The sequence below is a fragment of the Vicugna pacos genome, chromosome 36 (genome assembly GCF_048564905.1).
Source record: "Vicugna pacos chromosome 36, VicPac4, whole genome shotgun sequence".
Classification (NCBI taxonomy): Eukaryota; Metazoa; Chordata; class Mammalia; order Artiodactyla; family Camelidae; genus Vicugna; species Vicugna pacos.
Window position 1 is genome coordinate 8,533,760 of NC_133022.1, and position 72,089 is coordinate 8,605,848.

At 41.4% G+C, this 72,089-nt stretch overlaps 1 protein-coding gene and 1 non-coding gene across 2 annotated transcripts; one reads left to right on the top strand and one right to left on the bottom strand.

The window, feature by feature from the left end:
- The first annotated feature begins 13,956 nt into the window (after positions 1–13,956).
- Positions 13,957–15,188, top strand: LOC140691698 (oocyte-expressed protein homolog). Its single transcript, XM_072955554.1, has 3 exons — positions 13,957–14,147; positions 14,342–14,521; positions 14,879–15,188. Exons 1-3 carry the CDS (start codon positions 13,967–13,969, stop codon positions 15,025–15,027), a joined length of 510 nt encoding a protein of 169 aa, XP_072811655.1. The 5' UTR covers positions 13,957–13,966; the 3' UTR covers positions 15,028–15,188.
- A 25,740-nt stretch (positions 15,189–40,928) lies between these two features.
- LOC140691727 (small nucleolar RNA SNORA18) lies at positions 40,929–41,058 on the bottom strand. Its single transcript, XR_012067413.1, has one exon. It is a non-coding gene; the product is annotated as a small nucleolar RNA SNORA18 (small nucleolar RNA).
- Positions 41,059–72,089: the final 31,031 nt, after the last annotated feature.

The following is a 72,089-nucleotide window of genomic DNA, read 5'->3' on the forward strand; positions in this document are numbered from 1 at the left end:
CCGATCGCCCCCAGGAACATGAAAAGTTACTCGTCATCATCCATAGCAGGGAGAGAGCAAATCCAAGTCCCCTGGAGATACAATCTCACAGCTGTCAGGTGGCCATTCTCCACAAGAACACAGAAACAAATGCTGTCTTGCACAAAGGGAACGCTAGTACACTGTTGGTGGGAAAGCCAAGCGGTGCAGGCGCCGTGCACAAGAATAGAAATGTTTCTCCAAAATCTAAGCATTGACCCACCCTCTGGTGCATTCATTCCACTCCTCGGCATAGGCCCAAGAAAAACAAAGAGATCAATTGCAAATGATCCATGTGTACACCCCACTGTTCCCAGCAGCCTTACTGACCTTTCAATGAAATCTAAGATTTTGAATGTAAGTGTTGGTTAAAGGGTAAGACAGACCTGTGGGCCACGTGAAAGCACTAGTTTCTGGCTTGTATTGTTTGTCTTATGAGGGGGACGTTTTTCCCTTGATTTCCTCTTGGAGGAGGTACTGGGGATTGAACCCCTGAACTCGTGGGTGCTGAGCATGCACTCTACCATTTAAGCTGCCCCCTTTCCACACCACACGGCTTGCTTTTCAGGTATTTTAAACTGCCCTCTTCAAAGTAGATACGAAAACAAAACAACAATAGCAATAAAATAAAAGTTTGTCCATGGACCTCAAGGTAGCGCGAGTCAGCAGATGAGCAGAACACAGGTTCCCCCAGGCTTTCCACCACGACAAGCATTTCCTCGGTCACCCTGCGACCAAGACGCACAAGCGATCCAGGGTGGCAGAGGCTGCTGAAGCTGCAGCGACGTCTGGGTATCCTCGCTCAGCGCGCCTGCCACAGGGTCAGGTCCAGACCAGGTGTCCTGCCCTCCAGAAGCCAGCAGCCCAGGTGAGTCCTCAAGGTGCATCCCGGAGCCCAGCGGGCCAACCCAGCAGCCTCCACTTCCACCGGTCGCTGACTGCCGTGGCCAAGCCGGCCCTACATCTGCCCTCTGCACGCTGTTTCTCTTTTTCCTTCTCTGGCATCCTGCAGTCAGTAGCCGCCTCCCAGGAGGGCTTGATCCAGCTCTCCTGGAGCTCTGGCCTCTTCAGTGGCTGCAGAGAGGAGCATGGCCGGCACTGGGGCTCGAAATCTGGATCCAGCTGCACTTGGAACTGACAGTGCTGGGCTGGTGAGGCCGGCGCCTGTGCCACCTTCAGCGCCAGCCTGCTGGCCCGGGGCTCGGGCTCTTGTGCTGTCCCCGTGTGGCGTGCTAGGGCTGGGTGCCACCGCCACAGCCAGAGCGCTATGTCTCTTCTGGGCTAGGTGGCTATGCAGGGAAGAAGGGGGTGCATGACGGGGCAGGGATGGGGCCACGACTGTTTTCTTTTCTGTTTTTGACATGATGGATTGGCCCATTTCTTTTACAATATCGTACTTTATGCACTGACTACAGTTGATGTACAACATGACATATTATTGTGTACAATAGAGAGATCCACAACGTTTAAAGATGACACTCCATTGATCATCCTTATCAACTATTGTCTCCATTCCCCATGGTGTACGATACAGGCTTAAATCTGGATTTATACCTGAGAAATTACCTCTTCAGCCTCCACCTGCATCTAGCCCCTCCCCATTATCTCTCCCCACTGGTAACCACCAGTTCCTTTTCTACATCGGTGTCTGACTCTTTCCTGTCATTGCCACTAAGTGGTTGATTTTTTTTAGGATTCCACATGGAAATGACATCTTAGAAGATTGATTTTACACTGCCTGGCTTGTTTCACTGCACATAATGGCCCCTAGGACCATGCGTGCTGCCCGCCAGAACCTGATGCAGCATTTCCAATCAACTGTCCTTCAATTCAAATGCAAACCAAAAATCACCCCATTTAAACCAGGGACAAACAACTCAACAGAACCTTTCCTCAAAGAAGAAGTGCTGATGGCCCCCAGGATCAGGAAACGGTGCTCAACATCGCTCACAGAAGAGAAATGGAAACCCAAATCCCCAGGAGATATTACCCCAAAGCTGTGAGAATGGGCATTCTCCAGCAGAAAAGAAACAGCAAATGTTGTCAAGGATGTGGAGTAGAGGGAATCTGTCTACAATGTTGTTGGAAAAGCCAATCATTGCAGGCGCTATGGCACAAGAGTATGGCGGTTTCTCCAAAACCTAACCATTGAACCACCCTTTGGCCCAGGTGTTCCACTTCTCAGCATAGAGACAAGAAAAGCAAAGAGATTAATTCAAAAAGGTAGGTATAACCCGCTGTTCACAGCAGCACTCGTGACATTTCAATGCGATCTAAGATTTTGAATGCAAGCATTGGTTACAGGATGAGAAAGATCTGTGGACCGCAAGAAACAACACATTTTTCTTTGATTTGTTTGTTTTATGATGGGGAGGTAATTAGGTTCCTTCACTGAATTGCCCTGGTAGGAGGTACTGGGGATTGAACCACTGACCTCTGGGGTGCTGGGCATATGCCCTACAACTTGAGCTGCACCCTTCCCCCACCATACATCTTGATTTTCAGATCTCTAACACAGCCTTCTGCAATAGTAGGCATGCAATCAAAAAATAAAAAAAAATTTTTAAAGTTAAAAAAAAAAACTTTTGTCTGTGAAACTCTATGTGGCGCGAGTCAGCAGATGAACACAGTACAGATTCCACCAGGCTTTCAACAGCGACAAGCATTTCCTAGGTCGTGCGGAGACACGTGGTGGCCCAGGCTGCTGACACTGCAGCGGCGTCTGGGTGTCCTTGCATGGCACGCCTGCCGCCGGGACTGGTCCGGACTGGGGGTCCTGCCCTCCGGGAGCCAGAAGTCCAGCAGAGTCCCCAAGGAGCAACCCAGAGCCCCCAGTCACCGACGGCCATGGCCCAGTGGCCCCACCTCCGCGCTCCACCTGGTCTTCCTCGTTTTCCTGCTGGGCCTTGTGCAGTAGGCAGCCGCCTCACGGGAGGCCTTGCCCGGGTGCCCCTGTAGCTCTGCCCTCTTCAGGTGCCACAGAAAGGAGTGTTTTTTGCTCTGCAGATTGAACCCTGGATCCAACTCCATCTGCAGCTGAGAGTGCCCAGGATGCTGATGCCTTTGCCATTTTCAGCGCCAGAGTGCCCGCCCTGAATCTGGGTCTCCCGCTTCCCTCCTTGGGGGGGCTGGGATGCGTGCCGCCTCTGCAGCCAGAACTCTGTGTCGCCCCTGCGCTGGGTGGCTGGCCAGGGAAGGTGCAGCGGGGCGGGGCGCAGCAGGGCAGGGGTGCAGCCGCACCTTTCTTTCCTTTTCAGTGTTTGACGTGATGTATTGAACCATTTCTTTCACAAAATCCTACTTCTAGAATTGATGTAGTGTTGATGTACAGCACGGCATATTACGGTGTATAGTAGGGCGATCCACAGTGATTAAACATGACACTCCATTGATCCTTCTCATCAACTGTTGGCCCCATTCCCTGTGGTGTACCATATAACCTTGGAGATGATTTTATACCTGAGTTTTTACCTCTTCATCCTCTATCTCCATTTTGACCCTCCTGTTCACTCTCCGTACTGGTAACCACTACTTTCTTCTCTACATCGTTGTCTGCGTCTTTTCTGTCATAGTCACTAACTGGTTGCATTTTTTTTTAAGATTTCACATGGAATTGTTCTTTGAGGACTGGTCTTTCTCTGTCTGACTTGTTTTACTAAGCTTGGCCTCGAGGACCATACGTGCTGTCCACCAGCAATCAACACAACATTTGCAATCAACTGTCCTTCAATTCAAAAGCAAACCAACAAACACTCCATTTAAAAGAGGGACAGAACAAGTCAAGAGGTTTTCTCAAAGAACAAATGTAGATGTGCCCAGGAACTGGGAAAGTTGCCCCACGTGGCTCACAGCAGAGAAACACAAATCCAGATCCCCGAGAGACATCATCTCACATCTGTCAGCATGGCCATGGCCATTCTTCAAAAGAAAACAAACAGCAAATGCTGGCCAGGATGCTGAATGAAGAGAATGCTACTACACTGTCGGTGCGAAAGCCAATTGCTGCAGGTGCTAAGCGCAAGATCACAGAGATTTCTCCAAAATTTCATCATTGAACCACCCTATGGCTCAGGCATTCCTCTCCTCGGCAAAGAGCCAAGAGAAACAGAGATGAATTCCAAAAGATACACACACCCCAGTCTTCACAGCAGCGTTACTGACCTTTCAAAGAAATCTATAATTTTGAATGAAAGCATCGGTTAAAGGATGAGACAGACTGTGGACCATACGAAAGCACACGTGTTTGGCTTGTATTGTTTGTTTCATGAGGGAGACATGATTAGGATTCTTTATTGATTTCCCCTTGGAGGAGGTACTGACCTCATGGCTGCATGGCTCTACCACTTGAGCTGTACCGTTCCCCCACCACACGGCTAGCTTTTCAGGTATATAAAGCTGCCCACTCCAGTAGCAGCCATGAAACTAAATAATAATGAAAATAATAAATTAAAATTTAAAAAGTTACAAAACATTTGTCTGCAGAACTCAAGGTGGCGCGAGTCAGCAGATGAACAGAGCAAAGCTTCCCCCAGGCTTTCCAACACCACAAGCATTTCCTTGGTCATCCTGAGACCCAGATGCCCAGGACAACGAAGGTGGCGGAGGCTGTTGAAGCCACGGCTGCATCTGGGTATTGTCAGCAGCACGCCCACCACAGAGACTGTTCTGGATCGGGGGTCGTGTTCTCAGGGAGCCAGCAGCCCCGGCGAAACCTCCAGGAGCAAAGCTCAGAGCCCAGCGGGCCGGCCGCACCTCTGCCACTGCCCCCCATCGCCAGCTCCCATGGATGAGCCGCCCCCACCCCCGCCCTCCATCTGCTTTTCCCTGTTTCCCTGCTTGGGCCTCGTGCAGTCAGTGGCCGCCTCCCAGGAGTGCTGGCCCAGGCTCCCCTGCAGCGCTGGTCCCCTAAGGGGCCGCGGAGAGGGGTCCGGCCAGCACTGGGTCTCGAACTCTGTATCCATGTTTCTGGACACGAGGAATTCCCAGTGGACAAGCCAGAGAACCGTCCCCAGAATCTGCCTAGTGGTGGGGCTCGCCCCTTAGTGAAGGGACAGTGACACTTCTTTCCTGGTCTCTGAATTAAAATGCCAATTTCGTGAGCAGCTTTGCTCTGGCAAGAGATTGCAGGATTCCTTCCTATTTTTACCATCTCCCTCCCTTCTTTCTAAGGGAGCCACCAAATGAGGGTTTGGAAGGAGCTTGATAAAATGGGCCCAGAACTCCCTCCCCACCCTCCCCTGGGCTGCGGTGCCAGCCTGGGTGCCCCGTCTGGGGACACCTTGGCAGGCAGGTGAGCTGAGGGCACAGAGGAACATGGGGAAGAGAAGAGTGGGGGCCACACTCACCCCAACCTGCACACAAACCCTCCCCACTACAGAGAACCCAAGAGCCAGCTTCTCATCTCCTCTCCCAACCGCTACCACTTACTCCCTCGGTGATCTCTGCAGCCTCCCTGCTTTCAATCACATCTCCGCGCTGATGACCTCAGCCTCCCCTTTCCACACCCACAGGCTTCCCTCTAATTAATCCTCCGAGTGTCCTTATGACCCAGTTCACGCACCTTCTACTTCTGTGGTCATCTCCACATCACTTCATGGTGACGCCATCCTTCTGGATTTCCAGCCATAAACCTTGGAGTCCTTCCACAATTTTCCCTCTGTCTCTCTCTCTCAAGCCACCCTTTCAACAAACCCACTTAGATGGAAATTCACATTCTGTTCAAATTCTAGTCTCGTTTTACCACCTCCCTGCTATCGCTGTGGTCTGGGCTGCCACCTTCCTGTTGGTGACAGCGTAGCAGCCTCTCTCCCCTCACCCCCTTCAGATTCCTCTCCAGCATCAGGGCAGGAGGAATTCCCTTGAAGGGAAGTTAAGCTGTGCCCCTTAAAACTCTGCACGGCCTCCTATGTTTCTCTGAGCAAAAGCTGCGATTTTTGCGTGGGCTCCTCCCCATCTTTGAGTTGTCCGCCTTCTCATTCTTGAGTTCCCTCCACTCCGTTCTGGTCCCAGCGCCCTCTGCTGTCCCTCAGTCCCCATGCTCTACCTTCAGGGCCTCTGCACTGTTCCCTTCCCCTCACTAGCTGGCAGCTTGCCCTCCTCCCAGTCCCCACACCACCACTAGCATCGTCATGACACGTGAAGACCTTCCTTGGGCTCTGCATTTAAAATCATGGCTTCATCCTCCTTCATTGCTTTCATTTTCTCCAAATCACACCTTATCGAACCAACTCAGTTTTTTAAGTCAGTTTTGCTTACTTCTCAGTTTCTCCTATCACAGCTCTATGAGCCCCAGACTATGAGCACAGGTTTTTTTTTTTTTTTTTAACCTGCTGTGTTCCCTGCACTTGGAACCCTGCTGGACACACAGATGTGCTCCATAAACATTTGTTGCATGACAGAATGGGCACAGTGCAGGATGCACACAACTGATCTGGATACAAGCGTGTCAATGGGTTAGCCAAATACTGGAAGTGAGGGAGTACAGACTCACCTCTTTGCTTCACAAATATCCCTGAACGTTAAGCCAGTGCGGGAATCAGGTTTCTGTGAAATTAAATCCAGTCCAGCCTAATCCCAGACTCCTAGATTTGCCGTTTCCCTCTGACTTTCCTCAGCACGGTCATTCGTCTCCAATTGCCTCAAACCAAATTCTGGGACAATATAAACCTTTCCCTCAGCTCTTCTCGATCATACTCTACACAGAATAGTGAAGAGGTGTGTTTATTTTAATGGAAGTATAGTTGATTTACAATGTTGTATCAGTGTACAGCATTGAGATTCAGTTATACACACATATATTCATTTTCATGTTCTTTTCCATTATGGTTTGTTACAAGATATTGAATGTAGTTCCCTGTGCTGTACAGTAGGGCCTCTTCGCTTATCTCTTATAGATAATGTTGTGTAGTTGTGAAGCGGGGTTTCTTACTCAATATATTCATTGCATTTTTTGTTTTTAATATACTTAAATCCACCTCATTTTTTTTTTAAGATTGCCTGTCCCTATAGCCATCTAAGAACACTTGCATGTGCTCTAATCTTTCACTATTTTAATGATTCTGAGAACACTCTGGAACACATGTACCTGGACCTTTTGCAACAAATCAAAATTCCAAGAGACAGAATTGTGTGGACAGTGGCGATCCATCTTCCTTCCCAATTTGCTTGCCTTTTATTTCTTTCTCTTGTCTAATTGCTCTAGCTCGGACTTCCACTCTGTGTTAAGTCTTTTCACTCTCCAGCTTCCACTACCAAAACAATACAATGGGGTATGGTAGTTAAAGAGATTTTCTGAGATCAGGACTTACAATTGGAGTAATTTTGAAATTTTTAAAATTCTGATTTTTAAAAATTGAACCTTTTAAAGACAATTGTAGGTTCATATGTAGTTGTAGCTATAACACAGAGCTCCCACATGCCTTTATTCAGTTTTCCCCTGATGGTAATGTCTTGCAAAACCGTAGCGCAGTATTACAATCAGGATGTGGACATCAATACAGTCAAGAAACAGAACATTTCTTTCACCACAAGTGTCCTTCATTTGCCCTTTTATAGCTGCACCCACTTCCTTCTGGTCCCCACCCCCTCTTAAATTTCTGTTAACCACTAGTCTGTTTTCCAATTCCATAACTTTGTCATTTCAAGAATGTTATATACATGGAATTATACAGCATGTAGACTTCGACGATTGGCCTTTTTTTCACCAGCATGATTCTTTGGAGATTCATTTAGGTAGTTGCTTCTATCAATAGTTTATTTTTACTGACGAGTAATCTATGGTATAAATGTATTACCGTTTAGTTATCCATTCACCTGTTGAAACAAATGTGTTGTTTCCAGCTTGTGGCTATTCTGTGCAAATCTGCTATAAATATTCATGTGCAGGTTTTTGTGTGGATGTATGTTTCATTCCTCTTGGGTGCATCCTTAGAAGAGGAATTGCTGGGTCATATGGTAACTATATATTTAATCAGCTGAGGAACTCTCAGATTGTCTCCAAAGCTGCTGTGCCATTTTACCTCCCACCAGCAATGCATGTGTGATCTACTTGTTCTGAGTCCTCCCCGACTTTGGCATTGTCCCTGCTTTTTTTATTTTATTCATTCTGATAGTTGTACACTGATATCTCAGTGTGGCTTTCATCTGCATTTCCCTAACAGCATGTGATGAGGAACAGCTCCGCATATGTTTATTAGCCATCTTCACAGCCTCTTCACTGAAGCAGTTTTTGCTTACTTTCTAAATGTTTTGATTTTTTGTTTCACTCTTGAGTTTTGAGAGTTCTTTATGTGTTCTTGATATTAGACTTTTGTTGGGTATGGGATTCATAAAAATTCTCTCCTAGCTTTAGTTTGCCTGTTCATCTGATTAACAGGGCTTTTCCTGAAACAAAAGATTTTACTTTAAGGGGAGGGTATAGCTCAAGGGAAGAGTGTAATATTAGTATGCACGAGACTCTGAGTTCAACCCCAAGGTCCTCCATTAAAAATAAATATATTAAGAAATAAAGTTATGTACCACCCTCGTCAAAAAATTCTTTTTGAAGTTTTTACTTTAGATGAGGTCCAATTTTTCTTGTATATATCAACCATTTGGTGACACGTCTCAGGATGTATAAGCCTGTGTTCCCAAAGATATCATCCTATGGTTTTTTTCCTAAAGGTTTTATACCTCTACATTTTACATTCAATTTACCAATACCACATCGTCTTGATTACTATAGCTATATAATAATAATTAAATTTAGGCAGGCAGATCATTTTTTTTTTCCAAAAGTGTTTTCACTATTTTAGTTCCTTTGTTTTTATAAATGTAAATTACAACCTTCTTGATATCTACAAGGGAATCTTGACAGCACTTTGATAGGAATCACATTAAGGTTGTATATCAATTTGGAGAGACTTGATAGAGCGTGTGATGGAACCAGAAGGGGTTATGCACCTCTGAAGGGCGGGCAGCAGCTGAGACGGAGAGCAAGCAGGGCGGGATCAGACCTGAGGCATCACACACCTTTGGAAGCGCGCTGTTTCCCAGAGGCTGAGGATACAGGCGTGCCTGGCAGGCGAACACCCTGTAGATTGATTTCCCCAGGCCTAGTGATTCTTCCAGGTGTGTTTTGTTTAACCCATACCATTTTTTTTCTTCTACCTTTTAAAATTTTTATATATTTTTGAAGTATAGTTGACTTACAATGTTTCAGATGTACAACAAAGTGATTCAGTTATATGTTACATATATTCTTTTTCAGACTCTTTTCTGTAATAAGTTATTACAAGATATTGAATATAGTTCCCTGTGTTATACAGTGGGTCCTTATTGTTTCTCCATTTTATACATAGTGGTGTGCATCTATTAATCCCAAATTCTTAATTTATCAACCCAACTTTCCCTTTTGGTAACCATAGTTGGTTTTCTATATCTGTGAGTCTATTTCTGTTTTGTAAATAAGGTCATTTGTATCATTTTTTAAAATTACTTGTGTAAGTGATGTCACATGATATTTGCTTCATCTTACTTAATATGAAAATCCCTAGGTCCATCTACATTGCTGCAAATGGCATTATTTCATTCTCTTTAATGGCCGAGTAGTATTCCATTGTATAAATACCACAACTTCTTTATCCAGTCATCTGTCAATGGGCATTTAAGTTGCTTTCATGTCTTGGCTACTGTAAACACAGTATGAACACGGGGTGCATGCATCTTTTCAAGTCAAAGTTTTTTGATGGTTGTAATTTTTGAACCCCAAATTCAAATCCTGGTTGTTTATCCTGTAATTTTGTAGAGTTTTGTGAGTTTGAAATACATTTGTAGAGTTAGGCAGGCTTCTCTCTAAGACTCTTAAATTGGACGCAAATTCCTTTGCTCCTCTATCTACTTCTTTCAATACAATATCGAACTTCCAGCCAAAGAGAGGATATGACTTTTTGTGGGGGGTGGGATGGTTTAGAAGGCATAGTAAGGGAAGTCCTCACTAGGGGTAGGTTACATGTTTTTTCCCTCTGAAAATTTCCTTTTTAACCAGCTACCTGATCCACTAATCCTTCTTTTCCTTTTCATTAACATTCAGAACAACAGAAAATTAAAAAGAATTCTGGATGTCCTTTACTGAGAACCAACTGTAAACGTTTGTCACATTGGCACTATATATATAGAGAGAGAAAATAAAATTTCATTTGGGGGAGTTTTGAGCTATTTGTAAGTAAATTATAGATATCGACACTGCATAGATATTGTCAAAACAAGGACATTTTCTTATATAAAAAACACATTATAGAAGTTATATATGATAGAACATATAATCAAATACTACCTTATCATATAGCCGATGTTAAAAATTTCCCTACTCTCTTGAAATATTCTTTCTTTTTTTAATTTTTAATTTTTTAAATTAAAATAAATTTTTAAATTTTCTTGTCTGTGGGGTGGTAATTAGATTTGTTTATTTATTTAAATGGAAGTACTGAGGATTGAACCCAAGTCCACATCCATGCTAAGCATGCACTCTACCACTGAGCTATACCCTCCCCGACCCCTCAAAATGTTCTTTCTCTGTCTTTGATCTAGAGTTTGAAATATGAATAACTTTGATTAATAAGATAGTCTCTTTATAAAATAGTCTGATTTGTTGTTTTCATGGAATTGACAAACCAGTAGTCAATTTGCCCCATTATTAGTGATGCTAATTTTAGTCTTCAGTTAAGGTGGTCTCTGTCCTTTAAGTCTCAATTATAAAGGAACATTTTCATCTTTGTCATTCATACCTATGGGCTAGAACTTCCAGACCTTTTGAATATCCAGTTAATAACCTTTCATTTGCTAGTTTCAGTCATTGCCCTTTACCTCAATTGATTACACTGGTGGTTGCAAAAGAACAGCGCACATGTTTTGTTTGAACTTGAGAGGTCTGCACTAAGAAGTGGATATACAAGCCAGCTGAGGGGTATTAGATGTCACCAAGCCAGCTGCATCTCCATCAGTGAAGCCATATATCATTGAAATCATGCCTTCAGTGGGTGGATCTTGCATATTACTTAAAGCAATGTGGTTTTACTTGGTTTTGTTTTTTAACAGAACTACTGGGGATTGAACCCAGGGCCCTGCGCATGCTGAGCACACACTCTACCACTGGGCTATACCCGCCCTTCCTCCCATATTTTTAAATGAATGAAACAAGTTGCTTTAGAGCTGGAAGCTGGGGTCACACAGTTTGTTACAGAGCGGCCAGGAAGTGCATGCAATGTGAAGTTTGAAATTGGGGTAGATGCAAAAGTTCAGATTTAGGGCCTTCAAGGACTTTGAACCATGGGGCCACTTTAGAGCCCCCATCATGACCCTTGAAGATAATGAATTTCTGATCTCATTCTCCTCTTTGTTAAATGGCAGGAATTACTCCTGAGTCCCTGGGAGTTGCAGGGGTCGCCTGTGCAGTGAAGTCCCGGGGTCCTGCCCCAGTGTGCTGAGGGCGAGAACACTCCACTTTAGACTCAGTTTTATTAGGTGTGTGGTCTTCACACTCCAAAACGTGGCCTCCTGCCTTTCATGGAGCAAGCTCAAACACTTGTTTCTAGGGGAAGAATCAATAGCATCCTCTCCCCACGCATCCCCAAGACCAAGGGGTTCTGGTGCAAGAAGAAATGCGTCAAAGCAGTGGAAACCCTTGCAAACTCAGAGCTGGCTGGGCCCACCAGTGCTTGGAATGAAGGGAGGGCTCGGGAAGGTGGGAGATGGTCCTCCTGGGAATGGGGTGTTGTGGGCGGGGCACTGTGTTTGTGGAACTGGGTAGCCACAAACCAGCCTTGTGGCCAACTCATGCTACATAAAGGAGTCTGAAAATTTCCAGGTATATAATTTGAAGGGGCCTCACTTTAGGATGCATCCTAAAAGAGTGGTCCAAACAAAAAACATTTATCAATTTATAAAAAGTTGAACTTATATACCTCCATGATGCTCAATGAAAAAGTAAATTAACCACAGATGATTCAAGGATTTAAACGTCGAGATAGAAACTCCAGCATTCTTAATGGAAAGGACAGTGAATGTCTTTAGACCGCAGGGCAGGGAAGATTTCTTAAGCAGAGCGAGGAATGCACTTACCGTAAAGACCTATGTAGCTGACTATATTACAATTAAGAATTTTATTTCTCAAAAGACACCTTAGGGGAGGGTATAGCTCAGTGGGAGAGTGCGTGCTCAGCATGTACAATGTCCAGGGTTCAGTCTCCAGTACCTCCATCAAAAGATAAATAAATATCCCACTTGTTGGCACGTGAAGCTCCCCAGCCCATAAAAGCAGGCAGCACCATGCCTGGTGGCCTCCTTCACTCCCTCGTATACCAAGATGGTAGGAATTCTGTCTATGGAGTGTGTATCTACATTTACTTTAACCTGAGCACCCAAACCCCACATTTCATGGCCTTTCTCTCTCATTCTGAAACAGCCTGCATGCTATGTAGTGTGTATCTCTCTAAATCTATCTTTAATTAAAAAAAGATAAATAAATATACTTAATTACCTCCCTCCTCCAAAACACACAAGCACAAAAGACACCTTAAAGAAGGTAAGGTAAACTCAATTTAAACTAGAGATATTCAAAATACATACAATTGAAAAAAAAATACTAAGAGACTGAGGCATACTTTATAGCCCCAAGGTTTTGTTTTAAAATACGCATGTATTATTATGTTGATTTTTAGCATTATATTGAGGAAATGAAAATATCCGATAAAATTAGATTCATTATCTTATCTAGATAATCGTTGGAGCCTAGATGGTGTAATGAGGAAATGCAGCCCATCAAAAATATCCCCTTTATGTAAATGACTGAAACTCTCCAATTAAAGGATTAAAAAAAAAACCACATCATAACTAATTGTAAGAACAAAATTGCCCATCAGATGCCATTTATTCTAAGACAACTGTCAAATATTATTTCTAGAACTGCACTGGAGAAAATATAAGAACATACATGGCTGATACACACCAACTTCAGTACAATGATTCCCTGTGGGGAGGGAAAGGAAAGATGCTTTAGTGATATTTATTTTAAAGAAGAGAGAAGTGAGGCAAATGTGGGAAAATGGTTAACATTTTAAGCGGGAGGGTGTTGGTGCATGAGTCTCCGCTATACAACTTTCATGCATGGGTGAAATCTTTCATAATTTAAACTGGGGGGAGGGTCTTGGGGGAGGTAATTAGGTGGGTTATTTATTTATTTAACAGAAATTCTGGGGATTTGAACCCAGGGCCTCATACATGCTTAGCACACACTCTACCACTGAGCTATACCCTCCCCTGCTATAATTTAAATTCTTACGTTAAAGTTAAGCATACTGGGGAGAAGTGTGCATCAATATTAGCTGTCTGAGGATTATCGGAAACAAACAGGAATTGTCTACACTGGCTCTTTTTCTAGAATGACCAACTATGGCGTTTATATTTGAAATCACGACACACCTGTTTGAATGCTTCTGAATTGCTAACCAACCAGAGAATCAGAGGACAGATCACAGACTGCAGAAGAGCCAGGATGTAGACTCCACGGGCCTGCCCTCGGCCTGACCCACCTGCCGACCTCGCAGAAACCATCACCTGGGCACTGACCTTGACTGCCGCCCACTCAGGTCCCCAATTCCAACTACGCAGGCCATCAGCCACGTGCTGTGTTGGGAGCCTTGGGACTAAGTGTCACCTGACCAGAGGGGACGACCACGGAGAGCCTCTGAGAGCCACCGGGGCTCAGATGAAAGCCAGCTCACGGTGGAAGAGGAAACCCACGTGCCCCACATCAGCCGGGAAGCTGGTGTCCCGGAAGGGGCGGGGCGTTTCCCAGCAACAGGGCGCGGGGGCACCGGAAGGGGCGGGGCCCCAGGAGCATAAAGGCCGGCTCGCCCCTCCCCAAGTCCCGTGAGAGTGGCTCACACCGGGCTCCTCCGGCGCTGACCCGGGCATGGGCGACCCCGGAGGGGCTGCGCAGGCGCAGGAGGGAGAACGGACGGCGCCCGCCCAGGGCGACGGGCTGTTGATGTTGCCGCCGCGGGTTCTCGTCCGGCCGTGGTGGTTCCCCGTGGAGGACCTGGAAGACCCGCTGGTGTTTTACTTGGAGGCGTGGCTGGCCGACCAGGTCTTCGGTGAGCAGACCGGGCGCGCAGGAGGTCTGGCCGCCCCCAGCCCGAGGGAGGCCGGCAGAGCAGCCTTCTGCCTCTGGCGCCCAGGTTCTTGGGCCACGTTTGCCCCGTGGTGCCCGCTCCCGGCCCTCCGCTTCCCTGCTAGCCCCTCCGCCCTTCGACCATGCCACAGCCAGGGGTGTCTCTCTCCTTGTCAGGCCCGGAGCTAGACATCCTTCCAAGGATACAGTGGATGAGCCAGGCCCTGCTTTCCGTGAACACGGTGCGATCCGGGGACTCCGTTGAAATCAGCGTCTTCGGAAGGCCCCGTGTACAGCTTCACGTGAAGAGCGCGATCCTGAGCCTGGCGCAGAGGCACAAGGAACGTCGTGCTGCGGGTGAGGGTCTCCAAGTTTGCATGTCGGGGGAGCCCCTGGGGGAATCCCCTGCGCTTACCTGCCCGCCTTCGAGCCTCTCAGCTTCCCTAAACATTTCGCCATTTCCTAACTCCAGTGTGCTGCATGCAGTCCCTGGGCATCCCTGTGAGAGGGGCCAAGTAAGATCTTGGGAAAGTAGGCTGAGATGTGATGCATTCTGGCCCATCACTGCCCACACCAGCCTCAGCTTGGTTACGGCACTATTTCCAGCTCCGAGGTTCAAAGCTTCCGCCCTGAGAAATGATGTTGACGGCACCCCCTGTCCCCCAACCCCCGTGAAGGAGTAGTTTGAAACAGCGAGCGTTTTTCCTTACCCAGCTGAGAAGATGGAACATTTTAAGGAGTTCTTGAAGGCACGTGCTGCAGATCCCCAGCCCTCTTGGCGCCCCGCTGCGGAAGTATTGTCAGGAGCTTGTGAGAACAGCCGTGCTTCTACCGCTGTAGTTGAAAAGGGCAAGTCTCCTTAACTGTCTGATTTTTCTTTCCTGTATTTTGATGAAGAGTTGTTTGATTATTTTGATGCAAACATGAGTTTGTTGTGCGATTCTAATAAATCAGTAAATTTCCTTTTTGTCCAATGGCATAAAGATCTTGGCTCACTCAAAATGAAACACATTTTTCAAAGATTGCTTCTGTTCATTCATATCTCGATGTGACAGGTGCGTAAAAGGCGGGATAGTGGCGGGTTTATTCTTTTTTTCCTTTGTTTCCACCGTTTTGAAACTACTAAGCTTTTTATGATTGTATGGTCATTGAGGCCCTCAAGCAAACGGCGGGGAGGCAGGATCAGTCTTTTTTTTTTTCTTTGCATCATTTGTTCTCAAACTTTAAAGTGTGTCAGAATCATCTTGAATTTGCTTAAACACAATATCCAAATCCCCTTCTCCACTGATTCTCATTCAGTGTGTCGGGCCCATGAATTAGCTTTTCCCACAAGCTCACAGGTGATGCCAACACTTCTGGCCAGAGGCGCTCCCTATTAAGCTGGTGGTCAGGTCTCAGGAGTAGCAACAGGTGTGCCTGTCTTGCCTTCTTGCGGAGCCTCCCGCACGCACGTGGGAGGGCATTCCATCAGGCTAGCCAAGGCTGCGGGCATTCATCTTCCTGGCTGGTGTTGGGATTTACCAGAAAGAGCTAGGTTCCTGGGCAGCCTGTTCACTGGAATGTGTCCTGATGCCCAGCAGGCTGTCCCCCTGCCCCTTTGAGGTGTCCTGCATGGGCCAGATGGGTTTTTTCCCCCCATTTCTTATTACAGTGTTGCAACCAGTCTGTGCAAAACTGCCCCCACACCTTGCTGCTTCCACTTTCAGGAAGCAGAATTGTGGGAGGGAACTTTGCAAGACTCCTGTGGCTTTAGATACACAGCTGGCGTTGATTTAAATCATGCAGGGTGTTCACATCTTAGTGGTAATGGCTTCTAGGCATTTGTAATTATTTTAAACACACACAGGTACAACTCTTTGATTTCAAAGGATATTGATTGTTTTTCCTCTTATCTTCACATTTCTGTAAAACGCTTTGTTACGTTTTTATTCATTCCTATCATTCCTTCTTTCAACTCTGAAGATAAGGAGTTCTTTATCTACATAAGCTCTTGTAACAAACAATGGTCCATTGTAATGAAGTTTCCCCTCCTTGGCTTCTTACATGGTTCTCATATGAAAAGTTTTTACTGTATGTAGTTAAACCAATGATGGTTTCTGTGTGATTTTCCCTTCATCCCCACCATCTTTATTTAAGCTTAGGAGCTCTTTTTCTCCCTGTGAAAAAATTTGATAACCATTTGCAGCTTTTATCTGTGTTTTTTTTTTTTTTCTGGCAATACTATTGTACATTTTTGACTGTTCAACACTTTGGGAAAAAGGGTTATGCTTAAAACTTATTCCAATTTTCAAAAATTACCCAAAACCAAGTTATTAAATGTTTTTTTTTTTTTTACTCTTTCTGTCTTTAAACACAATAACATGGTGAAGTCATAAATCCCAGAACCTCAGAATATGACTGTATCAGGAGAGGGTCTTTAAAGAAGTAATTAAGATAAAATGAAGTCAGGTGGATGGGCCCTTATCCAGTATGGCTTTTTTTTTTTTAAATAAAAGGAAATATGGACACAGGGATGTGCATGCACAGAGGAAAGACCATGAGAGGACACAGGGAGAAGGTGGCCAGCTGTAAGGTGTGGAGAGGGGCCTCAAACAAACTGAACCTGCTGACATCTTGCTCTTGGGCCTCTAGACTCTAGATCTTTCAGAAAATAAATATGTGTTGTTTAAGCCACTCAGTTTGGAGCTTTGTCACAGCAGCCCTGGAAAGCTAATACAACATTTAATTTTTGTTTCGTTTCTCTGTGTTCACTTTCATCAGTGTGCCAAAACTCTATCTTTATGGACTTTTCAGCCTTTTAATGTCTGAACAGGGTAGTGATTGTGTCATTCTAACTTTCAGAATTTGGGGGAACATTAGCTATGGATTTACTGCATCACACACCAGGCCCTGTGCCAAGCACCTAAAGAGGATGCACGGAGCGTAAGCAACTTGCTGAAGCCACAGAGCCAGGACATGGGGATGCGGTGAGGTTTGAATCAAAACGTTGCCTGCAGGATCTGACCTCTACACCGTACTTTCCCACGTGCTTTGATTTTTATGCACAGCTGCATTCGTGCTCCTTTTCATTGTTTTTATTTTTTAAGAGGAATTAGAATACACTTCATTTGTGAATTATCTATAGTATTTGCTATCCTATGAGGGGCAAGACAATTTGTTTTCCCTAACAAGTTGCCAAAATAGAAATATCTACTAGTACCACACTCAAAATAAGAATACCATTCTTGATTTTTCTGACCGTAAACATACTTACATTCTGTATTTTTGAAGGGTAAGTGCATATACAATGTATTAAATTACTCAAAAAATCTCACTACCCACACGTTCTCTTCACATAGCTTTCCACTACTCTAAATACTATTGTATAACTGTAGTAAATATTTTACTGATGCATACGTAGTATTCTATTCATACAGAAGACATGCACATCCAAAGTGTAAAAAGTTTCCTTAAACCCTGCAAAGGGAACGCATCCATTTAGCAGCACCCAGAGAAGAATGGCCATGAGCAGCACTCCAGAAGCCCCCTTTGGCGTCCTCCCCAGAATAACTACTTTTCTGACTTAAATATAAAGAGAATCATTGTGAGACTTATCCAGGTTGCAAGCAATTCTAGTTCCGTTGTATGAATAAACCATTATTTAGTTGTCCATTTTGCTGATGTACATTTTGGTGGTTTGCCATTTGGACCTACAATGAACATTTTTGCACATGACTTTGGTGCATACATACATGCATTTCTATTGAGTATGTATCTAGACTGGATTTGCTGGGTTAGAGGGTGGACATCAAATCCCATTGCCAAGGTGACTGAACCGATTTGCAATCCTTTCCGCAGTGTATGAGACTTCCAATGGCTGTCCATCTTTGTCAGTGGTCAATGTTTATTTTACAGACTAAGGATTAGTGCTATTGCACTGTAGTTTTCAAAACATGCAGTCACCCCTTGGTTACATAATATAGAATTCTGAGTGTGCATTTCCTTCTTTAGTAAATCTGCAAGTTGTGCCACCATGACCACAAATCAATTTTTGAATATTTCCATCACTTCATTAAGCTCCCTTGTGCCCGTTAGCCGTCAGCCATCTCTACTGTCTCCAGCCCCAGGCAATCAGTCTGCTTTCAGTCCCCACAAAGTTGTCTTTTCTGAACATCTAATATGAGTAGGATCATATACAGTGTCATCTTTTGCATCTGGCTTCTTTATCTAGTTGGAATACCTCTGCTGTTTGATTGGAGGATTTAGCCCTTTCTAGTTTAATGTAATTATCAGTATGATTGGATTTCTGTCTACAATTTTGGTTTCATCCCTACCAGGTCTTTTTCCTTTTCCTTCTTTGTTTTTTGTGTTGGATAAATCTTTATATATCATTTTGATTACTTAGTTAAAAGTTTTTTTTTCCTTAGGGTTGCCTTAGGGATGATAAAAATCTGAACTCATTACATGCTATTTCTGATTAATGGGAAGGAGGGAAGGAGGAAAGAGAAGCATTTGAATAAATGGAAACACTAGGTTTTTGGATAGCAGAGTCCAGTGTTGAATTGATGTGGTCAGTTCTTCCCAGAACTCAATGTAATTCCAGTTATGATCACAACCACTTTTACAGGCCGAGAATGTTTCTTAAAGTCTAATTATACAGATGCTCCAGAAGGACTCAAGAAGGCTGTAAATAAGATTTTTCCAGGATTTCTAGTGAAGAATTATAAGATCAATAGTGCAAATATTTATTAACTAGGCTGAAATACAACAGCCTGTCATGTGTGCTCCACAGCGGGACTCTCAGGCTTTCCCAGAGAATCCATAAGTCACTGAAATTGTATCCTGTGATACCTTTATGTGCCTATTCAAAGACACTGTCCACACTAAATTATTTGCTGCTAAACTGCTTCCCCTGCCCCCAAAGTGTTCAAGCAAGAGTCACTGTTCTCACACTGTCTGTGGTTTTCTGTCTCCCGTGCTTACACTTCCTCATGGCTAGGTCTGTGTAATATATTTTTGGCAAAAATACTAGATGCATCATATTGTGTGTTTCTCGGCGCGTCGCATCAGGAGGCACATGGTTGGCTTTTTGTCCCACTCAGTGATACTGTAAAAGGTCCTGTTTTGATGAAAGGGTGGAGTTGAGAAATTTTGGTGACGGAAGTAGTGCCAACGTGGCTTAATTAAAATGGAGCAGCAGGAAGACCTTGGACAGGCCATCATGTGTGCTCTGTAGCTGAACTTGAAAAGTTTTCCATGGATTCTAGCAGCAATGAAACTTTGTTTTTGACGACTCTAGTCAGTCTATTCCAAAGCTGTTTATCCTGACCTCTTTACTAGCCTTAATCATTTTACCCGCAAAAATGTACAAACAAGAGTTGCTGTGTCTAGACTTGTGTGGTGGTTGTATTTTTAACTTAATTGAAGTATATAAGCAAGTTTATACTGTACAGCACAGGGTACAATATTCAATATCTTGTAGTAACATGATGAAAAATAATATGAAAATGAATATATGTTCCTGTATGATTATAGCATTGTGCTCTACACCAGAAATGGACACATTGTCAACTAACTGTACTTCCATAAAAATATATATAAAAATTTGAAGTATAGTAGATTTACAGTCTTCTATTAGTTTCAGGTGTATGACATAGCGATTTAATATTTTTAAAGATTAGACCCCATTTACAGTTATTAAAATGATGGCTATATCTTCCTGTGCTGTGTAATAGATTCTTGTTTCTTGTCTATATTATATGTAGTGGTTCGTACCTCTTAGACTCCTGCCCCACCTGGCCTCTCCCCACCTCTTTCTCCCAATGGTGAACACCAGTTTGCTATGTCTGTGGGTCTGTTTCTGTTTTGCTAGATATATTCATTTATTTTTTAGACTCTATATATGTTACAACAGTATTTGTCTTTGACTTATTTCACTTAACATAATAGGTCCATCCACGTTGTTGCTAATGGCACGATTTCTTATAAGCAGGTGATGTTCCTTGTGGTATATGTACCTGCCGTATCCCTATCCACTTACCTGTCAGTGGACACTCAGGATGCTTCCATATCTTCACTATTATAAATAGCGCTGCTCTGAGCATTCAGGTGCATGAACCTTTTTGAATTAGGAGAGTTCTGTCATTTTTGCCTCTGTTCCTTAATAATATCGTCTGATGGCCTTTGGCCTCAGTTTCCAAGCAGAGTCTTCCTATGTAATTCATCTTCTTTTAATAGGTAAAATACACTTCTTTGTGTATACATAATACACACGTAATTTAAAGAATATAATGAGCACTGGAGCATACCTTTGTAGAATAAAACCAATATTTTGAGAAGCCATATGTATACACACATTTTCCTTCAATCAGTGTCTTATGCATTTTAATAAATGGCTTCATTGGGAAATCACACGACCAAAACTGTCAACTGCCCAGTGAGAACAGGCCAGTCCTCTAAGATATTAAAATATTCTCTAAAGCTACATAGTGGGCTAGACAGGAAAAAATGACCCACATGGAGGTGATACAGATTGGTACTACCAAGTTTGGGTGAGTCTAGCAAAAAGAGCTTTCCTGCCCTGCAGTGGAAAAATAAATTGGTATGGTATCTTGCAGGGCAGTTTGGCAATACAACTTTTAACGGGGCTCACTCTGTAACCCAGCAGTTCCACATCTAGGAAGCTCTCCTAGGGAAATATTCCAACATTGACACAATGATGCCAGTAGAATTTCAGGGCAACTGTGTGTAATCGAGTAATTTTGGAAACAAACCAAGCAAGCAATAGTGAAGGAAGGGGCTAAATCAATCTGTCCCCATCCTGAGGAATATCAAGCTGCTAGAAGGAAAAAAAAAGTCAATGCAAAAATTCAAAACTACATGTGAACCTGTTTATGGTGAATTTCTGTAAGACAGGTTGTTTGAGAGGGCAGATTAAGGAGGCCTGGGGACGTTGATCTGGGTGAAGACTCAGCATTAGTTTGGTACTGTTTATGCCCTCCTTGGTGAGGAAACTGAGTTTTTAAAAAAAATCAATACTTTCTAGGCATAGGGAAATTTATACAGCAGTTTAGAACACCGAAATTCTTGTATTTAAAGTTCAACCTCCCTTCTTTTCTTGAGTCCCTCCAACCAAGGGTATGTACTATATATCCTACCATTTTCTTTCATAAACTGGTTTCAGTCATGTCCATGTGGGTGTATATATAGGCTATTTTTGTCCAAGTTTCAGAATAGTCAGAGACTCTTAAATATTCCATTGGCTCACTACATACTACACAGTAAATTTTCTTATAAAGGAGAGAATAGGACATTCTAGTCAAATGGGTACTATTTAGGTGGGGTAAAACAAAACAAAACAAAACAAAACAAAACAACAATGCTGAGTCTTAATTCGACTCGGCTGCAGCCTCAACTGAAACGTTGGGTCGCACTGATTTTGAGTCTTAAGTGTTTAAGTTTCACTCGCCTTAGGTTTTTCTTTGCCTCTTCTAAAAGTAAGCTAATAACTTGTTAAATTCAGCTCTGCAGCTTTGTTTCCCTATTATATACAAAAGGCTCTTTTAAATTTGGAGAGATCATTAGGGGACACACCATTCCCTGCTCTTTCTTTATACTTAAGTTTTGGTGAATTTTTAAAATGAAAGATTTCTTAACACAATTAATTTATGCTTTTTTTGTTTTTTTAAATCCTAGCACCCAGCTGTTCACAATTCACTTCCCTCTTCTAGCGAGGGTGCCAGGACAGGGAGTCAAACTAATTATCTCTACAACGGCAACCATCATATAACATGCGAGTGTACACCTTACATTCACACAATGTTAATTTTCAAATACATTTCAAATTTTAAGAAGTGACAAGTTGGGCTCCCCAGCTGCTGCTGTTACTAAGGAAGTGTCACCAGCTCTGCTTTGGTCTCGCTCCCTTCAAATCTCATTGAGGGTCGAGAGACCCTAAGACTATTGGAAGATGACAGCAGGGCTGCCCTGGCCTTTTTGGTTCCCATCCTCCCCACCCCGCCATCAGTTGCCTGAGCTGGGAATTGTGGGGTTTGTAGCGCCAAGAAATGCCCAAACTTGAGGCCTGGGTTCAGAGCAAGTTTTCACTTCCCAGGTCACCCTGAGTGGCAACATGACAGGCTTGGAAAGGTTTCCTGGAGAAGACAGGGCCAGGAGGCCTCTGACCTTCCAAAGCTAGGTGCTTGCCCTTAAATGGCACGAGGGGAGCCCCTGCCAGAGGCCAGAGATCCCCAAGCTCTCAGCCGCCTCTGGGTGCGAATCAGCCTTGAGCAGATGTGCCTCTCCCTCCTCCTCTCCCTGCCGATGAAACGCCCTTAGGGAAATTGGACTCTTTAATATAATTCTCTGGATTCATGTCTGCAAACATTTTAACAGTGAGTGGTGGGGAGAGGGGACCAACAACATCCCGCACCATTTTTTCTTCTTCTTAGCTTTTGTGGCAGAAGCAGGACCTTGGAGAATAGGGGTCCAGGCAGAATCTTTAGCTTTGACCTTGCCTGGCCCTCTTGTTTCTGGGCACAAGGTGCCTTAAAAACCTGCTAGCCGGGCCCCGATTGGTAGCGTTGGGGAGGCTCTGTGTAGCTGCTTCATGTGCTGCTCCAGGGGACCTGTGTGTCTCCGCCTCACAGGCTGCCCCACTGGACCACTACTTCAAGGGCTTCCTGGTACAACAGCTGCTTAAAACCTTGGCTCCACAGAGGAGCAGCAGTCACCACGGTGGTCTGCTGTCATTTGAGACAAAAGCAAAACAAAATGAACATCAAGCATTAACAAAAATATACACCCCAAACTCCCTGGCAATTTCATCATCCTGGGCAACTGTATTCTCTGCAAATGTCCCTCTTTGTTGGATTTTTTTGTTGGGCTTTTCCCTTTATTAAAATATCTCCCCAGAGGGGAGAGGGTACAGCTCCGTGGTAGAGCACGTGCTTAGCATGCATCAGGTTTGGGGTTCAATCCCAAATACCTCTGTTAATTTTGTTTTTAATTAAAAAATTTTTTTAATTTGATTATGTCTATACAGAAAGGAATCTGTACAGCTCCAAAATTAGGTGGCAAAAAAATGCTTAGAAATATAGCAATCAACATTACTTTGGAATAATGCCATCTGTGGCTATAACCTGGTGAGACAGCATCCTCCCCAAGGTTTGCCTTGAGTCGCCAGTTCTGCTGAACTGTGTGGCTAGATAAATTACCAATTTTCCCCTTTGCCCAGCCCGTTTCTAAATACTTTTCTTAACAGGACATTAAAAAAAAATTTGGAGTGCTTCTGCAAACAGTCTTAAAACTCTGAGTATACTTCATTTTATCTGTAAAGAACAAGCCAGACGTGAGAGGAAGAGATCGTGCGCCATCTGGTGGCTAACTTTGGGATTAGCTCTCAGAGTTAGAAATTGATCCAATTTGGAAATGTGATTCTCTTATAAATAACAGGGTGGGGGAAAGTCAATCATACAAAAGGGCATGGGGGCAAACCATCATAGTCAAAGTCTCTGTCAGGGCTCTTGAGATTCTTGTCTTCAAAAAGATTGATAACAAGAAACCAGTTGTCTTTCTATGGCAAAGCAAGACCCATGGAAATTTAAAGAATGGGATGTTTATAATGGTAAGTGATGTGAGCAATCCTGCACAGGTCTTTGGAAAGAGGCCGGTCAGGGGTGGCAGAGGGACCTGCCAAGTCCAGAGAGGGCAGCTGTGAGTATGTGACCATGGATCTGGAGTGTGGCATGCAAGCCTGGGGTCCTTCCAGAGCCCAGCAGGATGCCAGGGTGGGCAGAGGGAGGGTGGTGGAAGGTGCTGATCCCTCCCCAGTTACCAGAAAGATGAAAGAGAATATGGCTGCATCCCTGAGCTGACAGCACTATATACAGGACTGTATCAGTATAGGTCTACACCCCTAACTTCAGACGCCAGTGCACAGGGCTGTCACAGGTCAGGCCTGCATCCCTGACCTCTGGGACTTTTGCATAGGATTTTACCAGGATAGAGTTGCATCAGTGATCTCAGATCCCTGTGCACATTACTGTCCCAGGATAGGGCTGCATTCTTGACCTTTGCTCTGTGCAAAAAACTGTCCCCAAATAGCAATGCATCCCTGATCTCCTCGCCCCTTGCACAGGCTGTCCCAGGACAGGGCAGCACACCTGACCTCGGAGGTCCGTGCACAAGACTCTCTGAGAACAGGACTGAATCCCTGACTTGGGAGCCCTGTGGACAGGACTGCACCTGGGTAGGTCTGCACCCCTGACTTCAGAGCATTGCATAGAGGACTTCAGCATGACAGGTTTGCCCCCCTGAACTTAGAGTGCTGTGCATAGGGATGTTCCAGGACAGGGCTCTGTCAGTGACCTCAGAGCCCTGTGTACAGGACTGGTGCACAACAGGGCTGCATCCCTAATCTGGGGGCTGTATGCACAGCATTGTCCCAGAATGAGGCTGCAAAGTTGACCATGGGGTCCTGTTCACAGTCCTGTACCAGAAAAGGGCTGCACCCCTGACCTCGTAGCCCTGTGCACAGGGCTGTAACCAAATAGGGCTTCATCCCAGAGCTCGGGGTCCTGTGCACTGTACGGCTCCAGGAGAGTGCTGCATCCCTGACTTCTCAGTGCTGGGACTCAGGCAGGCATCAGTGGGAGACTCTGCTCCACATCTCTTTTTTCCTACTTCACAGAGCCCAGACTCCTGCCTCTGCTGGAACATCTTTTCCAGGGACCTCCCCACTTCCACCACCACCCTTCAAAAAAACCCCAAAACTCTGGCTTACTCGGTCAGGATTCTGCCCCAGCCTAGGGCTCCGTGTCTCTGGGAGAGCTGGTTCCACTCTGCACGTCAGGTCTTGGCTCTCAGCCCAGAAGCACAAGTGATCCCCCATCCTGATGGCCCTCTCTAGAGACTCCCAGAATTCATAAAGAAAAAAGAAATTTATTTTAAAAAAAGAGATGAAGAAATTTTGACCAAGTGGCCAACATTGTGATGGAGCAGTCGAGGATTTTGAGGACGAATTAGCGGTTCTTTGGCCCTTTCCTTTTGAGTAAACGAATCAGAGGAAACATCTTCCTAGCCCCGGTTTACCCTTCCCCCTGCCCCACCCCTGGCAAATGCCTACGATTAACTTAAAACAAACTTGATCTCTGAGCCTGTGTGTAGAAGGAAATGGTTCCAGGGGCAAGAGGTGTGTGTGCCCCAGAGTTTCCCGGAAGGTGCGGGCAGGTTTGCTGGGGCCGAAGCCAGGCTGCAGGGACCTGTGCTCGCCCTGTGTCCCCCCCGCATGGGCTCTGAGCCTTGACCTGCAGGGACCGAGTCTCTTAGTTGGACCAGATGAGGTATGATCTGGGGTCTCCAGGCCAAGGCCCCTCCTGGGCACAGTTTTTCCAGCTTTGAGCTGAAGATGCCTTCTCGGGGCTGCATCCAGAGGAAGTAGGTTACCAGATCCCTGCATGGAGCCGCTCGAGTAACCATGGCCTGATTTCTGCTTTTTATGATTATTATTGAGTTATAATCAGTACACAATGTTGCATCAATTTCTGGTGCACAGCACAATTTTGCAGTCATACATGAATACACATATATTTGTTTTCATACTCTTTTTCACCATGAGCTACTTACAGGATCTTGAATATATTTCCCTGTGCTCTACAGCCTAAACTTGTTTCTCTATTCTATATTTACCTGTCAGTATCTACCAATCTTGAACCCCCAGTCTGTCCCTTCCCACCCCCTTCCCCCTGGCAACCACAGGTTTGTATTCTATGTCTATGAGTCTGTTTCTGTTTTTTAATTAATTAATTAATTTATTTATTTAGATTCCACATATGAGCGATCTCATATGGTATTTTTCTTTCTCTTTCTGGCTTACTTCACTTAGAATGACATTCTCCAGGAACATCCATGTTGCTGCAAATGGCTTTATGATCTGTTTAGCAGTGCCAATTCTAAGTGTTAATATTTTGCAATCATGATCAGAAACGTGACATTTATGAAGGGACTTCAATACTTTGTGATGGAACTAAGCCCTTATTGTATCTTTCTGTTTGTTTTTCTTCTCTTCTTTTTTTTTGTTTGTTTGCTTTTTTCCCCACTAGGCATCTTTCATTTTTCTTTTTTATTTTCACAACTTTTTAAAATGTGGAGATGAGATGACAGTACCCAGGAAACTTATCAGTACGGAACTGAATGTTTCAATTAATCCATCCGATCTGAACACTGGCAACTGTAGCCTGGGGTGAAAGGGGGTTGCTGAGAAGCAGGTTTTGGTCCTTCTGTTCCTTAGTCAAGTGTTTGCAAATTAGTGTTGCTATCCCCAGGCCATCTTACAGCTGAGTATACTTGGCGCCAGCTCACTTCAAAAGTGGGAGGATAACACATGTGCCCCTTTCTCTCCCTTAGAACTTTAGCATGGAGGAGGTTTAAAAGAAAGTCTAAGTCATTATTATATGCAATTTCTGTTTCTGTTACTGAGTTCTGCTCACTGCATGACAGGCCAGTAAATTGGGAAATAAGGTGTTGGGGCAAGGAATAGCAACTTTATTTGAAAAGCCTGCCGACTAAGATAAAAGCTGACTAATGTCCTGGAGAATCATCTTTCCCATGTCAGAATTCAGGCTCCTTTCTACTAAAAAGGGGAGGGAGTGTGTTTGGTTGTTGCAAACTTCTTGGTGTCAGAGTTCTTTGTTTTTGGATTGTTTTGTTTCTTGGAGCTGTCCACGTGGGTCAGGTCATGGTGCCCCTGTAAAACCCCTAACAAAATAAAGGTCATTTTCTGTTCTGCAACTTGTTATCTTTATAGGAGTGCAAAAGTGTTAATATCCTAAGGTCAGAGAGTTGAGAACAGGCTCTCCTGTGTATTTCAGGCTAAAGGCAACATTGTTTTACACAAGGTGCAGAGCTGGCAAGACTGAGCCTATAAAATGGCACAGCATTAAGATAAAAGGAACAGATCTAATATGGAGTCAGGTTTTTTCTTTTCTACTACAGTGCCTCTTGGTGAGAGCTAAGAGGATGTTTCCTGGCAGTCCTCCTCTGCCCCAGGCTGGGGTTTGGCAGGAGCCCTGCCAGGTTCACTGTGACTGTGGACCTGATCTCCCGCAGAGAAAGTAACAATTATTGGGGTTTAAATTACCTGTCAAACTCTCTTCAATTGTCCGTAAACTACAGCACAGGTGGGGGAGGAGGGGGACGTCTAACTTGCCCATTAATGGTCAGTCTCCCCAGATGCAAGGGCCAGCGGTGTGGCAGGGTCCAAGGTGGCCTGGCCAGCTCAGCTGCCGGCTATGTTCTCTTGGGCTCCTAACTTAGACACTTTCAAAGTTCCCATCCATCTTCTCTCTGCCCTGTCATGAAAAAACATGGTCCCTGCACCCAACTCAGTGGAGCCAAGGCCAGGCATACAACCCACCACCTGCTGTCCATCACCGGGCTTGGCTCTGGCTACCCATCCCACAGGTCCACATGCCCAGTGCCTCTGCCCTCGGGGTGCAGATCACCGTCTGCTCCGTCACCCATCAAATGCCCACAGGCCATCGGCGTGCAGCGCTGAACCGCCCTGGCCCGCTGGCTCAGATGTGGCCCAGGCGCTGGGGTGGGGCTCCCTGGTGGGAACTGGAACTTTCCCAGCCTGTTGGCAGTGCCCAGAAGCCTTGGACAGACACACCAGGCCGGATCAGCATCTGGTGTTTGTCGCCATGGTGACCAGAGCCTGGTCTGCCCTGCCCCCCGCGGGGTGAGCAGTGAGGGGTAAGGGAGGCAGCTTCGGACAGGGGCGCACTCAGAGTGAGCTGTGATCCCACAGTGAAAGGGACACGCTGGGGGGTGAGGGCTGCTTGGAGAGGAAGTGACCCGACTGGGGAGTCAGGGCTGGCCATGGTGAGAGGCTCTGGGAATAGGGGGTACCCAGCTGAGGGGTTGGGGTTAATCCTGGGGTGAGGGAGTCAGTTTGGGCTGTGGGAGTCATAGTTAGGACCTAGTGGAGCGGAGTGTGGGGGCTTGAACCTCAGTGTGAGGTTGAGCTCTGTCTTGGGGGTCTGATGGGGCCGTGCCTGGACAGAGATGGGGAGCCAGTGATAGGGTGGGGGAGGCGAGCAGGGGGCGTGGGGCTTGGGGGTGCGGCCTGGCCCAGGGCCAGTGGTGGTTCTTGCTGGGTGCCGGGACCCGGTCGGTTGTGGTGTGGGGTGTCACGGATGGTGACCCGGCCGGGCCAGACAGAGGGATGGACCCCGCAGCCCCACCGCCCCACCTCCCAGCCCACCGCCTGGCCCCAGTAGCCACGGCCCCAGACTGCAGCAGCCCCAGCCGCAGCCTCTGAGTTGCGGGCGAGCTGAGGAGGGGCGCATGCGGATGCACGGACACCTGGAGCCCACGCAGAGTGCGCGGAAGCTGGGCTGGAGCGAGGGGCTCCTGGCCCAGCTGCCAGAGGAGGAACACGGCCTGGGGTCTGGGCCGCCGCTTGCTGCCGCCTCCACTGCTGCCGCCCGGCAGGCAAGGGGGCGCTGGTGGGGGCGCGCAGGGCAGGGAGCCGGCGGGTGAGGCCCGGGCGGCTCAGGTGGGAGGGCACCGGGAAGGCCCTGGACCAGCTCGGACTGGCCCTCCCGCCAAGGCCTTCCTGTGTAGGTGGCACTGCCCGGCAAGTGGAGGCCGCCCTGGACCCTCCGGGGCACAGGCGACCTGGGGCGCAATAACGCGGGAGGCCCGGGACTTCGGGAGCTTGTTGGCCTGCCCGTGAGATCAAAAGCTTTTGGCAGAACAGCTGGATTTGCTCCCATCTCCCTCTGTGGCCTGGCCTGGGGTGGCCTCTGCTGCCCCGTGATCACGGGACTCACCTCTCGCATTCAGCCTGCTCCCAGGAGGCAGGTGCAGTGTGGTCAGCGGTTGGGGATGCGGACAGCGGCAGGGGTAGGGGGCTGCCTCAGGCTCTCTGGTGGCCTTGCTCCTATCTCCCCCACGACCTGGCCCGAGGTGGCACCTGCTGCCCCAGGTTCAAGGGACACAAGTCTTCATGTCAGCCTGCTCCTGGGAGGAGGGCGCAGTGCGCCCAGGGGGCGGTGTAGGCGGCAGGCAAGGACTTGTGGAGGGCCGGGATCTAGCCCAGGATGACTAAATCCTTCATCTCTCGCTCCCTCAGGTGGTGGCTCTAGTGGCTTTTCCAGTATAGGTTATTAGCAGGTAGTGTACATAGATCTCTGTGCTATATTGAAAAAACTGTTTTTAAAATCTAATTTTATATATAGTGCCTAACATTTGTAAATATCAAACTCCCAAATTTATCGCTTTCCACCCCATTTCCCTGGTAGCCCTAAGATTGTTTACTAAGTCTGCAAGTCTGTTTTTGTTTTGTAGGTGAGTTCATAGTCTCTCTCTCTCTCTCTCTTTTTTTGATTCCACATATAAGTCATATATGGTATTTTTATTTCTCTTTCTGGCTCATGTCACTTAGAATGACGATTTCTAGGTCCATCCATGTTGCTACAAATGACATTTTCAATCCTTTTTTATGGCAGAGTAGTATTCCATTGCATGAATACACCACTATTTCTTTATCCAGTCATATGTTGCTTCATTTAGGTTGCTTCCATGTCTTGGCTGTTGTATATACTGCTGCTATGAACATTGGGGTGCATTGGAGTTCCCTCCTGATGTGCACCCAAAAGCGGGGTTGCTGGATCATAGGGTAAGTCTATTTTTAGTCTTTTAAGGAATCTCCCTACTGTTTTCCACAGTTGCTGCCCCAAACTACATTCCCACCAACAGTGTTGGAATGTTCCCTTTTCTCCACAGCCTCTCCAGCATTTATTGTTCCTGGACTTTTAAATCATGGCCATTCTGACTGGTGTGAGTTGATAACTTACTGTAGTTTTGATTTGCATTTCTCTTACAATTAGCAATATTGAGCATTTTTTTCATGTGCCTGTTGGCCATTTGTATATCTTCACTGGAGAAATGCTTGTTTAGGTCCTCTGCCCATTTTTGGATTGGGTTGTTTGTTTTTTATTATTAAGTTGTATGAGCTGTTTATGTATTCTGGAAATTAAGCCTTTGTCAGTTGAATCATTTGCAAATATATTCTCCCATTCTGTAGGTTGTCATTTTGTTTTGCTTATGGTTTCCTTTGCTGTACAAAAGCTTATAAGTTCAGTTAGGTCCCAATTCATTTATTTTTGCTATTATTTCTATTGTTCAGGTAGACTGCCCTAGGAGAACATTGCTGAGATGTATGTCAGATAATGTTTTGCTTATGTTTCCTTCTAAGAGGTTTATAGTGTCTCGTCTTATGTTTCAGTTTTTAAGCCATTATAAATTATTTTTATGTATAGTGTGAGGGAGAATTCTAACTTACTGATTTACATGCTGCTGTCCAGTTATCCCTACACCATTTGCTAGAGACTGTCTTTACTCACTGTATGTTCTTGCCTCCTTTGTCAAAGATTAATTGACCAAAAGTTTGCGGGTTCATTTCTGGGCTCTCTATTCTGTTCCATTGATCCATATGCCTGTTTTTGTACCAATACTATACTGTTTTGATTGTAGCTCTGTAGTATTGTCTGAAGTCTGGAAGGTTTATTCCTCCATCTCTTTTCTTTTTGTTCAGTAATGCTTTGGTAATTCTGGGTCTTTCGTAATTCCATATAAATTTTAGGATGATTTGTTCTAGTTCTGTGAAAAACATCTTGGGCAATTTGATAGGGATCTCATTAAATCTGTAGATTGCTTTGGGCAGCGTGGTCATTTTAACAAGATTAATTCTTCCAATGGCAGAACATGGGATATCTTTCCATTTCTTTAAGTCCTCTTAAAATTTCTTAGTGTTTTGTAGGTCTCCACATAAAAGTCTTTCACTTCCTGGGTCAGATTTATTTCTAAGTTTTTTTTTTGGATGCAATTTTAAAAGGGATTGTTTCTTGACTTTCTTGTCTGGTTGATTCATTGTTAGTGTAAAGAAATGCAACTGATTTTTAGATGTTAATCTTGTCTCCTGCTGCCTTGCTGAATTCTTTTGATAACTCTCATAGTGTTTTTTCTGTGGAACATTTAGGGTTTTCTATATATAGTATGTTATCCACATATAATGACAATTTTACCTCTTTTTTTTCCAATTTGGATCTCTTTTATTTCTTCTTCTTGCCTGATTGCTGTGGCTAGGACTTCCAAGGCTATGTTGAATAGGAGTGGTGAGAGTGGGCATCCTTGTCTTGTTCCAGATTTTAGTGGGAAGGTTTTCAGTTGCTGGCTTTAAGTTTGTCATAAATAGCTTTTATTGTGTTGAGATATGTTCCCTCTATACCCACTTTTGTAAGAGTTTTTATCATAAATGGGTGAATTTTATCAAATGCCTTTTCCAAATCTATTGAGATTATCATGCAGTGTTTGGCCTTGCTTTTGTGGATGTGGTGTATCACATTGATTGACTTGTGTCTGTTAAACCATCCTTGTGTTCCTGGGATGAACCCAACTTGATCATGATGTATGATCTTTATTATGTGCTGTTGGATTCTGTTGGCTAATGTTTTGTTGAGGATTTTTACATCTATGTTCATAGTGATATTGGCCTGTTGTTTTCTTTCTTGATAGTGTCTTTGTCTGGTTTTGGTGTCAGGGTGATGGGGGCTTCATAGAATGAGTTTGGGAGTACTCCGTCCTTTTCAATCTTTTGAAGAGTTTGAGAAGTACTAGTATGTGTTCTTCATTGTATGTTTAGTAGAAGTCTCTAGTGAAGCCATCTGGTCCTGGATTTTTGTTTTCAGGGAGGTGTTTTGTTTTTGTTTCTGTTTTTGCTTTATTGCTAATTCTGTTTCATTTCTAGTGACTGGTCTGTGATTCAGTCTTGGTGGACTACATATTTCCAGAAAATTGTCCATTACTTCTAGGTTGTCCAATTTGTTTCCACGTAATTCTTTATAGTATTCCCATGATATTTTGAATTTCTGTGGAATTTGTTGTAGGAGGCTAATTATTAATTGTTTTCAAGATTGCCCTAGTGTATTTCATACTCAGTAAAGCAATTGTTTATAACTAGTAAACTGAGTAGATTATTTCTAAGTCTTACTATTTTTAGCCTTTGCCCCAAAATGAATTGTGAATCATCACATCCCTTTAAAAAAGCTTTGTTTCATTGAGGGCTTAGAGGCAAAACAGGACCCTGGGGTTGTTCCTAGGAAAAACCAACAGGTGGGAATGGACATGCTCATTGGGGGTGATGCCCGCCATCCATTCATCTAGAACTGCTAATATGTTACTATATCCATTGAGCTCTCTTCAGCTTTTTTTATTCTATCATATTGAAGTACATACCTTTTCTTATACCAGTACCATACTATCTTTATTACATTAGCTTTATATTAAGTCTTGAAATCAAACAGTGCAACTTAGTTTTTTTCAAAATTGTTTAGAGTGTTCTAGGTCTAGTGTTCTTTTTTTTTTTTAACATTTTTTATTGATTTATAATCATTTTACAATGTTGTGTCAAATTCCAGTGTTCAGCACAAATTTTCAGTTATTCATGGACATATACACACTCATTGTCACATTTTTTTCTCTGTGAGTTATCATAACATTTTGTGTATATTTCCCTGTGCTATACAGTGTAATCTTGTTTATCTATTCTACAATTTTGAAATCCCAGTCTATCCCTTCCCACCCTCCACCACCCTGGTAACCACAAGTCTCTATTCTCTGTCTATGAGTCTATTTCTCTCCTGTATTTATGCTTTGTTTTTGTTTGTTTCTTTGTTTTTGTTTTTTAGATTCCACATATGAGTGATCTCATATGGTATTTTTCTTTCTCTTTCTGGCTTACTTCACTTAGAATGACATTCTCTAGGAGCACCCATGTTGCTGCATATGGCGTTATGTTGTCAGTTTTTATGGCTGAGTAGTATTCCATTGTATAAATATACCACATCTTCTTTATCCAGTCACCTGTTGATGGACATTTAGGCTGTTTCCATGTTTTGGCTATTGTAAATAGTGCTGCTATGAACATTGGGGTGCAGGTGTCGTCCTGAAGTAGATTTCCTTCTGGATACAAGCCCAGAAGTGGAATTCCTGGGTCACATGGTAAGACTATTCCTAGTCTTTTGAGGAATCTCCACACTGTTTTCCATAGTGGCTGCACTAAACTGCATTCCCACCAGCAGTGTAGGAGGGTTCCCCTTTCTCCACAGCCTCTCCAGCATTTGTCATTTGTGGATTTTTGAATGACGGCCATTCTGACTGGTGTGAGGTGATACCTCATTGTAGTTTTGATTTGCACTTCTCTGATAATTAGTGATATTGAGCATTTTTTCATGTGCTTTTTGATCATTTGTATGTCTTCCTTGGAGAATTGCTTGTTTAGGTCTTCTGCCCATTTTTGGATTGGGTTGTTTATTTTTTTCTTATTGAGTCGTATGAGCTGCTTATATATTCTGGAGATCAAGCCTTTGTCGGTTTCACTTGCAAAAATTTTCTCCCATTCCGTAGGTTTTCTTCTTGTTTTACTTCTGGTTTCCTTTGCTGTGCAGAAGCTTGTAAGTTTCATTAGGTCCCATTTGTTTATTATTGCTTTTATTTCTTCTAGGAGAAAATTTTTGAAATGTATGTCAGATAATGTTTTGCCTATGTTTTCCTCTAGGAGGTTTATTGTATCTTGTCTTATGTTTAAGTCTTGGATCCATTTTGAGTTGATTTTTGTGTATGGTGTAAGGGAGTGTTCTAGCTTAATTGATTTACGTGCTGCTGTCCAGTTTTCCCAACACCATTTGCTGAAGAGACTGTCTTTATTCCATTGTATATTCTTGCCTCCTTTGTCGAAGATGAGTTGACCAAAAGTTTGTGTGTTGATTTCTGGGCTCTCTATTCTGTTCCATTGGTCTATATGTCTGTTTTGGTACCAATACCATGCAGTCTTGATGACTGTAGCTCTATAGTATTGTCTGAGGTCTGGGAGAGTTATTCCTCCAGCCTCTTTCTTTCTCTTCAGTAATGCTTTGGCAATTCTAGGTCTTTGATGGTTCTATATAAATTTCATTATGATTTGTTCTAGTTCTGTGAAATATGTCCTGGGTAATTGGATAGGGATTGCATTAAATCTGTAGATTGCCTTGGGCAGTGTGACCATTTTAACAATATTGATTCTTCCAATCCAAGAGCATGGAATATCTTCCCAGTTTTTAAAGTCTTCTTTAATTTCCTTTATCAGTGGTTTATAGTTTTCTGTGTCTAATTCTTTCACCTCCTTGTTTAGATTTATTCCCAGATATTTTATTACTTTGGGTGCTATTTTAAAGGGGATTGTTTCTTTACTTTCTTTTTCTCTTGATTTATCATTAGTGTAAAGAAATGCAACTGATTTTTGAACGTTAATTTTGTAACCTGCTACCTTGCTGAATTCTTCGATCAGCTCTAGTAGCTTTTGTGTGGACCTTTTAGGGTTTTCTATATATAGAAACATGTCATCAGCATGGAGCTGGGTCTTGTGTTTTTTGTATTTGTTGCTGTTTTATCCATTCTGCCCATCTCTGCCTCTTATTTGGATAGTTTTTAATAGACCATTGTATATAATGTAATTATGATCTGTTTGGATTTCAAGCTACCCTTGGTGTTACTAGTTTCCTATTTGTCCTGTTTTCTTTGTGTCCTTTTCCTCTTGCCTGCCTTCTTTTAAGTTAAGTCGTTACTGTTGTTTAAATGAATCCCTACTGTCTTCACTCTTGGCTTATTAGCTCTGACTCTGTTAGGTTATATTGGTTGCTCTAGACTTGGCACATCATTTACCGATAATAGTCAATCTTCATATAATATACTAGTTTACATAGAGTGTACAATTCTTGAAAAAATAACCTGCAATTTCTCCCTTCCTATTTAATCCTCCTTTACTTCTTCATACGTTATAATCCCCCATGATACATTATTGTTAGTGTGGTTTAAATAATCATTATCTTTTAAAAATAGTAAAAGTGTGAAACAAACTTTATATTTACCCAAGTATTGATACTTGCTGGCTTGTAATTCCTATGTTTAAATTCAAAAGTCCATCTAGATGGTGTCATTTTCTTTTCGCTTGATGAATTTTCTATTAACATTTCTTACAATGCAGCTCTGTTTCCAGTGACTCCTGTAAGCTTCTGTTTGTCTGTTACTATGTTATCTTTGTTTTTAGTTGGTGTAGAGTTCAATGATAACGTTCCTCTCCCTTGTTAAGGATGTTCCTCCATTGTCTCCTGTTGGACAGTTTCTCAAAAGCAATTTGCTCTCATTCTGTCTTTATTGTTTTTATTGTCTTGTTTTCTCTGACTTTTAAATTCATTTTTTAACATTTTTTGAGTTATAATGATTTTACCGTGTTGTGTAAAATTCCAGTGTAGAGCACAATTTTTCAGTTATACATGAACATATATATTCATTGTCACAATTTTTTCCTCTGTGAGCTACCATAAGATCTTGTATATATTTCCCTGTACTACACAGATTAATCTTGTTTTTCTTTTCTATAATTTTGAAATCCCAGTCTATGTCTTCCAACCCCCTGCCCCCTTGGCAACCACAAGTTTGTATTCTATGTCTGTGAGTCTATTTCTGTTTTGTATTTATGCTGTTTTTTTTTTTTTAGATTCCACATATGAGTGACGTCATATGGTATTTTTCTTTCTCTTTCTGGCTTACTTCACTTGGAATGATGAGGTGGTGTATTTATACAATGGAATACTACTCAACCATGAAAACTGGGAACATAATGCCATTTGCAGCAATGAGGATGCTCCTGGAGAAAGTCGTTCTAAATAAATTCACTTTTTTATCACTAAATATGATGTGATGTATCATTGTGTGGTTTTCTTTGTATTTATTCTATTTAAGGTTTGTCAATGTTTCTTGGATCTGTGGGAGTATGATTTTTATGAACCTTAAAAAAAATTAGCCATTATTTGAAAAGTAGTTTTCCTGTCCTCTCCCTCTCTCCTGATTTTGACCTCAATGACATACGTGTTAGAAAACTGAATGTTTTCTGCCCAGTCACTTATACTTTGTCTATTTGTATTTCAGTCTCTTTCTGCTTCAGTTTGGATTGTTTCTAGTGTTGATTCTTAGTTTCCTGATTTTCTGCAATGTCTAATCTGCTATAATCCCAGCAGTGTGTTTTTTTTCCAATCTTATATTATTACTTCCTTGGAAGTGCTGTTGCTTTCCTTTCTTTTGAATCTACCGTTGCTCTGCTTCCTTTTGCTCTACCTTTCTACTACATGGAGTATGTTTATAATAACTTCTTAATAGCTTTGTTGAATAGATGTATCATTTACCCACTTCGAGTGCATAAACCAATGTCTTTTAGTATAGTAACAGAGTTGGGTACCCATTCACACAATAAACTTTATTTTCATCATCTTTCAGGGAAACTCTGTACCCATTAGCAGTCGCTCGCCATTCTTTCTTCATCCTCTCCGGCCCAGGCAACCACTAGTCTATTTTCTGTCTCTATAGATTTGATTATTCAAGACTCCTCATGTAAATGGAAGCAGATCTTTTGTGACTGCTTTTTTCCCCCCACTTAACATAATGGTTTCAAGTTTCATCCACGTTGTGACATGTTCAGTACTTCATTCTTTTTTTTTAATGAAAAACATTCCTCTGTATGAATATGTTACATTTTAGTCATTTGTCAGTTGAATGACCCTTGGATTGTTTCTCCTTTTTGGCTGTTATGAAAAATGCTGCTGTGAACACTTGTGTGAAGTTTATTGTGTGGACATACACTTTCTTTTCTCTTGGGTGTGTACCTAGAAGTGGAATCCCTGGCTCATATGATAACTTATGTTTAACCTTTTAAGGAATAACCAAGCTTTTCCCCAAGAAGCTACACCAGTGTAACCTTGTTTAATGCTCTTGTCTGCTAATTCCATTATCTTTTGCCATTTCTGAGTCTGTATCTGTTGATTGTTTCTTTTGCTGGTTCTGGGTCATAATTTTTTCCTTTGCCTGCCTGATCATTTTTGCTTGGATTCCAGACATAGAGTGTTGTGTGCTAGATTTTGCTGTACTCCTTAAAGCAGTGCTGGATGCTCTTCTCACATGCAGTTAAGCTACTGGGACTTAGCTGTATCCTTTTGAATCTAGTTACTAGGTTTTCTTAGGGTATGTCCAGGGCATCTTTTTGTTTATGGATGATTTAGCCCCAATACTTAGGTAGTGCTCTCCTGAGGATTTTATGTGATGCCATGTGTTTTGGGAATTATTTCCACTCTTGCTGGTGGAGCCATGAACCACTCCTAGTTCTGTATGAGCTCTGGGCTTCTTTGTCCAACTGTTTTCTGTTTGATTTTCTTAAACTTATTTTTACTGAATTATAGTCAGTGTAGAGAGTTGTGTCAATTTCTGGTGTACAGCACAGGGCTTCAGTCATATAGGAACATGCATACATTCATTTTCATATTGTTTTTCAACATAAGTTACTACAAGGAAGTGAATATAGCTCCCTGTGCTCTACAGTATAAACTTGTTTCCCCTGAATTTAGATGGTGTCCTCTTACTCAGATCAGAATTCAACCTGACTCTAGGGGGGCTCTGTGCTGCCTGCTCCTTCAAGAGGGGCTGTCCTGCCAAATCCAGCCATTTTGGCCTCCCTGAGTATTGATCTCTACGCCTCAACTCAGTGTGACTGTCATCCTCTTGAGTTTCTGTTCTCTGTGCTGCGGCTTGGAACCTGCCTTCTGGCACTAAGCTCAGGCAGTCATCGGGCGTGCCTCCCTGCTTTCCCTCTTCTCAGGAATAAAGTTCTATGCTCAGTGGTAGAGCGTGTGCTTATCAGCATGCATGTTGTGCTGGGTCCAATCCCCAGTACCGCCATTAACGTAAATAAATTGACAAACCTAATTACTTCCCCCCAAAGTTACAAACATAAAACCAAATAAAAAGATCATTATTCAGTTTTCTTAGGTAGAATTTTGACAATTTGCACATATGGAGTATATTTAACATATATACATATATACAGAATTCTGCACATATTTATAGTTTACACATATGCACTGAACATTGTTTTTAAGTACAGATTAGAGCTTTAGCTTTTTAAACCTATGTAGTTAAGAAGTGAATAAAGCCAACCACAAAATAAGAATCAAAAGTCTGCAGTAACTTGATCATAAAGGACAGTCAAATATTCTTACACATATTCAAGGAATCATTCATTAAGTTATAAATAATAAGCAGTTCATTTTTATCCTTTTTGTTTTTTAAAGATTTCACATTTAAATGATATCATACAGTATGTTTCTTTCTTTTTCATGCCTACTTTACTTAGAATGATGATGTCCAGGTCCACCCATGTTCTTGCAAATGACATTATTTTATTCTTTTTTTTAGCTGAGTAGTATTCCATTGTATGTATATATGAATGTATAAGTATATGCCATATCTTCTTTAACCAGTCTTCTGTTGATGGACATTTAGGCTGTTTCCATGTTTTGGCTATTGTAAATAGTGCTGCTATGAAAATTGGGGTACAGGTGTCTTTCTGAATTTTATTTTACTCCAGGTTTATGCCCAGGAGTGGGATTGCTGGATCACATGGTAAGTCTATTTTTAGCTTTTTAAGGAACTTCCATACTGTCCTCCATAGTGACTGCACAATCCACACTCCCATGAACAGTATAGGATTGTTCCCTTATCTCCACACCCTCTCCAGCATCTATTGTTTGCAGACATTTTAATGATAGTCATTCTAGCTGATGTGAAGTAACATCTCATTGTAGTTTTGTTCTGCATTTATGTGCCAATTAACAATGTTGAGCAATTTCTCGTGTCTCTATTGGCCATTTGTATGTCTTCATTGGTGAATTGCTTGTTTTGCTCTTGTGCCCATTTTTAGATTAAGATACTTGCTTTTTTGATATTAAGTTGTATGTGCTGTTTGTGTATTTTTTAAATTAGTCCCCTGTTGGTCTCAGCATTTGCAAACATTTTCTCCCGTTCTGTATGTTAACTTTTTGTTTTTTTTGATGGTATCCTTAGATGTGCAAAAGCATTTAAGTTTACTTAGATCTAATTTGCTCATTTCTGCTTTTATTTCCATTACCACAGGAGCTGGTTCAAAAAATATATTGTTGTGATTTATGTGTGAGAGTGTTCTGCCTGTGTTTTGCTCTCGGACTTTTATAGTATCAGGTCTTATGTTGAGTCTTGAATCCATTTTGAGTTCATTTTTGTATATATGATGTTAGAGAATGTTCTAACCTCTGTCTTTTACAGGTAGCTGTCCAGTTTCCCCATCACCACTTATTGAAGAGACTGTCTTTTCTCCCTTGTGTATCCTTGCCTCCTTTGTCATAGATGAATTGACCATAATCGTATGGGTTTACTTGTGGATTTTCAATCCTGTTCCATTGATCTATGTGTCTGTTTTTGTGTAAGGACCATAATGTTCTGATTACTGTAACTTTGTAGTATAGTCTGAAGTCAGGGAGCATGGTTCCCCCATCTCCATTCTTCTTCAAGTTTGTTTTGGCTCTTTGGGTTTTTTTTTGTGTGTGTGTTTCCATACATATTTTAACATTTTTCTTTTTGTTTGCAGCTCTTGTGAATAATGTCATTGGTAATTTGATAGGAAGTGTATTGAGTCTGTATGTTGCCTTGGGCATTATGGTGTTCAGGTCATTATTCTTCAAATATTTTATTTATTGCCTGCTACTTTGCCCAGGCACCCCAATTTTCCATGTATTAGTCTGCTAGAAGTTCTCACACAGCTCACTGTTATGCTGTTCAGTTATTTAGCCTACTTTTCTTGTGTTTCCTTTTGCCTATCTTTTGTTATCATATTAACAAGTTGATCAATATTTTTTCTGTAATGTCTAATTTGCTATTAATACATTCTTGTGCATTTTTCTTCTTAAAAATTGTATTTTTTACCACTAGAGGTTTGGCCTGAACCTTTCTTATGTGTTCTGTCTGTTTACTTAGCATGCTTAATATTTTTTCTACCATCTTTAAGTATGGTTATATTAGCTGTCTAGGATCCTTTTTAAAATAATTCTGCCATAAATATATTTCTAGTTCTGTTTCTTATTTTAAATGTAAAATGTTTTTCTTTTATATTGTGTAATAGGCAAAATTATGTAATTCAGTAAACTTTTTAAGAAATTCACATGTTCTAATTCCTTCCACTGCCCATCCCCTTATGTTTCTGTCATAACCTTCTGGATAGCCCTTTCAAAAAGAATTTTTGCTCAAGTTTGAAATTTATATACTGACAGGCATATGTAGAATAGATAAACAAGATTACACTGTACAGCACAGAGAAATAGATACAAGATCTTGTGTTAGCTCACGATGAAAAATAATGTGACAATGAATATATGCATGTTCATGTATAACTGAAAAATTGTTCTCTACACTGGAAATTGACACAACATTATAAACTGACTATAACTCAATAACAAAAAGGCAAAGCAGAAATAAACATAAATATATAATTAAAAAAAGAATATTTGCTCAATCAACTGTTTTCCTGTCATTCAGTCCATAATTCTTTTAGTTGAGCTTCTTTGATCCCTAGTAGAACACGGACACACTTCAAATTTTCCTCACTTGTAACCTTTGGGATCCAGTATCCTCATGCAGGTTACTTTAGGACTGTTACATATTTGGGGTCAGGGAAGATGGGTCTGCCTGGTTCTGAGTTTTCAAGACTTTGTAAACATGTATTAAGTTCAAGTCACACACATCACACTCTGGAACAGTGCTGATTGTTGAGATATGATAATACAGAAGATACAAAAGTTTTTCGGTATTTTCATAGTTTATTTAGCAGCTCTGTCTTGTAGCTCTTTCCCACAGATCTAACATGCAGTTCTCTGAGGAAAGGAAACCACACAGTTACTCTGTGAAACACTTCCAATGATGTAGGTCTACAGAAAAAACCCCATCAGGTGATTGTCTTTTTTTAATTGAAATATATTCATTTCACAATGTTACATTAATGTCTGGTGTACAGCATAATATGCCAGCCATCCATATACACACGTATATTCATTTTCATATTCTCTATCATCTTAGGCCCTTGCAAGACATTGAATATAGTTCCCTTTGCTATACAGAAAACACTTGTTGTTTTTTTTATATAGAGTAGTTAGTATCTGCAAGTCTTGAACTCCCAATTTATCCCTACCCACCCCCTTCCTCCAAAACAACCATAAGATTGTTTTTCATTCTGTTTCTAATGATTGATCTTTCTTCTTCTTATGGGTATCTTAGTCAGCCATAGCAACCCTGATAAAATAACGCTGACTGAGTTGCTTAAACAAAATAATTTTATTTTTTCAGAGTTTTGGATGCTAGAAGTCCAGGTTAAAGCTCTGGTAGCATTTTGTTTCACATATCCTTTCCATAGTCTGTGCATCTGGGGCAAGACCGAGAGGGGAGATGGGGAGAGAGAGGAGGCAGAGAGAGATTGAGCAAGCACAATTTCTTTAATGTGTCCTAGTCCTTTGACAAGGATTCCAGGTGCATCAGATTGGGGTCTTACCTTTGGACCTCTTTTAATACTAATTACCTCCCCAAAGGATCAAATACTATCACAGTGGAAATTAAGACATTAACATATGAATTTTGTGGAGGCATGATCTTTCAGTCCACATTATGCATGCTTTTTTTTTCTTTCTTTGCATTCTTGGTAATTTTTGTTAGAAGTCAAACAATATGAATTTTACTTTATTGGGTCCCAGATATTTTTATGTTCTCAATATCCCTAAGCTTTGTTCTGGGATGCAGTTAACTCATTTGGAGGCCTTTTGATATTTTTGAAGCTTTCTTTTAAGCTCTGTTAGTGCTAGACCAGAGAGACATTCAGTTTAGGGCTCATTTTGCTCCCCTCCTGGGGCAGTAACCTCCTTAATGCTCTATATACTGTTCTGGGGATTCAGGTTTTGCACTCTGGTGGGTGTGGGGGTGAGCATTTCTGACCCTGCATGAACTCCTGAAATTGTTCCTTTTGCTCATTTTGGGTTGTTCTTTGTTTATTTTTCAGTAATTTCTTCATTCATATGCACTGATTAGTACTGTGTTGAAGACTCCAGGAGGACCTTTTGCAGAGTTTTGGACCTTTTTCTCTGTAACACCATCTTCTCTGCAGGAATTTGCTTTGTGAGTTCTAGGTGCCTTGGACTCCATGGACTCACAAAGCCCACTCCTCAATGAAGGGAGACCACGAGGCTCCCTGTGGGTTCCCCCTTCCTGTGCAGGGGCTGGGAATGCCCTCCAAGCAGTGAGTCAGGGCAGTGGTCAAGCTCATTCTCATTTGCTTCTCATCACTCAAGGGTCACATTCCAGTGCTTCTTCATGTCCACTGTCTGAAAACTTTTCATATGTAAGTATGTTTATATGTGTATGCGTGTGTGTGTGTGTATAAATTTTTTCAGGATTATTTTAGTTGTTCCATGTGGTCCTTGCTTGTTTGAGCATGAAATTTTCTTTTAAAATTAAGACAAGTACTTCCCAGTGTTTCCTTCAGCTACGTCTCTCAATATAGAAGATATTTATGACCTTAGAATGATGAGATGACTGACCTGAATGAAATGATCCCACTTATAAGCTCTAAATATTTATGAATATGGTATGTATTGGCTCTTTGTGGATTTGGTGCTCACAGACATAGAATGCAAATATGTGGTTGCCAGGGGCAGTGGGGGATGGAAAGGGACAGACGGGGAATTTGAGATTTGTAGATACTCACAGGTGTATATAGAAGAGATAAACAAGCTTATACTGTAGAGCACAGGGAAATATATTCAAGATCTTGTAGTAACTCAGAGAGAAATTGAATATGAAAATAAATGAATATATGTATATATATATACTCATATAGGACTGAAAAATTGAGCTGTATGCCAGAAATTGGCACACCATTGTAAACTAACTATAAAAAAAAGATAATTTAATAAATAGTATGTTTGTATATTAATCAAACATGTTTTACATATAGTGCTTCCTAAAGCCACCTGGTATATTGCAGTATATCTCCAGAGAACCTTGAGATAATTTTCTGTGTCACAATTTCCTTTTCCTCTGTGTTGATAGCCTTGCATTTTCATGGTAGTCACAAAGCACAGTGTTACTTTAGACACTCTGACTAGTCATTCATGCATTGTATCTTTTTCTGAAAAGACTCAAGTAGTATTTCTGTCCCTGTATTTGTAAATTTGGTATTCCCCACAGCGTGATTGCTATGGGAATTCTTTACAGATGGAAATATTATAAAAGTTGTATACGCCAATCTCCAGAAATGGAGCTTTTCTTTACTAAAACCTATGGAATACAAAAAGGAATTCCTTGCAATGTGAACTTCCATTTTTTAGCTATTTGCCAGATACAAAGAAAACATCTTACTATGATCTCATTGAGATTAGGTTTTTATTTTTTAAATCAGAAAGGACAGATTTTGCCTTTGCTCTGTGATTTTGGGGCTTGATGTGTTGAAATGTGCTCGAAGTGCAAGCAGTGGGATGCTGTCACTGTCCTCCCTCAGCTCAGTGCTCACTAATGGTCACCAAGATGATTGCTGAGGAGTTCAGTTCATTCAGTTCATTAAGGGATTTGTATTTTCATAAGGAACCTGAAATTTTAAGCCACTTAAAATCTAGGGGAATGAGTGCTCACTGATTCATTCCACATTTACAAAGTATCTCTTAGGCCCGGGGTCAGTTCCAGTGCTCAGGAGGCGAAGGAAGTCAAACCTTTCCTCATAAGGAAGCCTCTGTACAGTGGAGAAAGTCTTCAAATTAACACACATGGTGTCACGTGGTGGGGACCTTCTCAGTGCATTTCTCACTTCAAGAAGTTGGGGCTTAGGAGAAGCATGTTTATGGGGAAGACCTGCTGGCCTCTTACAAACGCCACACTGGTGAACCCTCTGCCATGCCTTCTGAAGAGACTGGTGCTGTTTGCAGATGCCACATGCTCTGTGTCTACAACGTACTAATAACAACAGTTAACATCACTTGAGTGCTTACTATGTGGCAGGTTGTATCCTAAGCACCTTACATCGAATATCTCATTTCCCTGTCACAGAGTTACTGTCCTCCTGTTGTTTCAGATGAGGCAACTGAGACACAGAGACGTTAACTAACTTGCTAGGGTCACACAGCCAGTGGTGACGGGGCTGGGATTTGAACTCACTCTCTGGCCCCAGTGTCCATGTTCTAGGTTTGAGGCTAATAAAAATAATAAAAATGAAAATATTATTATTGTTAACTTGATTTCCTCAAATATCCCCAAATCCAGCCACATAAATGCCCATCTCAGTTTTGCACTGCCATTAGGTGATCTCCAGCGAGATCTCTGTGTGACTGAAATGATCAGTTTGCAAAGTCTGGGATACTTGCTGTCTGTCAAACTCATGAGGCTCAGAATTGTTCATGCAAATGATAGGATTATGCTTGTTCAGTAAAATCTATAAATCGAAACAACACTTTCCAAACATCTAAGCTTTCTGACTTTTCTTTTTTTAAGTGAATGAGTTTAATGTCACTAGAGGCAAGCTGTTAGTGGTATTGCTAACTTTTCCATAGTTAAGAAGTAGAAAACTTACCAAAGACAGTATTTTAATGTGAGCTTTTCTCCCAGTTCCCCTCATTATGTAGAGACTTATTTATTCTCAATTAAATTCTATGTAATAATGATAATAACTAACACCACTTAAATGTTTTACAAATTTTGCATTTGATTCTCACAAAACACTTGGAGGTAGGTGTACCATTACTATTTCCATTTTATGGATGAGTGAACTGAGGCATCAGAAGATTAAATAACTTCCCTTAGGTCCCCCACAGGTGGTGTGGCCCTGGGGTCCATGCTCAGAGCATGATGGGTTAGCATTTCTTAGAAAAACTCTTAGGTTTTTGGAAGCAGTAGGATACAATGGAGGAGGACCAGGAATTGGGCCATGATGCTTCAGTAGACCAGCCTGCAAGAGGTCTCATTGTTGTTCTGAGAAAATAGGGAGGATCATGTGGTCTTTTATGTAAGGAGACACCAGAGGTTGGAACCTGGGGAGTCAGGCGGGACCAGAGACAGCTGTAAGATGTTGGAGCCGAGGAGATGCACAGCAGTCAGCTCTCCCTTGGAGGCTGGCAGAGACAATGGCTCAATGTGACTAAGGGGGCTGCAGATGTGGAACCACCAGCTACCTGGGAGGACATACTCAGGGAGGCCAGAAACTGGAATCAGAGCTGAGAGTGACCTGAGTTCTGCTGTGGAGGAGATTATGGTATAGTCTCCCTAAAATCAGAGCCAGGCCGTGCAGACATTTATGGCACCTCAGGCCAGATCATTGCTTTATCAAGGGTCCCTTCCATAGGCCTACCCAACTGACAGGGATCTAGACACTTCTGAGTAACCCTCCATGTTTTGCCAGAATCTTCTGAGCATTTCTCCTATATTTTGCTCCCAACATGGTTCAAATCACCAGATTTTTTCCCACCCTTTTAGTCTGTACCAGCCCCCACACCACGTTGAACAGGACCAATCAAATGTGAACATTAGTATCCCCAGCCTGAGGCAGACATGAGCATATTCCATATAAAAGCTTTTTCATCTTGGTCCTTTGATTCTCCTGTTGGTGAGAGTTTTGCTTACACTGGCTAGCAATAGATTTATATCATGGGATCAGATATTGTGTCAAAAACATCTCATCAGTTTATACCTCAGTCTCCAAACTCCTTAACTACGTAACTGAGTAGCTCTGTGGTCACATAATGAAGCTGTTAGTATTTCCTGGGAATTAGATTTTCCGTCATTTGAAGAAAACAGAATAGGGCCATGGATAGTTATTTCAGTGCAAAGGCTGTCCTATTTCTGGTATTCAGATGTTGATCTTGGTGAGAATTCCTTTTCCCTTTCATCATCCAGGTCTCTTAGATGACAGAGGGTGGGTGTGCTGCATTGCTGTAAGAGATTTTCAGGCAGAAAAGGAAATTTTCCAGATGGTTGAGTGGCTGTGAAGCCAAATATGGGTGTTGGAGCTGATGGACCTTGTACATTTCAACCCCTTGGCTTCTTCCATCTTTATCTCCTGCCCAATTTGGAGGGCACTACATCAGAGCCAAGTGAAATTCTCCATGTTGAGAATTTAGGGTGAGACTAAAACTAAGTTAGCTTTCTGGTAAATTTTAGATTTTACATTTTGTGATAATTTTGGAGACATTGTTACAAAATCTGGAGCAATGAAAGTAGTTGTGATTTTAAGCTTTCAGTGTTGGATGAAGGGTTATGGACAATTACTTACTCATGTCTTCAAGAAAAAAAGATCTAACAATTCTTAGCCTTTCCTGTGTCAAGTTTGAGCATCCAATTTCCTCTCCTGCCTGGGATAAATATGTCATGTTGCATCAGAAACAGTCATGCACTTTCTGTGGTGGTGGGTCCTCAGTGAGGAGGAACCAGAGGAGTTTCCAAGGCCCCTCTTGCTTGGCCAAGGGTAGAGGTAGTTTTCTGGTCATCAGAACACATGTTTGAGACAATTATGAATGGCCTTGGATGTTGCAAGCTACACGGCTTTCTTGTGTTACATACAGTATTGAGATGATGAGAAATCCTGAAAGATCATTTACATGATGTCCTTTCCATTGTTTCTGCTCCTGTTCTAAGCCCACAGTCAGCTTCCACTGGGGCTCCAGGCTGTAGTTTTGAAGTGTGCATTTCATTCTTTTTATTGGTAGCATCACATGAATCTGGGACAGTGGAGTCGGTCCAGAGGGTAAGATATGGAATTAGAGGAAAACCTTATATATGGAAAATTTTTGAGATGCACACTCAGGGTGATTTGCAACTCTGTCCTCAGCAGACAAACCCTTCCATTCTCCAGTTTCATCCTCAAATGTCCCAGCCATAACTCATTCATTAGAAACAATTTTGCTTTCAAAAGTTAACAAGAAGTCAGCAGAATCCTAGTGTACAGCATCTCTCTGGTTCAGCATCCTGGTATTAGTGGGACCTCAGGGATGTCTTTGTCACGTTGGAGAATCCATTCCATTCCTGGCAAGATCTTTTCACACCAGCCAGGAACAATTTCTTTCTCTTTCCATCCCTGCTGAGTGAGTGCAACAGTCAAAATAGAAGTTGGTTCTTTCCCTCCCTCTGCCAAGGTTTTCCCCCAGGACCAAAACCCAGACTGACCCACACTTACATCAGTCTGTCCGGGAATGTCAGAGGATGGAAATAAATTCTGTGAAAGTTCTGTTGCCATCTATTTTTTCTCTTTAGATTGGCCCTGTCTTTTCCAGAGGAGTGACAGTAGGCAAATCCTTTAACTGCTTATAACTTTAGTTTTCTCTAAACTAGGGCTAAAATCAGAAACTGTCACAGGTACTTGTAAGGATCTAATTAGAGCTGATGTTTGAAAGCACTTCACATTTATAAACGTTTATGATTGTATATTGATAATCAGAAAGTTTGCTTTGAAACATAAAAAAATGTAACTTTCTTTTAAAGCACCCTACCTCTTCCCAGAGTAATGGAAGTTTGGGGGCAGCAGTGGTGACACGAGATGTGTTGGAGGTGGGAAAAGTTGATGGAGAATCGATCACGATGTTGTAATTCATTCAACAGAATTGACTGGGATCCTGCAAAGGAGCATCTCTTTAAATATTCATTTACCTAATTATAAACAGATAACACATCCACATGGTTTCCCAAATCTACAAATATAAAATGATAGCAGAGTTTTCTCTTCCACCGCTAACACCCTTCCACCCAACTACTCTACAAACATCCAAACAATTAACCATCGTTAAGTCTCTTGTAAACATACAATAAGTATTTTAATTCAACTTGTAATTCAAGCATGATTCCTGTCAATTACTGTGATTTTTGAAATGAGTGGCAGTTCACGACGCACACTTTACTCTGCTCAGCATGCCTTATTCCCATGTGAATCTTCAAATTCATTCCATGTCAAAGTATATAAGTTGGTTTAAAAGATTGCATAGTATTCTATTGGATGGATATCTCATAATATATTTAATGAAGTCTTCTCCTGATAGGCAGTTAGGTTATGTCCAATCCATTGCTGTTACAAAATGTGCAGACATGCATAACATTATACTACTTCATTCTGTGGGATTCTTGAGTCCAATCATTAGCAGGTATTTATTGAGTGCCTACTGTGAAGTAGCTAGTGTATTATATAATAGAGTTTCAGTATTGAGAAAAATACAGAGTCCCTGATTTCAAAAATTGTACAGTCCTCCTGTTGGTGGTTGACATAATCCAAAGACCACATGAATGACTTTTTAATTTTTAATAGAAATAAATTCTCTGAGAAAAATAAAGGAACTAATCAGGCAGTCTGACCCAGACTTAGGGTTTAAAGAAAGCCTTTTCTCTTGAATTGATACTGGAGCTGAAATCTGATGGATGGGGAGGTACCCTATTTAGTGTTGGGGTAACAGGGTAATGAGAGCAATCCATAGAAGAAGAATCCTTGCAAAGGCCCTGTGGTAGCAGGGTACATGATTCCTTTGAGCAAATTTTAAAAAATCCGTGTGGCTGGAGGAAAAGGAGTAAGTGAGGGGAATGAGTCAAGAACACCAGAATAAGTCAACAGCCAGATCATGCAGGGATGGATAGATCCTAGTGAGCACAGGACTTTGTTCGAGCAGTAATGGGAAACCTCTGATATTTTGAAAGTAAGAGGCGATGGGATCAAATTCACATTTTGAAAAAAAAAATACCTGATGAGTAGGAAATTGTATTGGAGGAGATCTATGTGATATGGTGGGAACAGGTAGAGTTTTTAGAAAGCCCCAGATAGATGTTGGATTAGGGTGTATGTTGTGGGGATGGAGTGATACAGGCAAACTTGAAAGATATTTAGAAAATAACATCAGTAGTCATCAATGATGATTTGGATTTGGGTGGCAAAGGAGATAAGATGGTCAAGGTCAAATATAATGCCTGTGTTCCTGGCTGCCTATGTGCCAGGACCAAAACTGATAAATGGTAATAGGACATCTTTGGTAGGGAAATTCATGGGTCTAGTGGTGGACATACTGAGCTGAGGTGTCTTTGAGCCATCCATGTGAGATCTGGAATAGGTGGTTAGAAATTATAACTGTGGAGCTTTGAGAAGAGCTCTGAGCAGAAGATACATCTTGGGAACTGACCAATAACTAGTTGTCAGTTGAGACTGGAAATGGGGAGCTTTCCGAGGGAGGTGGAATAGAGTAAGAGCAGAAGCACTAGGGTAGGACAAAGACTTCTAGAGTGCTAACACTGGTGGGGAAGGAGCATTCAGAGAGAGACAAGGAAACCTGGGGAGTCACGGGCACAGGGTGTCTCCAGAAATATGAGTCATCTACAGAACCAAAAGCTGCTGGAAGTCAAGTAAGATGGGGACTAACAAGTAAGCAGTCAACTTTGTGGCACAGATGAGGACCGTCCCATCAAGAGAGGAAGTAGCATCTTGGTTGTGGCATTGTGAGGAGAGACTGAAACATGAGGGGCTGGAGATAGCGGGGGTGGGCCACACTATTAGGGCATTTGATTGTGAAGGGTTGAATACAGAATGCAAGTCAAGGGGGCAGAATGGTTGACGGAGTTTCTCATTTTATTTGAAGATGGCAGGCATCCTGTTCAAACCATCTTGATCGCTGTTTTCCCAAGTGGACTAAACTGCTCGAGGTCAGGGCTATGCATTTTATTCACTGTTGTGCACTTGGAAATTATTTATGGTGTCTTACACATTTGTTAAAAGAATTCGGTGTCATCCATAGAGCTCTGAGAACTTACTAAGCAAAGGCCTACTCTCTCCCTGTCTATTTCTATTTTCTAAGTTAGTATTTAAATTGCCCGCACAGTAAGCTTCATTCTTTTTCATGTACAGTTATAAGTTTTGACAAATGTACATGGTTATGTAGCCACAACAATTTCCACAACATAGAAAATTTCCATAATCTTCCATACCTTCTCCTCTACTGCCCTTTACAGTCAGACATTTATCCAACATCAACTCCTGGGAACCAGATATTTGTTCTCCAGCTAGTTTTGTGATTTCCAGAATGTCCTAAGTATAGAATCACACACTGTGCAGCATTTTCTTTTTTAGTATCGCTTCCTTTACTTAGCAGTATGCACTGGAGGTTTGTCTGTGTTGTGTGTATCAATAGCTCACCTTCTTTTTAATTGCTTAGAAGTATTCCACCAGGGGGAGACACCACAGTTTATTTATCCACTCAGCAGTTAGAGATATTTAGTTTGTTTCCAGTTTGTTTCCAATTTGTTTCCAATTTGCTTCCAGGCTACTGGAGCTGCCCTAAATAGAGATACACAAGTTTTTGCGTGGACAAAAACTTTTATTTCTCTTAGGTAACTACCTCAAGTGGTTTGCCAGATCATAAGTTAAGTGCAATATTTAACTTTATAAGAGAATGCAAAACTGTTTTCCAGTGTAGCTGTACAACTTGGCATTCGCATTTGCACTGATGAGATTTCCAGTTGTTTGAACACTCATCAGTGCTTGGAATTGTCAGCTGAATAGTGGACATTCTAATAGATGTGTGGTGCTATCTCATTGTGTGATTTTCTTTATTGTACATATAAGTGAGACTATATGGTATTTGTCTTACTCTGACTTATCTCACTAAGCAGGATGCTCTCAAGATCCATCCATGTTGTTACAAATGGCAGGATTTCCTTCATTCTCATGGCTGAACAATAGCCTATTGTGTGTGTGAGTTAATTTTTGTATATGGTGTGAGATAAGCATCCGATTTCATTTGTTTGCATGTGAATCCAGTTTTCCCAATACAGTTTATTAAAGGAAATGTTATTGAGTGTTCTCAGCATCTTTACTGAAGATCAGTTGACTATAAATGTGCAGTTTATTACTGGACTTTTTAAAAAACACTTTTATTATGGTACGATTCCTATACAGTAAAGTATACATCTTTCATATATACAGTTTGTTGAATTTTGACAGATGAAACCACCACCACACAGCAGCTAACATTTCCATCACCCCCCAAGAGGTGCAAAGTTGAATTTCCAATTGATCCCTACCTGCCCTCTTTACCCGTTGGTAACCATGATTTTTCTCTGTATCTGTGAGTCTCTGTTTTGTAGGTAAGTGCATTTGTGTCCTTTTTTAAGATTCCACATATAAGTGATATTATATGGCATTTTTATTTCTGTTTTTGACTTCCATCACTTAGAACAAAAATCACCTGGTCCATCCATGTTGCCACAAATGGTATTATTATAGTCTTTTATGGCTGTGTAGTATTTAATTGTGTGTATATGTGTGTGTGTGTGTGTGTTTATAACTATATATCACATTTTCTTTATCCAGTCATTAGTTGATGAGTACCTGCGGATTTTTTTTCCCATTTCTTGGCTATTGTTAATAGTTCTGCTCTGATCACTGGTGTACATGTGTCTTTTCAAATTATATTTCCCTCCAGATATATGCTGGGCTCTCAGTTCTATTCCATTGTTCTATTTTTCCTGTCTGTACCATACTGTTTTATTTACTATAGCTTTGTAACATAACTAGAAATCAGGATGTATGATGCCACAGCTATGTACTTTTTTCAAGATTGCTTTGGCTATTCTGGAATTTTTGTACTTCCACACACATTTTAGAAATGGTTTTCCACTTCTGTGCAAAATGCTATTGAAAGTTTGATATTGGAAAATGCTATTGAAAGTTTGATAGTGATTGCTTTAAATCTTCAGACGGTTTTGGGAGTATGGAAATTTTAACAATATTAATTCTTCCAATCCATGAACATTGGATATATCTCTGCTTATTTTTGTCTTTCTCTCATTGATATCTTAAAGTATTCCATGCATAAATCTCTCACCTCCGTGGTTTAATTTATTCCTGGGTATTTTGTTCCTTTTGGTGTCATTATAGTTGGTAATGTTTCCTTTAAATTTTTTTCAGAGAGTTTGTTATTTGTGTTTAAAAAATATAATTGATTATCTTTGTTATGCTGATTTTTTTCCATCCTATAACATTATTGTGTTTATGTATTCTACATTTTTGGTGTGGAGTCTTTAGGGCTTTCTATATACAGAATCATGACGTCTGCAAATAGATAATTTTGCTGCCTTTGTTTCAGTTTAAATGCCTTTTATATCTTTTTCTTGCTGGTACTTTCATGTGTTATATTTACTAGAATTGGCAAGAGTGGAAAAATCTTTGAGTTTCTCCCATTGATTATGATTATAGATATGAGCTATACATAAATGGAATTTATTGTGTTGAGGAAACTTCTTTAGTATCTATTTTGTTCAGTTCTCATTATTAATGAATATTAAACTTTGTCAAGTGATTTTTCTGCAAATGGAGAGGATTATGTGGTTAAAATCTTTCATTTTGTTAATGTCCTGTGTCACATTGATTTGTGTATGTTAAACTAATCTTCCCCTAGGTATAAACACCATTGAGTCATATTATATAATCTTTTAAATATGTTGTTGAGTTCAGTGTGCTAGTATTTTTTTGAGTACTTTTGCATCTGTGTTCACTAGAGATACTGGCCTATAGTTTTATAGACTTGCAGTTTCTTTGTCTAATTTTGATATCAGAGAGACTATTGTCATAAAATGATTGTAAAAGTATTACCCCTACTTCTATATTTTGATTAAGAGTATAAGAAAAATTGGTATTCTTTTTTCAAATTTTAAAAATTTTTTATATATATACATATACAAATATATATATATTTCTTGAAGTATAGTCAGTTTACACTGTTTTGTCAGTTTCCGGTGTACAGCACAGTGCTTCAGTCATACGTGAACATGCATATATTGGTTCTCATATAATATTTTACCATAAATTACTACTAGATATTTAATATAGTTCCCTGTGCTATGCAGTATGAACTTGTTTATCAATTTTGTATATATAAATATCTGTAAATCTCAGACTCCCAGTTTATCCATTCCCACTCTCTCAACCCTCTGGTAACCTTAAGTTTGTTTTTCATATCTATGAGTCTGTTTCTGCTTTGCAAATAAGTTCATTTGTTGTTTTCTTTTTTAGATTACATATATAAATGATGTCATTGATAGTCTTCTTTGAATGTTGGTTGAATTCAGCTTCGAGTGCATTTAGTCCTAGTCTTTTTGCCTTTGGAAGTTTTTTGATTACTATTTGAATCTACTTATTGTTATCGATGTGTTGACTTTTTTCTGTTTCTTCTTTACTCAATCTTGACAGTTTGTATGTTCCTCAGAATTTCTCTATTTCTTCTAGGTGATCCAATTTGTTCACACAATTGTTTACAACTATTTTCTTATGATCCTTTTTACTTCTGAGGTGTCTATTATAATGTACCTTGTATATCTGTATTTATTTCAGCCTTCTCTCTTTTCTTGTTCATGTAAGTACTAAGTTTGATTGTTCCCCATAGATTTCTTAAGGTATCTTCACTTTTATTCACATTTTTTTTTCTTTTGTCCCTTCTGATTAGGAGATTTTCACTGATCTGTCTTCAAGTTTGTTGATACCGTTTTTTTTTAGGTGACTATTTTTGTTGTTGTTGACAATCCCTTCTTCCACTTGATCTGGGAAGCTGTTGAACTGTTCTATTGAATGTTTCAGTTCAGTTACTGTATTTTTCATCTGTATGACCCCTGTTTGGTACTGTTTTTATATTTACATGTTCAGCTTACAGACACTGCAAACACTTTGTTAGATTTATTCTTCATTATTTCATTTTTGATTTGCAAAAATCAGTGGTAATATTTTTTTAATGCTTTTATCCTATTTATTGATTGCTTGGCTATGGAAATACAATTGGATTATTTTTTTCATGTTCACCTTGTATCCCACAATCTTGCCAAACTCATGGCATTTTTTTAATATAAAATGTTATGTTCTTAATGAAGAGAGAGAGTTTTATTTCTCCCTTTCATATCTATATGTCTTTTGTCTTATTGCATTGGCCAGGACTTCCTGTCTGCGTTCTCATGGAAGGGTGATGAGAATGGACAGCTCATTTTAAGAATGTTATTTTTGGTTTTTGTGTTCATGCCTTTTATCAGGTTAAGGAATCTATTCTTAGTTTGATAAGAATTTTAACTGAATTGAAATTGAATTTCATCAGATGCTCTTGACACTTTTCATCAATTTGTAATAAAGCAAATTATATAAATGCTGTGTCCCAAATATTTTCTTAATAAATCATAATTTTTAATGTATTGATGAACTTAAATTGCTAGTGCTTACTTGAGGAATTTTTTACACTCCTTCTCATGAGGAATGATGATTCATAGCTTTCTTGTGAGGGATAACAAGGCATCACGGTAACATTGGTCTCACAAAATGAATTGGAAAGTGTTATTTCTTCCTCTAATGAGATATTGTAGAATTGGTATTTATTTTTCCTATTAAATGGTTGTGTATTAGTCTTCTATGGATAGAAAACTACCACCTAATAGGTAGCTTGACCAACTGAAATTTATCCTTTCACAGTTCTGGTGGCCAGGAATTCAAGACAATTCAAGATCAAGGTGCCAGCAGGGTTGGGTTCCTCTTAGGGGTCTCTGCTTGGCTTGCAAAAGGCCGCCCTGTTGCTGCCTATTCACATGGTCATTCCTCAGTGCTTGACATCCTTACCATCTCTCCGTTTGTCCTACAAGTTCTCCTTATAAGGACTCCCATCAGGTTGGATTATGACCCAATCTTACAGCGTCTTTTTATCATGATTTCTTAAAGCCCTATCTCCAATCACAGTCACATTCTGAGGTCTGGATGTCCAGGCTTTAACATCGGAATCTGCAGGGTAGTGATGGGAGACAAAATGGAGTCCATAACAGTTTGGTAAAATTTGTCAATGAATCATCTGGGCCTGGAGTTGTCTTTTTGGGGAAGATTTTAAACTACTCATACAATTTCTTCTATTTCTAGAACTATTTAGTGTAACTGTTTTTCTTATGTCACTGTGGCAGTGCAGACTTGAGACTGAGGTTGGCTCTAGAACAAGGCTGAGTGAGGAAAAAAAGAAGAGAAAAAGGGAAGAAAATTAGGGAATTCTTTGTGCTCTCTAGTACACTGGGGCTCCTTTTCTTTGTCTTCTGAGTGGAAATAGGAGATTTATCCTAGAATTTTTTCTGCATAGTACAGTGATTATATTCTCATTTCTACTAGCTGTTTAACTTTTAGAGTCTTTAAGGAGGTACTTTAGTATGTGCAGACATTTTAAACATAATCAGTAGGAGTCAGAGGCTATGTCTATGTCAATTCATCTTCACTGGTGCTGGAAGTTGAGATTTCCATTTGACTATGCCTGTTTAGTACATCTGGTCAACCTTGCATAGGACATGCTGCAGGGAGGGAAAGATCAACATTTATTTTCTAATGGTCAAAAGTAAATTGGAATGGGAAGAGTATTTGTTTTTCAAAAGTGAATTTTGGGCCCCCAAACGGTCATGAAAATCATAATTCGTTTCATTCCTATCTTCCCTAAAGCCCGAGAAGTATTTGATGTAAAATATCCCTGAAATTTTGCCTGTACCATCTAGTTTACAAGATTATTTGTTCAAGAACAGAGATATCCCTTAGGGATGGTGGAATATAACTTCAACTGAACAAGAATTTATGTACTTAGTTCTTTCTCCTTTATACTTTTTGATACCACATTAAATTAAAATAGTCAGTTTCTTACAAGTTAGTTGCAGTGCAGAATCTGAAAACCTGAAACTGACAGCCTATCAATGAACTTTCTCTGTTCCTACATGAAAATCCATTTGTCTGTCTTGCACTTCGAATTTATTGTTTTTAAACCTAAGCGTGATTTTATAACTTGATGAACTGACCATTTGTAAAATACTAGTTTAGTGTTGTACAAATCTTGAAAATATTTATTTTTAATTATGCAATATTAAAAATCCTTTTCATCAACATTCATCTCATGAAGAAACTCTCAAAAAATTGAAAAAATGCCAAGCACACAGCAGCAAGATTTCTGTAATTCTGATTTTCACTTGAGAGCTCAAATTGTATCTGTGGCAGCAAATACCTCTAGTTGTTTGTTGTTCCTTGAGGTGAGAGGCTGATTTAATTCATTTTCAAGAAAATGTCTATGAAATGCTCCAATCCAGAGTTGATGTGTCATTCATTCTTTCAATTAGAACTGGCCTCTCAGGGATACATCCACTAGTTCAGCTCAGAAATCTATCACCTACGTGCTTTCTCTTGAGATGAACATTGTACTTTATAAGCAGCAGAAGAGCTTTCTGTGTGGCTTCTGATTTCTTCCCCCAGAGTATTAAAATATGTGTCTTTCAGGTTAGGATTTCATAGTGAATTTTCACTGCTTTATCAAAGACAATTATTGAACTACATTCTTCTTCTGTGCCTACAGTAGGTGTTGAAAAATGTAATGGCTACTAATATCATTTGGTACTGCTGCCTTGATTTGCACCACATGCCATCTGTTTTATTCACCTTTGTTTTTTACCAGCAGTGCGAATATCAGCACCATGAAGAGGACATTTTAGTAGTATTCTGAAAAAATCTTTGATCTCATGGACCGCTCTGAAGGAACCTTCGGTTCTGCCAAGAATCTGCAGGATTTAAGAATTGCTGCTGTATATCAGCTCAGTAATGTGAGGATGGTAGACAAAGAAGTGTTGCTTGAGCTGAGCATGGTAGATGGCATTTCATTCTGAGCTGTGAAAGGGGGATGTGTGACCTCACATAGGGGCTGAGAATTTGAGAAGGCCTGGCATCAAATGGGGCATGGGGTGATCTCAGCAGTGCTGGGCCTCTAGCCTTTGCAGTGGTGTGAAGTTGCATAGGTAGGGCTGGATCAGATTGCGGAGGGCAGTTGATTCCCTTGGGAATCTTCCAGGGCCTGGAATTCAGCAGATGTGAATGTAATTTGACAGTGCCCACTAAGTAGTTAATCTTGAGATCAACTCAACTTTGTGAATCTTTATGTTCAGCACATAATATATGCTCAATTAATGTCTTGTTCATTGAAATTAAATAATTTTGTTTCTGGAAAATGAAAGTGTTATGTATTATTTCTCTGAGAGTTCTGTAAACACTGAACTTGACTCTTCTTTTACTAACAGTGGAGTCAGCTGAAACCCAGACAAGTCAAGAGGAGTGTGGGTGGACAGTAAGGGGGCTGGAAGTGAGACAACAGTCTGCCAGTTTCAAGTTAATGCTACTTATGTTCCCCATCCTGCCTGTCTCCGGGGAGGGCTCCTGCCTCCCCGAGTTGATAGATTTTGTGCTTACAGATCGCTACTTTTCTCACCCGCTTTGTACCACCTGTCTTAGTTTTGTGTAGCTGGCCTGGTTTTGCCCTTTGATTATGCTGTTAGTGCATACTTTTTTTTTGTCGCACAGATCAAACTTTCTGAGCCTCACCTGATTTATCTGTAAAACTGAGATTCTGTCCCTTTTCACAGGGCTGTTTTAAGTTTCAAATGATCTGTTTACAGAAAGAGTTGGGCTCAGATTAAGAAGTGGATAGTCGGTCAATGAGAACTCTATAATTTGGCAAGTCCCCAAATGGTTTGGTTTTTGGCCCTTTGAGCTGTTATGTCAGAATTTTGTGTGGAGGTAAAGCATGCAGATCCTGAAATCTGAGCTTCTGAGCAGACACTGCTTTAAATCTTGGATCCCAGAAAATGAGCATGGAGGCCCAAATGTCTGGCAAGCTGTTTAGAGTCTCATTTTGGCACATAGAAGGCGAGCAGGGGTTCTGCCATGGAGAGGGCCCTGAGCAGAGAGAGTATTCATGGTGGGGAGGCTTGTTGGATGCCCAGTATTCCTGTGGCCACAGAGTGAATGTTCATGTCCCTCCTCCCCCATTTCATATATTGACATGCTAAACTCTACGGAGTGGGATACAGCTCAGTTGTAAATGCGTGCTTAGCTTGCACAAGGTCCTGTGTTCAACCCCCAGGACCTCCATTTTAAAAAATAAACAGAAAGAAAAAGAAATGCTAAACCCCAACATGACGGTTGAGAGGTGATTAGGTCATGAGGATGGAGTCTTATAAATGGGATTATTGCCTTTCTAGAAGAGTCCTCAGTGAGCTCCCTTGTCCCCTCCTCTGCATGAGTACTCGGTGAGAAGATGGCCATCTAAGAACCAGGAAGCTGCACTCACCAGACACCGAAACTTGACTTTGGACTTCATAGCTTCTAGAGCTGTGAGATGTGAAAGCTGTTCTTCAGAGCCACCCTGTCTATCGTACTTTGCTGAAGCTGCTGGACTGGACTAAGACACCTGTCACTATTGTGATCTAGTGATCTTTTTGTTGTGGGTCTTTTTCTTTTTTGAACAGGTTTTTTTTTTCTTTTAAAGAGAAGTCTCAGATTTACAGTAAAATTGAGTGGAAATCAGATTTTCCACATACACTCTTGCCCCAACACACATATGACTTCTCCCACTATCAACATTCTTCTCCAAAGTGGTAAGTCTGTGGCAATGGCTGAGCCTACACTGACCCATCATCATCATCCAAGGTCCACAGGTGGTCTTGGGAAGCCCCTCTTTGTTGTATATTGTATGGTGTTGGACAGATTTACAGTGACATAGATCCATCATCAGAGCTCCACACATGTTGGTTCACTGACCTTGATTCCCCTACATGCTGCTGGTTCATCCTCCTTCACCAAGAGCCTTCATGGAATTCCCACAGGCATTAAGTTATTTTGTAAATGGGATGGGGCATGTTTAGATGCCCACGAATCTATTTTCATCTGCTTGCATTGTTAGACTATGAGCTGAAAGTAGCTGCAGATCAGATGAGCTGAAGAAAAGGAAACTCTATAACATAAATTCCTTTGTGGCTGTGATTCCTTGTGTAGACAGTTCAACTTCATAAGGTGGTATTTCCTCAGAGTTCTTGGCTTCTCCTCCCAAGAGGATACGGACTGTCTTCTTCATTCTTGCTGCTTACCACACAGAGAATGCTCAGTGGAGGCCCAGCGAGTGAGTGCACAAGTACGGAAGTACAAGATCCAAAAAGCACCCTCCCTTATATTCATGCTGTTCCGTGATCTCCTGCTGACCACGGACCACACTTCCTTCACTTACGCTGCTGCTCCTACTCATCTTTCTCCCCATCTATCTGAGCGAAACTGGGCAGAGGCTGGCTCTACATAGACACACAGAATTTGCTACTACCTGCACCTGCACTTGTGCCCAGTTGAAATGGACTTTCTCCAGTGTCAAGTCTCCATCTGGGGAGACATGGGGGCTTGGATGCAAGTGGAAGCTGCCTTATGCCTGCAAGGATTCTTGTCTGCTGACTTCAAGTCAATAGGAGGCAGTGTGGAAGAGTGTGTCTTGGGCCTCAGAGGCACATGACTGTGCTGTGTCCTGGATTACTAGCCTGGCTAATTTCAACTCAATGAAACCTGGGGAAGTAAAGTTTAGCACCTGCAAATTGGGGTTCAGTTAACTGCCATTTTTAGTAACATGGTTAGGGGATGATAAATGTGAAATTATTTGATGTGCTGTAAGAGTTACCGCTTAAATGCACAATGCATCCATTTTTTGTCACCTGTCAAGGGCATGTCTTTGTGTGACTGAGGTTGGCTGGGAACAGAAGGCCTGTTAGCAGGACTCTAACCCCCTGTTCCTCAGTGGGTGGGCACTGCTTGTTGAAAGCGCTCTGCTGAAGGCCTGGCCACGTGCACAAAGGGAGACTCAAGACCAACAGATCCGGGGAGGGGTTGTTTAGTAATGAGCTCCCCATCATTTTTCTAGTTGGAAGATCAACCAGTGATGAGTTGATTTGTTGGATTTTTTTTTCTTTTAGACTTTGTCTTCAAAGGCTGCTCAAACTCAAGGTCTTCTTATTCTCTTACAAGATGGACAGGTGTCCAGCAGGTGAGTATGGAACTGGGCAGAGCTTGATATGATCCCTGTCTGTTAAGAACTTGGGCTTATGGCCTGGCCTAAATAGAACCTTGGTTTATTTCCATTGGAGGGTGTGTTGAGGCATGGGGTGTGTGTGTGTGTGTGTGTATAGATGGGTGGGTTTGGCAGCCAGCCTCCTCCTCACCAAGCCATATGACTTCAAGGGGCAGAGGATGCAAGTCATTGGATGAAGGAAGATTATGAGAGAGAAATGGCTCTGCTCTCTGCTGCATGGTGGCTCAGGAACAGGCTGTGAATGGCAGAGTTGAAGTCCACAGCATTAAACCAATTTAAACCTAAATATGGTGATCAAAGAAGCCCAACCAGTGACTTGGATGCAATCAGCAATGGATTGACTTTTGGTCTTGCCAGCCTTTTGACCTTTGGGAAATTCTCTCACAATGAGGGACATCAGACACTTAATTTGTCATAGGACATCCAGCATATGCATTCACAATACTTACCTTGATGCAGTGAGGGTTTCAGTAGATGATAGGTATAAGGCAGCAGCTGCTCCAAGACACTAAGTCACAGCAGGTGTACAAAAATTGGTAACTGTCAGCTGTTAAATTTGGGGAACACATTATTGGGAGATTATAGAGGAGATCCTGATCTGGTCATCACGTCGATCCCTGGGCGAGATACTAGAATCTGGTTGTGCCATATGCTAAATAAGGCCCATGGCAGAGTCCAAGCTGCTGACAGAGCAAAGCCTTTCAGAAACCCCATCCACCCCCAAACACATAGGCAGTGATGCAGGAAGAAGAAAATCACTGTGGAGTGTGCAGCAAGGAGTGGGGGGGAGCCTCTGCTATTGGATCAGTGCCAAGGGCACCCCAGGGCCCTTGAAAGCTGCATCTGTTAATCTTCCCTGTGCTCTCGGTCACTCTGGAAGACAGGACGCCACGCTCCTGTTGTGTTGTTTGGAATGGCATTTCCCAGACATGCTGCACTTTTCTCTTTGGCTTCTTAACTCTTGGAGGAATTTCTCAAACACCTGGTATAATGGTGACTTGCAGGTGTGGAATGAGTTTTCTCATCTAACAAAATAGTATCATAATAGAGCTCGCTTTGCAGGGCTTTGAGGTGTTAAATTGTCAATGCACTAAAGACTCTTACAGTAAAAGTCCAGTAAATATCTTATCTATTCTTATGGTGAATATTCTTCTATCTTTTCCTCCTATACTTCCATGCTCTCCTTTTATCTCCTGCCTTTGATTTGAGTTCCAAGAAGTGTCCAGGAAGGGCAGGGGATGGTTGGGACTGACTCTCTAAGAAGCTGTGTTCCTCCAGCCCCTCCTCCCACCCACTTCCGTTCTGATGAACTGAGTCAGCCCAGGTTTCTTCCCGTGTCCCTGAGACAAGTGAGGTCTTGCTCTGCATAAAGGTGGTTCCTACCACTGCATAAGCTGGTGAGAGTGCATTTTCACCCAAACTTGAATGATTGGCCTCCACATGGAGAGGAAGTGAGCAGGATGTGAGTCTTCTCCGGGCTGTGGGGAAATGCTCATTAAACACTCTCATGACTCCTGTTTTGGGGTTCAGTATGAAGATCCTATCACTGGGGAAAAAACAGACCTCTTCTTCAGACTTTCACCCACTCCTTCCATCCTCCTAGAAAGATGAGTGTGCCCTGCTGGCCTGGGGTTAGAGTTCAGCTGGAGCCATCCTGACAGTGAGCTAAGCTCTTGGCTCCAGTGTCACTCATAATCAGAGATCCCTCAGTCTTCAGCCAGGTGCCATCTTCCTCCCAGTAAACTCTGTTCCCGTTGGGCCATGAAGTCCTTTCTGCCCCATTCCTCCCTTCCCTTCTGTCTCCTGCAGTACATTCTGAGGTGGATAAAATGAGCACATGCATGATTTCTAAAAAGTTTGCACAATGGCTGTAACTTACATATATCTACCTAACATCTGGCAGCTCCGTCCCCTCTGCCGATAAAAGAGGAAACAGGGAGGAGAGGCCTGTGGCCAATCCCTGCCAGTGTGATCATCACTTTGGGGACAGTGGAGACCCGTGATCTGAATGGAACCACCCTCTTCCTGTGCTCCATTGGCAATACCTCATTTGGAACTTACAGGCCGGATTAGGCAGGTGCCAATATCAACCTGCCTCATAAATGGAAACTCCAGACAGGAAGTTTGAAAAGCTAGCCATGATTTCTGCCCAGGATGAGGTTTTTGTCAGTTTCCCCAGTAAGTCTTTCCTGTGGAACCTATTTCACTGTGATGGCTTAAGTTTTCTCAGGTTTTGGGGTTTGCTCTGTCCATTGCCCCTTATCTCCTGTGGCTTAAGAAATCTATGATGGTATCCTTGAACATCTTAGAACTTTCTGGAATGCTGCCTAGTTTGGGGGCTGCTTTCCTTTCTTGTATGATATTCACAACCTAAGAGGTCATGGTCAGAAGGAACATGGAGGTACATGACACACTCAAAATCACAGAGGTTTTTATTGCTTAGAAAAATAATTCAGGTCCCCATATTTTTGGTTGAGTGCTTTTAAAAACTACATCATGTTCCTGGGGAAAAGCTAGGGTGATATACAGGAGGCCTTGGGGGTATGGAACAAGGGCCAGGTTTATCTGGAAGTGCTAAGTGCAGTGCGAATTTGGCTTCATGTGCAGTGGGGGAGTTTCTGCCTGTCACTGAGTCAGAGGCAGTGACAGCCTCCTGGAGGTGCTGGGAACTGCCAAATAATCACCACCTCTGACCCCCTGGAGGAGACTTCATATTGAAAGTTCACAGCTCCCTCCCTCTAACTTTTCCAGAGAAGACCGTGGTGGTCCAGGTGGGCAGGGCCCAGCAGCATCTCCAAAGGATGCTCCTTCAGGACTCAGAGTTAAGGCCAGGTTGTGTGTGGCTTGCTTCCCTGCCTTCATCCATTGCTCAGGCCTCCCTCCTTGGGTGAGACTCTGTGGAGACTCCTGTCTCTCCCCTTCAGCCTGTCAATGTTCCCCAGGGCACAGGCTGCTGTAGTGGGCCCAGTACCAGTGCCCCTGGCTGGCAGTAGGGCTTGCCCTGGGCTAGATGGCCCTCTGTCTTGCATCCTTTAAGTCAGGTCTCACCTGGTCTCCTTCCCTGACTGTTTATTAGCAAAAGGGACCTCAGGTCTTGAGGAAATGGAATGTGGCCTGGGCTGTGCCTTCTGTCTTCTCTGGTCCATTATAGAAGCCTGGAACTCAGTGATGGCTCAGGAAATGGTAGCCCCTGTCATTGCGGTCATTATCAGCTCTATTCCTCCCAACTCCCTCCAAAGCCACGAGGGGATGCCCCATCTCACAATGAGTGAAGCAGGCAAGGAGGAGAAGGCTGCCTAGACACACAGTCAAAGGTTTGCACTGGTGGGATTTGAACCTAGGCCCATTAACTTCCAAAGCTGGGCTTCCTTCTGCTACACTGTTCTAATTCCCTTGGCTGTGCTGTTCTGAATCCATACTAATATCTGAATATGTTCATTTTTCAAGGCATGTATAATGGATCTCCAGGTGGCTAAGGAAAAGGCTCTTCCCCCAACCCTGGTGGAGAGGGTCTTGGCAAGAACGAGCGATGTATCAAAATTCTCACTTACAGTGAGTCATGGCGTAGGGTAGGCAGGGCCGTCCAAGAGGAAACCAAGGATGCCAGGCTGGAATCAAGGCAGAATCTAGCTGAACACATGGCCGAGACTTTGAATGCCAAGGAGATTCAAATTGTTCTTGAGCAGAAAAAATTGGAAGTGAGGTGATAGCTCTTGAATTGAACACATTGCTCATTTTATTGCAAGACTGTAAGTAGCACTGCACCAGTCTCATTTTTCAATGCTTTCCTCCCATTCTTGACTTGGTATCAGTCAACAGTGTGAGACACTTTGTCAATTTTTGTCACATTTAATTAATATTGATTACTCTCATGATGGACACATACTGCGAGTAGCAAATTTTTTAAAGAAAATAAAGAACTATCAGGATTGAAAACAGATTTTTTTTGAGAATTGTTGGAGAAATGTCAAGTCAGTTATTAAGTTGAAAATAAGTAATGATTTGACGGTTACAATGCTGGATGTGAAAAGAAATTGTGCCTTTAGCTTTTGGGAAGTACTTTTACCTAGCAAAGTAAAATTCTTGAAGGATTGTCTTTATTTCTTGATAGTACCGTTTAACTTTTATAAAGAAATGATGCTTTCTGGCTGTTGGTAAATCATATTTCTACATACATCAGTGGACACATCCTTAATATGCACTGAATTATACTCCAGATTGAGCATATATTAAGGGTTTTTAAATTGTAAAAGCAGAGAATTAGGAACCAAGAGATGCAATCAGAGTTTAAATGATTATAACCTTTTGAAAATGCAGCTTGCATTTTCATGTTATATTTTGATTACTATCACACTGAAAATAAAGTTAATTTCAGAGCAGCAGTATTTTGTTATATAAACAAATGACACAACTCAAATTCTGGATAAGTATGAAATGATGCTTGGTATTGAAACTAAAATAAATCCAACATCTTAGCCCCCTTCAGAGTGAACTTCTGTGTTAAAAATGGAAAGTTCTGTTAATTGTTCATTAGATTTTCTGAATATGAATATGTTCTTAAGGGATTTATGGATGACCTTTTTTAAACCAGAATAATTATTTTAGAGGACACTGTATTGATTGAATAACAAAATGATATTCTTGAAATTGTTTTATTAAAATTATTACAGTTTTCTTGTAAAATGAAGCAGCAAATGGTCTTCATTGAGGTTGACAGAGACAGCTTCTACATGATATTCTTGCCCTTTTGGGGGGCATGTAATTAAAATTTTTGATGTGTTTTCAAACTTAGAGAAACATTGCAAGCATAATAGAAGGCACTCCAATATTCATTGAGTCAAATTTACCAATTGTTATAATTTGTTCCAGATTTTTAGTGCCTACCATCCCTCACTCCCCACTCTTTGTGTACATAAGTGTATGTGTGCATACATGTCTCTGCATGGAATTTGTTTTCATTTCTCTTGTGCAGACTTCTAGAAATTGCCGCATGATTTGGTAAGTTTGTTTGACCTTTTAAGAACCTGATGAACTTTTGAAAAAACTATATAATTTTATCTTCCAACTACCAACGTATGGAGAGTCCCAGTTTCTCCATATCTTGCACAGTGTTGCTTACAGTCTTGTCTTTTTGACACATTTATTCTACTACAGAATATGATGTAGGATCTCATCGTGGATTTAATTTATATTTCCCTAGGCTAGTGATTTTGACCATATCCTCTGTGAGGCTGTTGGCTATTAGTTTACTTTCCTTGGAGAAATGTCCATTCAAGTTCCCCTTTGTGTTGCTGTCTTATGTGTGATAAGAGATCATATATTCAGAAGAAAAAACAAGTCCTTTATCACATGGATCTTGGTTTTTATGTCCGTTATTTTTTCTTTTTCAAACTTCTCTGACAATCTCTTTTATTTCATTTTTCTTTTCTTTATTTCTTTGTTTTTTTTTTTTTTTTTTAGCCAGAGAAGGAATTATTTTTTTTTGCAGCAAGTATGGAAAACACGGTACCTTTCCCAAAGCAGTGTTTCCCTGAAGACCAAAATCAGGGAAGCCTTAAGCTAAGGGAACATGCATATCCATGAAGGATTTGAGTAGAGGCAAATTCAGCAAAGAATTGGGGCAGAGGTGGACAGAATCAAAGCTTTAGTTGATTGAAGTCATGAGGTCAGAAAAGGTGTGTATCATCATTCCTTAGGTTCCAGCCAGCCTGGTGTTGTGGCAAAATGTGTTACAGCTCAGTTGTGACAGCAACCTGGATCCAGGCAAGAGACCAAGCAGCACTGGGAGAGCTGGAGAACTCTGGTTAATTAGACCAGCAGGCCCAGACGAGTTAACACTTCATGCTCTGGACCCCATCTGTAGGTTTACACAAGCCTTTTCTAGGCTGCCAGTTTTAAACTTTGCAACATCATATGCAAATAAAGTACAAGAGAAGTTGACTAACCAGGAACAAGCTTTGTATAAATAGACCAATCAGGAGTGAGCTCCATGCAAATGAAGTACTACAAGTGGACCAATCAGAAGTGAGAGTAATAACCAGTCAGAAGTGAAGGAAAGTGAGCTCAGAGAACCAATAGAATTCTAGGTGTAAGTTAGCCACTTCAGAGGCAAAAAGTGAGATAAAGCCTCTGGGCCAGGGAACCAGACGCTAGTGGGACGAGAGCAGCAGCCCTGCCTAGGGGTCCTGCCGGGCTTTTTATGGGGCTTCCTGCCTCACTTGGACCTCAGCGAGTAGTTCCCATCCTCCACATTTTTAAAGGAATATTTCACTGCCCGAAGAATATATGGTTTATATTTTATTCTTAGTTCTTGCAGAACTCAACACAGTCTCTCTTCTTTGAATATGGTATTTAGTTCATGCATATGTGAAGCTGATATCATTGCTTTTGTATCTGCCATTTTGCTCTTTACTTTCTATTATTCTCATCTGTAAAAAATCCCTGTGTCTCTCCTTCTGTGTTACATTAGCAGTTGCTCTAGGGATGACAGTATTTGTCTCACTATTCCTCATCACGGTCTATGTCTACATAATACACATTTATTTCTAAAAAAAGTCTCTTTGTTCCAGTATATCTCCTTTTCTTCTCTTTTTGAAGTTGTTGTCATGTTACATCTGTACATGTTAGAACAACACACGAAACAGTAAAATAACTACTACTCTATAGCCAAGACATGGAAACAGCCTAAATGTCCATCAATGAATGACTGGATAAAGAAGATGTATATTTATACAATGGAATACTACTCAGGCATGAAAACTGACAACATAACACCATTTGGAGCAACACGGATGCTCCTGGAGAATGTCATTCTAAGTGAAGTAAGCCAGAAAGAGAAAGAAAAATACAATATGAGATCACTCATACGTGGAATCTAAAAACAAAAACCAAAACAAAAAACAAAGCATAAATACAAAACAAAAGCAGACTCATAGACATAGAATACAAACTTGTGGTTGCCAAGGGGGCGGAGGGTGGGGAGGTATAGGCAGGACTTCAAAATTGTTGAATAGATAAACAAGATTGTGCTGTGTAACACAGGGAAATATGCAGGAGTTCTTACGGTAGCTCACAGAGAAAAAAATGTGACAATGAATACATGTATGTTCATGTATAACTGAAAAATTGTGCTGAACACTGGAATTTGACACAACATTGTAAAATGTTTAAAAATCAATAAAAAATGTTAAAAAATAATAACTACTACTCTATGTAATCTTAAAGCCCTCAGTTTTTATATGCAAATTGCCGTCTTTACCTCTTTTATTAAGGAATGTTTTCACTAGATATTGATTATATGTTTAACATTTTACTTTTTATTCACTGTGACTTTGTCATCTAACAGACCAGTGATTGCTTTTATATTTGGTGAGAAGTCTGTTGTTAATAATTATTTTGATCTCCTTTCTGATACGTTCCTTTTCACTTGCAGCTTTCAAGACTTTTTTCTTAGCCTTGTCTTTAATAGTTTGGCTAAGATGTGTATAAGTGTGGGTCTCCTTGAATTTTTCCTATGTGGGAATATTTTAGATCCTTGGGTCTATAGATTAATGTTTCAAAATCAGATTTGAGAACATTTTTTGCAATTATTCTTTAGAATATATATTTTTTGCCCTTTCTCATCTCCTTCTGGGGTTCTCTTTTTACATGTGTTGATATAATTGAAATTGATCTGGTCTCTGAGTCTTTGTTGGTTTCCTCCCTCTTCAGATTTGTTACAATTCTGTTGATTTTTCTTCAAGTTCACTGATTGTTTCTTCTTCTTTCAACGGACGTTTTCATTTCCGATACTGCATTCTTCAGCTCCAGTTCCCATTTGGTTCTTTCATATACTTTGTTTTTCTCTGTTGAGATTCTTTGTGGTTTGTATTATTTTCATCACAGCCGTCGATAATTATTTAAACATGATTTCCATTACTTCTTTCAGTGTGTTCATAGGAGATGATTTTACATCGTGGCTAACTCCAGCATCTGGAGATAACTCAGTTTTTATTGAGTCCTTTTCTTTCTCAGTCACAGTACACTTTCTTCATTCTTAGTTTGTAGTCTTGTTGAATTTCAGGAAATGTAGTAATTTTAATTTTGAATTTTAATCCAGAGATATGTCCTTGTGTTTTTAAGTAATTTGCCACCAGTATATCTGTGAAGTGTGTCTCTACTACAGCATGCAACCACTGATGTCACTGATCATTTTTTGAATGTTAAAACTTGCTTCCTAACAGTTGCTGCTGCAACCGTGTAGCTGAGCATTTAGCCAAAAATTGGGCAGTGGTTGGGCTCAAACCATATCAGTCAGGCCGTCTCTGTGTCAATGCATCTCTGTGGTCCATCAAATACATCCACAGTTCAGATTGTTTCCAAATGTGCAGTGTTGTTTGCTTTCTAGTGTGCTTCTGTCCATCTCCATGTGTATACATGCTGGCTTTGGCAGCCATGGAGATGTTGATGGCTTGAACCCGCTTCAGTTTCTTCTCTGCATGCCTGTAAATCTGGAGAATATAGAGTGCTTAGCAAGCCCAGATACTGTCTTAACACCCAGAACTTCCAGGGAAATGCTTAGCTGCCCTTTTGCCTGCCCTAAACATGAGTGCAACCTCAGTGAACCCTGTGTGCCGACCACTGAGTTCACCAGTTTACCTTACCATGCATCAAGTCAGATGAGCCCCTCCTGTTGGTGGCACCAAGCCTTGTTCCCAAGGTCTGCTGTCACCCTGGTTGAGCTGCTGTCCCCTCAGCCCTGGCAAGGGATAGACCCAAAGTCTCACACTTCTATTGCCTGAACATCAGGGGTTTTCATGAATAAGCACTTTAGTTTGTTGCAGATCTTCAGTTACAGAGTGCTGGAATGATTTTTTTTTGTTAAAAGTTTATCCAAATTTATAGCCATTGTTTTAAAAGTGGAGATGATTTCTCAACCTCCTCACGTCATCATGAAGAAAGTGAATTTATCCAACTTCCTTGGAATTACATTCCAACCAATTCAGTTTAATAAGAATGGACGTGGAGAGGATTTGTAAACATTCCAAGCTATGCATTCAAAGCTACATGAATGCCAGAGTTTTACAAGGAGCTTCTATTAATTTGATGACTTTTGGTGTTTGATACATGTTTTATTTTAGTAATATTTTGTTATTTGTACATATTAGTTTGAAAGTAAATACTGAGTTATTACAATCTGGCTGTTTATAAGCATATTTCTTAATGTAAGTATGTAATATTTTAATAAAATGTGGTGGAATTTAGACTTGATCTATGGATTAAAAAAGTAATAGCTAGTCATGGACATAAATTTAGAGTTGATAGATTGAACTGAGGATGTTGTTTCTATGCAAATTCTCCTCAACGCACGTTTGTTCATATAAATCCCTATTCTTTTAGGTGAGAATGTGATCCCACTCGTTCATCTCACCTCCCACTTTTAAAACAGAAATTTAACAATTCTATAGCAGTGCTTCTATATGGGAATATAACGAGTGGCTAATAGGTTGTGAATTTAAGAATGCATTTCATTAAAAAGAAAAAAAATGAAACTGCAGAGCTGGCTGCCAAAAAGGTTTGGTGAGAGGGAGAGGACATAGAACCCAGTTCGGTGAGCTTATATGAATCCCCTGTATTTCTGAGTGCACGTGTGTCATGCACAGCCAGAGAACCCGGAATCTGAGAGAGCTGGTAAGTTACTTTATCTCAGGAAGGGAGACCTGCTGGTGTGTTGAGACTGTTTTGCACAACAAACATCTTTGTCAAAGACTGAGTGCTTCTGCAGGGCCAGAAGTAGCGCAAACATTGAAGAGAGAAAGTGAGCCTCTCTGGGGGATGTATCATAGGCACCATCCAAAGGGGCCACTTAGAAGTGTGAACAGACTTCAGAAGAGGCTAATCTGAAGTAGATTTCTGGATTCCTTAAGCGCCAAGGAAAAAGAAAGGCCAACAGAATGGACTGTATTCACTTAGGTCAGGGGAGTTGCGGTTGAGAACAGCTGTGAGACCAAAAATGCCCCTGAGAGATAGAGTCTGCTTTCCAATTATTGCCAGAAGCTGGCTGCTCAAGACCATCCCCCAGAAGCATCAGTCACTTAGAAGCTCTCCCGTACCCTGCAGCTTTGATCCTGGCAGCCATCTGAGGGAGGACGGATGGGTTTAGGCAAGAAGGAGGAAAAGGGCCATTCTGCCTTCCACCCCTCCTGCAAGTGGCCAGCCAGCAGCATGGCCTCACTGAGAACCTCTAACTTGGTCTATTCATATTTCCATGGGCTGGATGTTCTGTTTCAGTTCTTTGTCTGTTAAAGCAACCCTGCACTTTTTTTTTTCCTTCAGAGGAACATTTTTCAACCTAGATTTGGAGAAGAACCACTGTAAATTTAAAAGGGTACTGGGAGATGCTTTTGCCTTCTAATCATATCTCATGGGTCAAAAACAGTACTTGCATATATGAACAGATTTTTGTTTGAACTCATTTTTGAGTGATACAATTGTATTTAGAAAACTTTTTCAAAATCTGAAATATTTGTGTGAATTCCACCATAATCATGTATCAGATATGTGTGTGAATAACTTTATTTTAACAAATCTCCTCTTGTCTTGGTATATTTATATGATTCTTGATTGTACTCTATTATGGCCTAGAAGCCTTTCCCCTTAAAATTCTTATGCAATTTAGTCCTGTTATAGTTCCATACTTGTTATCAATTTAATACTGTTAATAGCAACATTACTAATCCAGGGATTTAGTAGAATAATCAATGTATATTTTTGTTAAAAGCAGGACAAGTCAAAATTTTTCTGATGATTGCTTTTAGTTGAGTACAGCCCTTCCTTCCCCTTTTATTCTGTTGATGACATTTCTATGATTATATTAAAATTCAGGAATTACCTTCTGGGATTCTCAATCTTTTCTCTCCCTTTTATATTGGCCAACTCTAAGATTACATGTCCTTTTTCCTTTTAGCTTCTCTCCATATTTTCCCTTTATATATACTGATGAATACTTAGTCCTTCCCTACCTCTCTTTGATATGTCCAATGGATTTCTCTTTCTCCAGAACATTGAATTTGTATGTTTGTAAGAAATGTCTCTCTAATTTATTGTTTCTGTGGCAGCCTTCTCCCACCAGATGTTGAGCTTGAGGAAGAAATCTTGAATACTTGTATCTCTAAGGATAAATGGAGAGCTTTATAGGAAGTCAGCTAATAAATTCAGTGAATGAAAGAATCATAGGTATTCAGTCAATTTATCCTAATTCCCCCACCAGGCAGAACATTAGAGTAGATAGACCTGATTCTATTGAAAAGGTTAAATGATGCCATAGAGAGTAAAATTATTATGTGACTTTCTCATCTTTGAACACATCCTATTGACTATAACAATAAAGAAGGTGAAATGTATTGTTTTAAGAAAAATCTGGCTTCTTTCTTAGAAGATAATATGAAATGTAGGATTGTGTACCAGGCTAACAGTATCTTTCAGAAAAAAGGATCAATTAAGTGGATAACATGATAAATTTAAGACCTGCATCCTGGGAAATTCTTTCACTTATTCTAGATTGATTCCACACAAGATGTATTTTATATTTGATCAACACATCGCCTCCATTCTCAGTCTTGATGCATGTTAAAAACCAGGTATTTCTAAACTTGAGATGTCAGTAATGTCTGAATAATTCACCTAGAAATTCTAATCTAGTTGACGAAAGAGGCAGAGATGTTAGAAAATGGAGGAAGACGTGCCAAAATGTAGAGGATTGGAGAAGATGTTTGCTAAAGGATTTCCAGGAAGAAGAAAGGAGTGTTTCTCTTTTTATATTATTTGAAAATAATCATTATCAAAAAAGAAACCAAAATCAACCATAAACAGGAATGTGAAATGACTGGATGATGATAAGGAATTAGTGAATCAAGCAAGCAAGTCCTGGTGCTGAACGTTCCTCTATAGACAGAGCACAGTACCCTCCAGGCAGAGTCTCATGTTTGCAGTTTTAAATCAATCATAAAGTCCATCATTTTTATATTTTTAATTTGGGTGAAAGATAATATTTTGTACTGTTACAGCACAAAGAAAGCTGATTTAAA

Coding starts and splice junctions, on each gene's coding strand:
- LOC140691698 (XM_072955554.1), top strand. CDS start 13,967: ATGGGCGACCCCGGAGGGGCTGCGCAGGCGCAGGAGGGAGAACGGACG. Junction 14,148..14,341: donor GCTGGCCGACCAGGTCTTCG/GTGAGCAGACCG, acceptor TCTCCTTGTCAG/GCCCGGAGCTAGACATCCTT. Junction 14,522..14,878: donor CAAGGAACGTCGTGCTGCGG/GTGAGGGTCTCC, acceptor TTCCTTACCCAG/CTGAGAAGATGGAACATTTT.